We start from the raw sequence: 71,554 nt of genomic DNA on the forward strand, positions 1-71,554 counted from the left end.
GTTCAGTATTTTGTTCTTGACTAAAAATAAGGTTGCAAAATTGAATGGGAAAATCCATGTGCTTCCTTCCACTGGGGGCCTGATATTATCTCCAGTTTACCATTTCCCAGCTAGCTAGATATTGTATCATTTATGTTGGATCTCCCCCAAGATTAATGGCATCATCTGTACAGTGTTAACAGCCTAATCTTGCTAAATCTCTTTGTTTTGAATGTGATTGTGCCTGATCTTCATTATTTTAATTGTTTAATATATTATAATTAATTAGATCTAATAGATTCCAGTTCAGCCTGACACAGTCACATCTGTCTGTGAGCTGTGGGCAGCACAGGACAAACCAGGCTGATTCCAGGTTTTTCAGTTCAGAGACCAGGTACTATTTTTGCCACTGTCTTGTTTATCTGCAGGCAAGTCATCTATCTTTCTGTTTCTCCCAGGGATTCCAGCTTGCTGTGTTTATAGCCTGACTGGATCTCAGCATAGGTTGACATGTTTACCTGGATTGTTAGGGAAGCAGGAATAGCATCCCCCAGCCCATCCCATGCACAGCTGCCCTCTAAGCAGGACTGGCTCTGGTTAAACCAAGCACAGCCATACAGACCATGGACATGGACGCTCGTGAATATGTGTGTTGTTTCAGCATAAAACATGGAAACCTCCCTTTCCTCCACACCCACCTCATGTCAAGTTCTGGCAAGATTTTGGGACTTCCCACAGGACAGACTTTCTGCCTACACCTTTTGCTTGCCGTGCGTGACAGAGCCCCATCAGAGTCACGTCAGTTTCTCCCTGGGAATGCTGCTGCTGTTGCTGCTGCAGGCACAGGCATCCAGACCCTCTGCACCACCTCTCCAATGGTGCATCTTCATTCTGCTCACATCCAGCTTGAAGCAAAGAAAAGCTTTTTGCCAGAGATTAAGAGCTATTTCTTCCAAAGGTACAGCTGTGAGAAGAGCAAGCTTTCCTTTCCAACAGTGAATGAAGCTGCCTACTTTCTCTTCCCCATCACCTTATTCCCCATCACCTTAACACAGCACTTCAGTGGGAAGAGCACCCACCCAGGACATGGAGGACTCCACTTCTCCACCTCAGAGAAAGCAAATCCATTTCTTTAGGGCACACTCTTCCTATTAGTCTCCACAAGGGGATCTTTAGCTCCTGCTAAATATTTGTCTGAAAATTAATAACAGAGCATTGATCGTAAGAGCAAAGCAGCCTGCTGGTCTGCAGTCCAGAGCTCACAAACAAGGGTAAAAAGATTTGCTCCTGCTCTGTGCCCTATGGACTATTTTGCATCTTGTCTGGTGATCACTGTGTAAAATAAATTCAGGATACCTTTCCCAGGAGTATCAGGGTTCCCTAGCCCCCTCCTTGCAACAGTAAGCAGTACAGTGAAAGACCAAACCCCTCCTTATATAACAAATCAGACCTAGACTGAATTCATCATGAAAAAGAAGATGGGAAGAAACAAACATACACAGAAACCTGCTGCTGTCATCTCTACAAGAAAACCACATGTTAATGCCCCCCAACCTGATAAAAGACATTCCCTTTGGCATTGTGGGCAGCCAGCTGCCTGGGGTCCCTTGACAGCAATGAACAGATGCTCCAAGGAAGACATAACAGATGTGATGTGAGAAGAGCAGCATGCACTTGGTCCAGCAAAGATCCCCCACAAAGTTACAGAACAAGTGCCCACCCGTACCATGTCGGATCCCATTTTTCTCTTTCTCCTCTGTTTTATGGTTGATTTATGTTTGCTGGTTGTCGGTTTCTCTTCCCGGCTGTTTTATGTCCGGAGATAGCTCAGGGATGCCACTTGCTCGGTTTCTCGGCTGTTTCAAAGACCTGGAAAGGCCCAGAGTGGCCTTGGACAGCCCGGCGCTTCAAAGGACGAGGAGAGACTTCTGATCTTGCTTCGGTCTCAGTGTTTATTAATTGTTTATCTAAAAGATTTTCTTTCAGCCCGACAGAGGTCTGCACAGCAAGTCAGCCATGGGCACACTCCCGAGCCTCCGGGGCGGTCACTTATCTTTATACCTAAAGTTACGTGTACAATATTTATGATTTTTCTCCAATACCTTCTACTCTTATTAACCGGTGCACTTTTAGTAAAGACCAATCCCAAAGTGCCACCATCACCACAGAAGATGGAGGCCAAGAAGAAGAAGAAGAAGGACAGGACACGCCCCAATTCCTCCATCTTACTTCTCTAGACCCCCCTGTACAGAAATCCTAAACCCTGTGTATTATACTCTAACTAACTTATCCCTTCACCATTCACCCCAGTGAAATCCTCCCAGTTCTCATACAGATGTTATCTCCTGTGTAGGATCAAAGTCCAGCCACCAGACACTTCTGGCAACATTCCAGGACTCCCGAGCCCCCCAAGGGTGGTCTTGGTTGCTCTGCATCCTCATCCTGAGGTGCTGAGATCCCACAGTACCACACCTCAGAAACACTGCCTCTGCAGTACCCATGGTTTTGTGGCAGCCAGCCTTCTCTAGAAATGTCTCATCAAGATTAATTAAGACATTCCCCCCAAAACCCAAGGAAAAACATTATCTTACGTGAGGACCTTGGTAAAAAGAAAAGGAATCCATAGAAAAGGATCTCTAGCAAACATGGAGATTGATTTAAAAACACTAGGGAAAAAAAAAAGTACCTCCTTTATTTTTTAATCCCTTTAATAATTGTCAGATCTGTAAAATATTCAGTTAGAACAACTGTAATCAAAATAATATACTGTGTGTTTTTGTCATCTTGCTTAGGGATTCTTTTCCATTCCCAAAAAAAACACAGGCTTGTTTTTAGGTAGAGACACTTTTCTTCTTGCAATTTATTTTTCCTCTGAAGAAAATGCACTTTCAAATTATATGCAGGATGGATTCATGAATTTGAAGCAGTTTCCAGGCTGTTAGGGGTGCAAAGGGAGAGTGTGTGGCATTGGGGCCAGGTATGCTCACATCCACCCCAGTAGCCATGACCACAGACTGGGAGGAACCTGGCAGGAGCTATTGTAGCCCAGGGAGAATTTGTCAGAGCAAGAAGCTTGCTGGGGAAGGGAGGAGCAAGACAAAATCACCAGCAAGGCTGGTCTGTGGGAGGAAGATCACAGCAGGAGGGAGAGCGGGAATTTTTGGTTGGTGGCAAAGCACCAAGGCACAGAAAAAGAGCACTTGAGTTCTACATATATCCAAATGAATGTATTGAGCAGTCCTCGACCACCCTCTGAGCTGCTATGCCATATTTACTTGAGGAAGTGATCTGCTGGGGATATAAATTGTTGTAGGAATGTCAGAGTGATGCCAGGGAATGTGTGAGCCAGGGGCAGGACATGCCAACAAACTCCCAAATCTTCCTGGGAAGTGTCAGGAGAGGATTAATTTACAGCTGAGGTGAAGGTACATCAGCCTAGCTTGTCACCCAAAAACCTGGAGGAAAAATCTTCTCTGAGTTGTGTTCAGATGCTGAGGAGTAGCTTTGGTGTCACAGACCAAGTGCTTATGAGAACTCAAAAGCTTCATCAGAATGAGAACTCCTGACTGTGCTTTCCTCATCACCAGGTACCAGTAGGAGATGGAGAAAACAAAAAGTTGAGAGTCAGAGAGTTTCTTCATCAGTGTTGAGCAGCTGTAGCACAGATTGCATTGACAGAGAGATATAAGCCTGGAATTCAGGACATTTTGAGAACTTCTGCCTGGACATCAACCATAGCTCTAGCTGGACACCTCCAAATCTCCACTCTGTCCTGTAAACTGCTTCTTAAAGAAACCTCTACCCCATGTGCTTTCTGATAGTTGCAGGATATAGTACAGATCTTTCTACATCCCCTGAGATTATCTATGGATCTCATCTGTAGTAGTGATTTTTACTACTTCTTTTTCTTCAGCCCAATTTTGAAACTAGATAGGCTTCATTCTTTTATTACCCTCCTTCTTTTCTGTTTTCACAGTAAGTGGAACATTTTCTTCAGCAGGTTTTTTCCCCCCAAATCTTGTCCCTCCATCTATTCTCCTTAGAAAGGCACCTAATCTCTGCTTTTGAATTTCTGAGCTTTCTTTGTGCACACCATCTTCTCTGAATAACTGGCTTAATCCATAGCCTAGCAAGTCTTCCTTGCACTGTTGTCTCCATACAACTTTTTGCATTTGCAGGCGTGAGCTATAACCAGCTCTGGTGACAGTTTTTCTGTAAAAGAAGAAAAATGACATTGTAAAATCTGGAGCTGATCAACAAATCTGTTGGTGAAGCTCAGAGCAACTTGCAGCATTCTGAAGTTAGTCTACTGCTATTATTGCTGCTCACATGCTGCTTGTCATATCATAGAGATCATCTGGTTACAGCCTAGTTGTACTCCTAATTAGCCAACCCAGAAGTCTGCCAAGCTTGAAAAAAACAAAATAGTTTAACTGAGAAGTGAGACATTAACTATTTGAGAGATAATATCATCTATAAACTTGGTAGTCTTGTTCAGGAGTTTAACCTTTTTCTCATGGAAACATCCTTTTCAAGTTAAGTGATACAAAAAAAGAGAACCCAGAAGTTGGGGGAAAAATTAAAGAGTGCCTGCCCTGTGAGACCTTAGGCCTGGATTTTTTTCTTCAAAAATCTTTCTTTGGGGTTTAGGTTTCAAAGTCTGTCCCAGATAAATGATAAGAAAGATTGGCTTGGTAGCTCTGGCACTAGCTTGCTGATATGATCTAAGCCCCTTTTTCAGCCTCAGGTTTTTCCATATGGTCACAGGGAAATCATATGGACACTTGCCTGAGAGCTCTCTCCCTACAGAGCCTTTCCCTGCAGGACTGAGTGTAGATGTCAATTTGCTGCTGACCTCTAAACAGCTGTAAAAATGTAACTTGGCCACATTGCAAGTACTCCCACTAATTTTATACTTCCTGGGGCTTATCGATTATGCAAAACCAGTCAGGTTTCACAAGCTGGAAGTCGTGTAGAAGAGCAGTTTTTATCACAGCTCAGTACCATACATGTGTGTAGTCTTTGTTTTGACATCAGCTCAATTGTGTCCTGTTTAGATAATTGACCAGAGAAGAACTACAAACATTTCCAGGCTAGATAAGTTATCCATCTTGTGGAAGAATCTGACAGAAAAGACAAAGGAGGCAGGGTCTTTTTCTTGGTTTCTCCAGCTAAGCTGATTTGTAAAATATACAACTCTCACATGCTTTTTAGAGCAGCACACACCTGTGGGACAGTTGCAAAACTCCATATAAGAATATTATAAAACCATTGCAATGTACTATTTGAAATGTGTGTATAGATTTAAAAAGTAATAATTTGCTTCATTGTAGTTAGCCTCTCTTAAACTAGATTCATTAGCTCCCACACACAACAGCTGGGTCTTCAAAATGTCAGGTAGCTGACAAGGGGGCATGATAAGAATCCACAAGTGTTTCAGGAGTATAAATATCAAAGCAGGAGATTCTCCAGTCAGGATGGAAAAGGGTAAGTACCAATTAGTTTTGTTACAACTATTGACAGGAGCACATCCTAACAGCCTGGCTGAACTTCTTGGATGAAGAAACAGCCAGCCATTAAGTGGCTCACACCAGGGTGTATATTTGAGACCTCATTTCTAAATCAGACAGGATTCTTAGAGTGGTTAAGTTACAGAAATTGATGCTGAGCCAGGAGAGCAAAGGGAATACAAAGATAGTAACAGACTCCAGGGATCCTGGGAGGAAAAAAGGTGTTCAGGGCCAAAAGGAGGAAGAAGAGGCAGGGCAAGAGAACCAAGCTGTTCTGTAAGAACTTTAAGAAACAAGGTGGGGTTTGATTGATTGTTTTCATAGACTTAAGTTCCTTGTCTCCTAAAACCTCTTCTGCCATTACAACCTCAGGTTCTCTTCCAAGGCCCACTGTCCATAGGGCATGTGCCGTGCTCAATCAAAAGTCTCTGAGCCCATGGGGCTGGGGGCTCTCAGCACTGTGCAAGGGCTGCACCCACCTGCCTCTGCCTCAGCACAGGCATTTCATTACATGCTTTGTCCTCTGTACAGCTGCAGTTTGTCACAGACCCTATTTATCTTGAGATTTCAGCTCATCTTTCAAATTTGCTTGAAACCCAGTCCCAAAGTTTTTCAGGGGAACTGCTGAATGTACAGAGAGATAAACAACACAATCTCACAAAGCTAACTTCAAAGGCAACCAGGCTAAAAAACAGCAGGTTTTAATTTCTGACCCTGTTCATGCTAAATGCTGTCTAACACTTTGGCAGCAATATGTGGCCCTGAGATCTTCCTTCAGTATCCTACCAAGAATATAAAATAAATTCTGATAAATGTAGTCAGTATAAAATAAAGTGAGTTGAAATTGGTTGCTGGGATGCAAAACTGAAGCTGACAGGCAGTGGTGAGGAAACTTGCAAGAAAATGCTTATTTTATGTATTTCTTTGGGGCTTAGCAGCTTGGAGCTGTCAAGATGGTTTTGCACGTGCTCGGCAACGAAAACAAGGGAACTGAGTGATTTTACCAGTAGAAAATGTAAATTCCTACTGCATTAAGCAAAGCTTCAAGATTAGAAGTGCTATTAATGCCTATAACTTGAATAAAGTCACTTTAGTATGTATTTAGGGGCCTAAGTTTTCCTTGTAAAACTACATTTGAATTTCTTTAGTAGCCTGTTGTGATAATTTTGCCAAGGGCTTGTGGAAGTCTAAGTAAAATATATTAGTAAATTTACCTCCATCCACAGCTCTATCAAACTGTTCAGATACCAGTAAGTGATTAATGAGATTTTTTTACTCCAGAAATTAAAAAGGACCACCTTATAAAACGACCTTTGAAGTGTTGTCTCATTTTCTTTTTAACTTCAAATTATTATCTGATAAACAATTGGCTGTATTAATAATTCCTTGGATTACCTTACAGACATATAGGATCAATATGTTACCCACTGATCCTTCTAATGGCAAATGTTTAGAGTTAGAGTTTAGAAGTTGGTGTGTATCCTAGAGGAGCTATGCTGTTTCATTTTTAGGTCCTCCAGAAATCCTCAGAACACACCCTATGAGACTTGCACCTTAGCATTTTTTTTTTCTCATCCCTTCAACTCCAACAACTATGCTCTATTCCTAAAGAATGCTAAGAAAATAAATAATTTAGCTTTAAAAAATAAGAGACAAACTCAGGATAAATTCTGCATGCAAGATGAGAAGCTCTGAAATTAAGTTGCACAACTGATTTGAACCAAGACATTATGGAGCCTTTCTCCTGACAATCAACATTAAAATAACAGTAGCTAGTAAGAACAAATAAATAAAAAATAAGTCCAAAAATAAATCAAAGTAGGTATAATAGGATGATGTTAGTCTCAAGTTTGCTTCAAGACATCCTGTCTCTTCTGGCTACACTTTTTAAGTGTTATCCTGCTCACTCAAGAGCAGTTACACATAGTGGGAATGAATACAAGCTAAAGAATTCTGAGTTCCCAAACTCCAATGGCCATTTTCACAAAAAGTAAAGAAATTTATTAATCTATAAGTGAACAGGGTTACTCTGGATTCAGTAATCCAGCCTGTGTGAAGGACTGGGATAAGACTGATGCACAGTTAATTAATCAATGCCATGCTAAGTTCACTCAAACTCATCCTTGCAGCCCCAGAGGACTCAGGTTCAGTCAGTGCTCCCCAAGGAGCAGGTGCCCAACCACCTTCCTGCATCCCAGGGCACAGAGTGCCCATCCTGGCACCATCCCTCTTGCTTCCTGCAGGGAGAAATGGTGAAGCAAAGAGATGTGATGGGCTCTGCATCTTTGGAAGACATGCAAATACCTCAGCATCAGGCAATCAGATAGGAAGGAGAATATAATAAAATCATAATATATAAACCATGTATATTCTACTTGCAGGCCTCTATCTAGCCAAGTATTTGCAAACATTCATGTTAAATCTCCTTCTTGTTGCTGATGGTGGGGATATTTAATTTGGATTCCTCAAAATTCTCATGACTGCAGCAGCATCCCTAAAACACTCACTCCCTAGCTGCACCTCAAAATAGTCTGATTAATCAACCTTACTCATGAGTAATGAACTTTGTTATTACATGCAACTTTTGAGTTCATATCTAATTTTATTAATTGTAAGATCAGTGCAAGTACAGAAACAAACTGGATTTTCCCTGAGAAAACAGGTACACCCAATGCAACAGCCTGATACCTTTTTCAAAATGAGCTCTCAACAGCTCAAGAATTTGCACACTTTCACAATGTCCCTACCATACTTGAACACTACAATGAAAGGAAATAAATGAGATTCAGGACCTATGCATAGACACAAACATGCATATATGTATGTGACAGCCTCACCACCCAGACCTCTCAAACCTCCTTTTAGCTAAGGGATTATTGGGAAGTTATTGCAGCCCTGTAAGTGCAGCCAATTCCTGATGTTTTCCTCCATCTCATATACTGAGGGTCAGAAATAAAGTTCTTCAGAGTAAATTCAGCTCTTAGTTACCTCTCTGCAAACTCACTCTTTCATAAGTTTCAGGAGCTTTTTCTAAACAAGGAAGAGCAGCATCCAGCTTCCTTTCTCAGAAAGGTCAGTAGGAAGCAAAGAGCAGTGCTGATTTATCTTCATCACTTGGTGACAGGTTCTGTGAAGGCAGTTGCCATTTCACAATAATTTTTTCAGAATCAGGGAATGTGGTAACCTACAATTCATCATGTCTATGCCATTTATTTGTTGGGTATCCTGTCCTCCTGGGATACTTGTCACTGTTGACAAGATGTTTGCAAACATTTTAAAATAATTTTGGTGGAAAGTATCTTCACATTGTACTGGCAGGTGAACTGGAGGAATGACCCTTAGGGACACTTCCAACCATGCACTAACTCTCCAATATATATACACTTAAATCCATCCATACACAAAATCATTTAAGGATTTGAAGCCAAGGTAAAGTATTACTTATGCAGAATTCACTGGTACACTCATGTTTTGGCTAGATTTGTAATTATTATTTAAAAACTAGACTACAAACAGATGAGGAGACTACAGAATGTTCGATGAGGCAGAGAGAAAGGCCTTGTGAGATCCAGCAGCTCCAACTACTTTCCACTCAGTGATGGAAAATAGTAGCCTTATTCCCAATTCATGATTTATCACTGGCACCAGACAGAGAGTCAGAATCTGACTCATTTTACAACACTGGGGATGGGGGAGGGAACAAAAAAGAAAAGAATATTCTAAATGCATGCATACTTCACTTAAGTCTTTCAGGTGGGTCAACCTACAAGTGTCCTGAGGATGAAGATTATCCATTGATCCAAAAGAACAATCGGGCTACAAAGGAGTTGAACAAAAGATCTTATTCCCTTCTGCAAAGCTTGAAGTTTGGCTTGCAAATCACAGGCAGTGGCCAAGGAAAAAAAAATAAAGATAGGTGCAATATATACCTAAAAATGTCAATAAATGTTTTATTCCAGAAAGGCTGTATTAATTGAAGGATCTTACTTTTGATAAGTGGGAGAAAGAAATTCAAAACCCTACAGAAGCACACAAAGGCTGCACAAAGATACACCCATATGCACATGATCATGTAGCCTGAGAATAAGCCCAGAAAGGTATGTAACAAAATCACAACAGTCAGGATTTTAAGCAAGCAGCTTTTGGAAATGTAGCTCTTAACAGTAGGAGAGCACACAACAGAGCTGCCAGCTCTCCTTTTCTTCCCTCTGCAGGCCGTAAATTTGCAGAATCATCTCCTGGTCTCTGGGGAAATGCCCTTTGCTAGGCTGCCTTTGCTCATTTTCCTGTTCCCAGGAAAAAAACCCAAAAACAACACAAACACCAACCAACAGTAACTCAGAACATCTCCACATTCTAGCAGCAGCCTGGTTAGCACCAAGAGTCACCACCACAGAGCCTTCCAGTCCTGACAGCATTCACCAACTTCTAAGAGATATTCTTATGGATTTCCTGGGTTGTTGTTCCTGGTCTAGTGGGGGTGACCCCCAAAAATCCTGCCATCCTCTTCTAGTACGGGGATAACCCAACCTTGTACTCATCTATTTGTAATTAATTCTGCTTAAGCACAAGAAAGAATAACTAAGCACTTGTGGAGAAAGGATGGGAAGGAAGAAGAACTAAAAGATGATTTAAAGGAGAAATAACATGTATCTGGAATAATTTTTTCCCCTCCCCATCCCTGGATTTCTTCTTCTCATGTAAGAAAGTAAAGTAAGGATGAGTGTAAATAAACATGCATATATGTACTTTCATATGCAAATGTTTCTAACTCTACAAATGAGTTTTTGCTGCTGGCTGCCGCCTGACAGTCTGAGATAGTGAAAGTGCAAGTCATCGAACAAAAAGCTGTGAGGAGAGAAACAGAGAAAATGCATCTGAAGAACAGGAAAGCTGCTAAAAGACCAGGGTTTTAAGAGACTGAGCTCCCTGGTCAAAACTGCAATAAGCAAGACAAAATAAACCATTCCACAGTGGGGGAAAAGTGCAGGAAATGTAAGAATAAAAGACAGCAGGCGAGTATCTGTTTAAAAGACAGCACATGCAAAGGTGAGTAACAGCTAATGCCTCGGATCTGTTCCAAATGGCAGCGTTCATGAATCCAGAGCAGTGGGAATGGTGTTTGGCAAAAATAGCCCACTGCAAGGGGAAAGAGTGCAGCGGCCATCGACGCACGGGGCTGTTAGCAAACACGACCACGGTTAGTGGCAATTAGGGGTGCTGCAAATGTTCCGTTCACTCCACAACCAAAAATAATGGAAAGGACAGAATGGAAAGGCTGATGTTTTCCTTCCGCAAAACCATTAACGCTGCCTACAGTACTGCAGCCTACTTCACACGGGATTCCCCTGTATTTCCTGGAAATATCAAAATGCAATACACACTTGTGCTTCATTCTAATGCAGGCTCCCGTCTGGGTTCTTTATGCACTTTTAAGGATTGTAATTTTTCTTGCATCAATTAATTTTTCATCATGTTACCAGAAAATATTCAAGTACCTCAGAAAACGTATGCTCTATATTTGGGTGGTTGCCATTTCAATGAGACTTTTCTACAAAATAAGGGTTTTTAGCTTATGTTAAAAATGAACTCTGTAACATAACTTGAAACAAGATGCAGCAAATGCTATGCCATCATACCATCTGTGTTCAAGTACAGCTCTAAAGCTCTCCTCCTATTGCTTCCTAAAGTGGAAAATAATGGTAAAAAATAAAAACATTTAAGATGAAGCATCGTGTATTGGAATACATTATGAACATAAGCCTTACAATGTTTGTTTCAAACCCCCCCCTCTGTACCTGTATACTCCAATGAAGCATCATTTGGAAACCAAAGAGGAAGGTTATATCCTTCACATTTAAATTAAGCAACTGTGATGTTCTCACCTGACACAGCTAGTAAATTCTGGTAAGCTTCACTCTGCACAATATTGTCTATTTTGCTTTTTTTAGCTCTTTTCACAAGCTTTCCAACAATATTCCATAGGAACATGAGTGAAATTCATTAAACCTTGGAGTTAATTGAAGGAACTAGAACTGATGCAAAGTAATGTTTAAAATATCCCACTGTTAATGTCTAAGATAACAGAGGTTGATGGGCAAAACTTACGTGGAGTACATTATGACAGACCCCAAAATACATCTTAGGCCATGAGGAAGGGTAGTAAAAAACCAAGAAACAAACTCTGCAGGTAAAATGCCACCACGGAGGAACTAACTGTTATTTATATGGTATAATGAAAAAAAAGCCTGGTTCTTAAAAAGTCAACTTTGACATGAGGATACCACCTTTCTGATATTCAGTCAAAATACAGGATCACTGTTGTGAAGATGAAAGTGATCGCGTTCTGATCACTTTATTTCACTCTCAGTCACTTTGTCCCTGCAGGGTGCAAGGCCACTCTGGGAAGCTGTCCTGGAGCTGCCTGCAAAAGACAGAGAGAGGCGTGCAGGCAAGAGCAGGAGGCAGAGCATCTGCGGGAGAAGCTGCAGGTGCTGCTCTGTGGTACCGAACCAACCTGCTCCCGGCCACCCCAGAGCACAAACACATTCAGAACTTTCTCATGCTCGCCAGAAGCAAGCACCTCACTCTTCCCTCGCCACTCCCTCACTCTGCCCCACAGAGGCAGACATGGCTGTAGACACAAACACAGGCCCGTCCTGCGCCAGTCGTTCCGAGCAATGAGCCGGGCGGGTGCCGGCGATGCGGCGGGACCGCTCCGGGAGCCGCTCCGGGCGCCCCTCCCGCCCGCTCCGGCCGCACAGCCGGGACACAGCGCCGGGCACGTGACCGGGGCCGAGGTTTCCCGTGGGGTTTGCACGGAGCGGGAGCTGCGGGGTCTCCGCAGGCACGGCAGCCAGCCCCGGCCGGGAATGCCCCTCCCGCCCCGGAGATGCTCCGGGCCCATGGCAGTGCCAGATACAACATGGATCTACACGAGAACCTTTAGCCTACCTGGCCCTTTTCAAAAAATATATCGAGGTGCTTTCTCCATCTTATTATTCTCCATTTTATTTCTAATCCTGTGAGTCAGTGCTGATCCCAGAGCCCAGGAGAAAGCAGGAGAGGTCAGGACACTGCATACTCGAGCAACGATTCAGCCTGGGGCATGCTGTTCAGTGAGGGGACAAGTGAATGCTGACTCCCAAGACCTTTAGGAAACAGGGTGGGTTTTTCAGAAACTGAAAAAGCATTTCCAACAAGAGCAATGTTTATTAATCCTCTTCCTACTCCTGTCAGCATGTTCTCATCAACGTTTGGGTGGTACTGTCCGAAATGCCCGCTTGCCTTTCCAAGGGAGAGGCTTCCAGAGGGACGGTCCTGCGCCTGCGGAGCCGCCGAGCGCCCATCCGCCAGCCCCGGGGGTCTCCCAGGGCCCTGCCGCCATCCCCGGCCCCCCGTCCTCTTCCGGCCCTCTCGTTTTTACCCCCAGCATGGGTCGCGCTCCCGGTGCAGGATGAGGCTCCGGGGCGCGGCTCGATGCGGAGCCGTCCCGCAGCCGCGCGTGTGCCGGGACACTCCTGACCCCCCACCACCCTGGGGGCTCGGCCACCCAGCCAAGCACGGGGCTCGCCGGGCGTGCTGGGGAGACTCAGGGCGGCACAAAGCCTGGAGAGCCCGCCCGGGCTGCGCGGGGGGCGGCGGTGACATCCGCGCACACCCCGCGGCCGCACGAGGAGGCGGTGCTGCCGCCCCCGCTCCGTGCCGCACGCGCGGGCACCGCTCCACCGCCCACGGGCGGGCGCGGGGGTGTCCCCGTGGGGCTGGGGCCGGTGCTGCGGGAGGGGAGGGGCGGAACGCGACCCGAACGCGCCTCAGCCCCGGGACGCCTCGCTCGGCTCGAGGGTGGGGGCGGGGGTGCAGGCGCGCGCCCGCGGGTGGGGCCGCCACCGGCTCTGGGCGTGACCGCGGAGGGGGAAGGGAAGGTTCGCGCGCGCCCTCGCGCTCCGTTGCCATGGCGCCGCTTGACGTCACGGACGGCGCGCGGCCCGCGCGGAGCGGCGCGGTGATTGGCGGAGACGCCCCGTGCGCGGCGCCGGGAGAGGGAGGGAGGGAGCGAGCGAGGCTGCAGCGCCGCGAGCGCCAGAGCCGCACAGTCCGCGCCGGCCGCCTGCCCGCACCGACGCTCCCGTGCCCGCCCGCCCGCCCGCCGCGCACAGGTAACGGGGCCGCCGCCCAGAACCGGCTCCTCTGGCTCGCGGCAGTTGGGAGCACTGAGCGGAGCGGCCGGGGGACATCGCCCTGCTCCCCCCGGCGCGGCTCAGCGGGGAGGGAACAGGTCGCGGGGGCCGCTGCGCGGTGCGACGAGGGCCTTTCTCCGCCGGGGAAAAAGAGGGAATCGCCGGCGGAGGGGGCGACAGGTGAGGGCGACCCCATGCCCGCAGGGAGGGCAGTGCCGCCCCCGCCGGGCGGGGGCCGGGGTGCGGGCGGCCGGCGCTGCCGGGTGTGGTCTCCGGCCGGGAGCCCTGCCCGGGCGCGGAGGAGTCGGGGCGGCCGCCCCTCGGCCGCTCTCGCTTCCCTCCCTCCGCCTAGCCCCCCCCACCCCCCCCATCCTCAACGCCCAGGCCTTCCCCCCCCATCCTCCGCCCATCCTCCCCGCCCCGGCCGAGGGGTCCGGGCGAGAGCGGCGGCTCCCCCGGGACTGGAGGGGGCTCCTCCTCCGCCGCTCCCCTCCCCCGCGCCGAATCCCCCGGGGATGGACCCGCGGGCTTTCCCTATTCCGGGGCGGGGACGCGGCATCCTTCCCCGGGGGCGCTGGGCGGAGGGGAGCGGGATCGGGGCGGGCCGGGCTCCGGCGCCCACCCGCCGTGACAAAGGCGGCGGGCGCGGCGCTCGGTGTCCCCGCGGCGGGCGCGGCGCAGGGAGGGAGGGAGGGAGGGAGGGGCGGCCGCAGCGCCCCGGGGCCGCCCGCCCGCCCCGCCCTCCGCTCCGCCCGCCCCCGGGCCGCTCCATTTTCTGCTGTCACCGCGCTCGCCGTGCCGGAGCCGCGGCAGCGCCCAGCCCGCGGGGGCGACAGGCGACCCGCCCGCCCGGGGATGCTGCCGCGGCAGCCTGCGGTGCCCCGAGGGCTGGCGGCGGGGCCGGCATTGCGAGTACGTTTGGCCTGGTCACGGCGAGCGGTAAATCACCGCCGCCATACGGTTGCTTTAAAATGGCTCCTTAACCCCGCGGCGCGCGGTGTGGGCGAGCTGTTCAACGGGCGTTCGTTCGGCAGCCAACGCTCGGTTTGTGCCTCCCTGCTGGGGACGGCAGCCGTTAAAACTTGCAGTTACCTGCAGTGTTAAAATGTGCTTAATTTATTCCCGAAGACGGAGCATAGCCCTGCCATTGTTTCTCCTAACGTCATGTATAATGGCAAAAATGGTTAAAAATGAAAATATTTGATTGGGGTGTGGGGAACATACAGAAATGGATAAAGTACTCATGACCAAAACTGGTTCATGCTTTAATAATCTTGTTAAACTTTAAAGGATAATGTATCCGCAAGGCACATTATCAGTTCCTCCAGATTATCAAGTTAGGATACACAGAAGGGTGGGGAGTCAGGGAGAAGTATTTTTCTTCCTCTGTCAAAAGAAATTCTCAATACCTCTGTTTAGCAGAGTTTCATTTTTTAAAATTTTTTTAAGCGCCGATAGGAGAGATTATGAAGCATTTCTGAACAGTTGTGCTATCTGAAATACTGATGTTGAGGTCTTATTTTTAAGTAGTAAAATTTTCTTTTGTTTGTGAAAGTACAGCCTCCCGGGCCGAGCAGCAATACCTGACACAGAACATCCCATAATGGGGATTCCCATTTTGGCAAAGGGAGTTAGCATTGTGAGAAGGTGTACAGCTCACAATTGAGATATTTGTTGCACTGTGACTTCTTAACATCCAGTGTGGGATTTAATTTGCAGATGTTTATATGAAGTACCTCTGCCTGTAACCAATTCTATTAAGGCTCAGAATGTTCCTTGGTATTCTTTGTCCAACCTTTATTGGGTTGTCTCCTGTGGAAAGCTTACTATTGGATGTTTTCTTTGTCAATTTTGCTGCACTGATAATGTAGTCTTATGAAAGAGTGGTGGCGAGAATTAGGATAATTTTTTGGCATAAGATAGAAATTATTTTGTTTTGGTTCACCTTTGGATGCTTTTGTTTGTGTTTATTAAAATAACATACTTCTGAAAGTTTACAGTTTTTCTTGAGGAATCAGTGGCTCTAACTCTCTACTCCATGTGTCCATGTGTTTGAGCAGCCAGTGCTGCTAGTATGCCCTCTGTGCTGGATTTCAGTTGTACCTCTTACAGTTCCAAACTAGAGAATACACGTTGCTCTGCCGATGAAGTTAAAACGCCTTTGTCCTTGACCAATGTCTGAATAATGCCTCACTATTTTTCCTCTTTAGAAATATCAACATGGATAAAAATGAGCTGGTGCAGAAGGCCAAACTGGCTGAGCAGGCTGAAAGATATGATGACATGGCAAGTTGCATGAAATCTGTGACTGAGCAAGGAGCTGAGTTGTCCAATGAAGAGAGGAATCTTCTCTCTGTTGCCTATAAAAATGTTGTAGGAGCCCGTAGGTCATCCTGGAGAGTCGTCTCAAGTATTGAACAAAAGACGGAAGGCGCTGAGAAAAAACAGCAGATGGCTCGAGAATACAGAGAGAAAATTGAGACCGAGCTAAGAGACATCTGCAATGATGTGCTGGTGAGAAATAATGAAACTGTTGATCCATTTTTACTTAGAGTTGCAAAGTAAATGGTGTTGGGCCTCTGGGACTATTTCTAGTCTGTCAGTAAAGCTGTGGTCTCCTGTGCTATTTCTGACAATAAGGTTTAAAAAAAAGTCTGAGTTTTTCTTTCCCTCTAATGTGCTACTTATTTATATACAAATTATAGTTATGACTGCTAATAAACTTGGAGGCATGTAGAAACATTATTGTACATAAAGTAGTAGAATTTATGAAAGGTTAACATATTTCCCTGAGACTGAACTGTGTACAGGTGTAGTTTGGGGGTTTCTCCCCCCCCCCCCCCAGTACCCCTTTAATGCAGTATTTGTATCCTAAGATCTCTTCAATTTCTGCAATTTTAATACGCTGCTGTGGTTGTAAGAGGTAGTTCTTACTCTACGGAAATTGTGCTCCTCCCTGGGTAAGATGATGTAATGTTAGTTATGACTCAGCCGTGCAGAAAATTGCTTGCAGGAAGAGGCAGTAGAAATGCTGTGATACCTGCTTAAACTTAAATTTTTTTTGTAGCAAACTCAAAGGGTGTTCAAGTTAGGCATTTTCTGAGACTTGTAGTTATCTTAATATGTGCATGTGTACAGCAAGCAACCCTGTATTTTCACTGGGAGGTTGGTTTATGAAATCCAAACCTCTTCCAAATGCTTATTCCGGATTGTCAGTTTTTTTCAACTGCACACTCCTGTGGTGCTTCAGTGAGCACACAGGGAGCAGCTGCTCAGTCCTACAGCCGGTTGAGAGGTAGAGGGTATGTCAGCAATGGAGTTGTCCACTGCACTGTGGATGCTGCTGGCTGTCATCCCATATGTGACAAGGGATCACCTGCCGGTGACAGAATGACATGCAGCATGAGGGAACGTTAAATAGCTAAGTGCCTGAAGGTCTGATACCATGTGAATGTTAAGATCAATGAGAAGCATAAATTTTGCTTGATGTGTGAGATAACTAAATTATACAGGTGGTGATAGCTTCTAGAAGGCTGGTTCTCTAAGGGTTTGTAAGAGTCAGCATGGATAACTGAGCCTTGGCTTCCAGTTCAGGCTGGCTGCTATGGTTATTGTAACACACCCAATTTTGTATGTTTTATCTCGTGTAAGGATAGCTCTTGTAACTTCTACTCTGAAAATAAAATGCAGAACTTACTCATAGGAAAGAACTGATTTACTAGTACTTGCGTTGTAAAGTGGTAGCTCATCTATTCAAGCCAAAGAAATGAGGATCATTTGGCATCAAATCTGGCATTCTAAATGGTTGTTATTTCTTTCTTTAATTTTTTTACTAATGGGAAAGTTGGGGTGGGGGTGGATGTTTACAGTTTAAGGTCTGAAATTCTTTTGTAAGCTACATTTTGGTTTAAGAAATTCTTTTAATTAAATCTGGGCTTATAAACCTTAGAAGAATTTAGTGTTTGCAATTAATTTTTTTGTCTGATAATGGGAACCATGTTAAGGTGAAACTAGCTTTTATTGTGCATGCTAAATACGGAAACTAAAACAAAACCCAGCTTTTGAGTTTGCTGCAACTAGAGTGCCTGGGAGGGGAGGAATATGGGTGGAGAATCTTGTTAAATCTTGTGAATCTCAAAATGGACTTGAATTTCTCTTTGTGTTAATGAGACATACATAATTCAAAGAAGTTACTGTTCTTTGACAGGCTACTATTTTTAAGAAGCTAATGACTGACTAATTTTTAACATCACCAGTCCAAGTTTTCTTAATACATTAAAGAAAAATTACTGTCCAGAAGAAACAATGCCTTGAGCAGTGATTAGCAGTAATAAAACTACTTTTTTAGACTTGCATTTAAAAAGAAAAAAATTACAACTTTTGTATTCAAATGATAGGATATAAAAATACTTTTAAATGACATGTGCTACCTTTGATGTTGCCAATTGCTTTGAAGATCTAGATTTATGTTTAAAACTATACTCTTGTTTTCTTTCTTGAAGTATCCTATGCATGTTCATTCTTACCTAGAAATGTGGGTGACTATTGCTTTAACAGAGAAAAAAAAGAACTGTGGTAAGATTCATTTGTTTACCATGAACACAGGAGTCTGTACAATGCTACGTGCAAATGTAGAACTAGGGTTTGGTTTAGTTTTTGGGGTTATTTTCAGAGGAACTCTGTCATTTTTATGCAGCATAATCTAATCTATAACTGTTTACAGAAGTGAAAAGTGGGGCTTACCCAATCTTAATTGGTGTGATGTATACCATTATTAAATAAGACCTGAGATGTTAAACTTTCAAAGCTTTTAATCATGAGCCTTATGAATTAGAGTACAAAAGCAGCTCTGCAACTTCTGTATCTTTTATTGAAGCTGTGGCTCTGTTTGAGCTGTTGTTGTGTCTTCAGTTGTCTGCTAGTGTCTTAAGTAATGTTTAATGCCCCGGGGTGTTACATCACAGCTGAGTATGACTGCAGTCCTAACTTCAGTGTTGAAGGGAGGAAGGCAATTTAGAGAATGTGTTTGTGACTAGAAGAGTGTGGCCAAAGCTGGCTCCTCTGCAGCTTCCTGCTCTCTTCCCTCATTTATTGGAATGAAATCTAGTGTACTGGAAGAAATAGCTCCTCTAATCCTATAGATACCAAATATACCAAACTCCACCTGGGCTTTGTTTCCATCTCTTCTACTAATTTACAGAGAGAGTAGGAGCAATTAATGACAAACTTCTTGCTTGCTTCATCCCTGACAAACTTCTTTCTTGCTTCATCCCTCTTGGGCCCAATGATAAAAGTTTTAATAGTTATGTGGTCAGGTACAAATGTTTGTTTTTCTCCTTTACACTGTCCTTTCAACAGGAAAAGACAGCATCTGCATCCTTGCCACTTCCTGAGTCTTTTTTCTTCAGCCTGCCATGGTAGTACATCTACAACTCTACAAAAGAGTTGAGCTCATCCTTGTTTCCTGCAGCCTCAGAGTGCTGCTGTACAAAGAAGAGACCTCTTAAATATCTTGTTCCAGCACCAATTCTGTCAGATATGCATTTAAATATATTAAAGCATAATATAACCAGCTCTAGTTTGGAGTTGGTCTGGTAGTGCTGGTAAAGATCAAATAATTATGGCACATTGAGTGTAGTACAAGTTGCTTGCACTGTGGCCATGAAGAGTATATTTCCAGATTCTTCAGTAGTAATGCAGTGTGTGTGATGCTCTGTGTAAGGAAGTACATTGCCATACTTGAGCATCTGAAAAGTGCTTTGAGTATTATAGAAAATTTCCAATTGATACAGGAAATTAGGCTTTAGATAAGTACTTTTCCTCATGTTAGCTAAGTGTGTGCTTCAAGTTCTGTTTCAGTTTTTATAGTAGAAAGGAGGGTCTGTCTAAAGTGCCAGTATAATGATCTATAGTCAACTTTGATTTGTCATTTCCATAGTAAAAATCGTTATTAATATAACAGGTGTGGATTTTCTTTAAACTGCTGTTAGCAGAGAAGTGAGTTGTAACTGAAGTGATTCAAATTAAATCTGCAGTAAGCTGAGTTTTTCAGCTAACAAGGGTTCTGAAGTACAGAGAAGAATGGAGAGGTCTTTGAATAGCCAACACCCTGTACTGCTTGTATGTTAGATGTTCTCAAGAGCTCTGGGAGCTTTCAGGAAGTCTCTTACATGAGCCAAATGTAAACTAATAGTTGAAAACATGACTGGCTATCTGTGCATTAGGATGGATATAATTGCAGACAGTTGCACTCTTCCAGGCTGGCACATCCTGCAGCCATCCCTGCATGTGCTCCAGGTGCACAGTATGTGACAGTTCCCACGTCCTTGCCCAATGCCCAGTCTTCCCCCTCCAAGTTCACTGCAGAAATGCCCTAAGTGCATCTCCTCTGGCAGTACCCAAGCACCCTTTCACCATTTCTTTTCCCTTTTAGTTGTTAAGGTCTGGAGAACTTGTGCAAACCTTGGCTGCCCTTCAGCCTTCTGGAGTTACTGTTAGACATTGGTGCTGCTCAGCACTTTCCCCCCACTCCTTTCCTGCCAGAAAAGCAGCAGGTTAATGGTGTTGTTTAGGACTGTCCAGTAAGATGAATTGTTTGCTTTCTTCACTACATTATTTTTTCCAAATTTCACCTCAGAAGCCTAAAAACGTACTCCTTGTGTGCTCATACTTGAGACTTCTTTGCACTTGTTATGGATGCTTTGCTTTTTAGAAGTGGTAATTGTGAGAGCAGAAGGTTCAGCTGTATCTCAGATTAGTGACTTTAGGTTTACATATCTTTTTTATGTATGTTGCTTGAGAGGGGGAGTAGAATGTTTAGTAACCTGTCATGGGGCTGCAGTTCACTGGGGGAAGGGGGTGTAATTCCATTCCAAATGCATCTAAATGGCTTTTTAAAGAGCATACCACAGAATTAATGCCTATTGCCATTATTCTCAAATTACTGTGGAACTATTTTCTATTGCCTGCAAACATCTAATAAGTTACTCTGTTAAGTTCTATAAAATGTTTAATAATTCTTAATGATAGGGTTGGGAAATTTGGTCTTCTCTCCTACAAGAAGCCCTATGTTTTTGGACATGCACATGTGAGAATTGTCTTTTTAAAACTCAGCCACTGCATGCTCAGTGTGTCCTCCTGATAGTTAAAGTGCACAGCTAACCTGTAGACTCAGGTTACCACACAACCTTCTTGCTATGATGATATCTGCTGCTAACAGAAAATTGTGTTCTGACTGAAAATCAGTACCTTCAGTTCTGTGATTCCTTCAGGCTTGCTTAATTTTTTATTTTTTACTGCACTTTGTCTTTGAGTTCTGTGTCATTTTTTTCAGAAAAAAGGGGAGACATTTGTAGAACCTTCTATTTGCAGGAATGTCAGTCAGAAAGGGGTGATTAATGTGTTGAAATCTGGGAGTTAGGTGCCCAGAAGAATTGAGGTTAGAAGGGAGGTCATTGTGTTCACCTCTGGTCAGAACAGATCTAGTTTGATCACTTTGCTCAAGGCCTTGTCAGTGACATTTTTATAATCTTTAAGCATGGAGATTCCACAGGCTGTTTTAATATTTGTTCATGTTGTTAAGGAAAGAATACTTGTGTGGAATCAGAGCTTCTCAAGTTCCAACTTGTCTGCTCTCTCCCGTGATGTCACTGTAGACCTGAAGGAAGAGTCTGGTTCCACCGTCTCTAGGCAGCTGAACACAGCAGTAAGATCTGCTGGAATTCTCTGGGCTGCAGAAACCCATCTCTCTGTCTTGCCTTGTCCCTCATGGGCTCCAGCCCCATAGTCCCTTCAGTATATCTTTGTTTTGCTTGTGCTGTGGAGCTCAAACCTGGACATAGAACTCAAGATGTCATCTCAAGTTGTTAAAATTTGCGCTAAAAGATAGTTATTGGTAATGTGTTAGTGACATCTGTAAAAATATGTGAGTACTCTGGTTCACAAATGCTTCTGTGAATGAGCTTTTATATATTGCAGAGCAAAATGTAGCCAGGATTTGCTGACTTAGAAGAGTGGTTATAATTTAAGCTTTTGTCTAACTCTACAAGCCTGGCTTTTTCAAGTGAGGGTTTGGTTGGTATCATTGCTCATATGAATTGAAGGTAGGAAGCAGAGGCAATTGGTATCAACCTCATTATTTCACTCACTTCCCTGATTGTAGCTACACCCTTTAAGGTTTGGGGGTTTTTTTGGCTGTTGGTTTTTTATTTTGGTTTGGGTTGTTGGTTTGGTTTTTGTTGGGTTTTTTTTTTTTTTGGTTGTTGTTATTTGCCTGCAGTGAAAGCAGCGCCTAAGCTAGACTAATTTCCTTTACTTTTGTGAGTGATTAGACTGTTGCAAAACTGTTGAATCTTTGATAATTAAATCATCATTCATGGATCAGTTTAAATATGAGATTATTTGTGTTGCTTTTAATTTATTCTAATCTTAGCAAGAAGGGCATCCATAATGTTGACACATATATTTAATGCTCCTGTTTATCATAAAATCAGCTAAGGTGCTCTGCATAAATGCAGCTACTTCTTACATTAACTCTGCTTGCACGTGTGTAAACACATATGTACATGTATCTGCATCCTCTTGCATTTATTGCAAGTAGGAGAAACCTTTACTATAACCACTAGTCTGCTGTACTAATGTCATTTGGCATTAATGTTTAATAATTTGCTTTGATTTACAGTAAAAAGGTACAGAGTGCTTATACTGTTCAAAAGCATCGGAGTAACAACTTGCTTTGTTTGACAGCAGCCTTCTTTGTTCAAGTACTTTATGTACCTACTGCTGATACTCAGTTCTAAACAGCAAAATAAAGTAAGTTGATAGCTTAGTCACCTGTGACAGGTAACTCTTCATCTTCTTTGTGCTGCTGAAGGAAGAACTTCATTGCATGTACTTACAATTTTGTGAAGCTGATAATTGCATTTGTTTCACTGGTTGGTTGCTTAGAAATCTAAGAAGCAGAAACACTGCATTGCTGATGTATCAGCTTCTTGTGCATGTGGAAACTGTTAGTGATAGCAACATAAAATTTAGAATATGAGCAGAGTTAGTGCATAATCTCTGCACATCTGTACAGACAAATGCTGCACTGTCTCTGGTTTTATCTGGAAACTTCTGTCTCGTTACCCCACACGTGACAGGAGTGCGTTTCTGAAACAGGTTCTCAGACACTTTACTTGTACTCTGCTGTGGGCACACGTCAGCTCCTGCCTCTGAAGCTGCTTGTCCATTCAGGCAGTAGTTGACTACCATTTTTAAATAGCTTGGGAAAGCTTGTGCTATTGAAGTTGATTGAACAGAATTAAGATTGTGATTATTTCTTAAAGTTTTTTTTTTTAACTGGATGTGAACTTTTGTGCAGTAGATTATTTTTCTTGAAAACTGACAGAAGATTGGCAGTGCCTCTTCGAAGGGAAGTAATAAAAAAGTCATGTTCTGCTGAGACCAACAGTAAATTCTTAAATTTTTTTATCAGATATAATATGTTGGACTCCATGATCTCAGAGGGCTTTTCCAACCTACTTGATTCTGTGATTCTATAAGGCATCTCACATGAGGCTGAGAAAAGTTTCAGTTGGTGGTGGTAGGGTTTTTTTCTGGATATTACCCTTTGTGATTATGTTACAAAAGATTCAACAAAGGTAATCTGATCTTTCAACTGGTCATTTTCTCCTAGTGCAGATTAGGTTTACATTGCTAAAATAGCATTTTTCCTGATAGAATGTTTTTATTAACACTGTATGTATAGTGAGCCCCTAGTCAATCCATATTCTGCTTCAGGAGGTTTGAAATCTGCTCAGAGTGCAAGCTGCTAAAAAATAAATGGCTCCTGCTTCTATTTCTGAGCAAGGATAAAAAGTGTTGCATCATATTTATGGGGAGTTTTATTAGTATTTGTTTAGAGACCAAAACTGTGGAGTCTTAAGACATGTTCTGGTTTGGAGTACAGCTGCAATAGCTGTAGCTGAGACCTACATCCTGGGCAGAAATTCTTAACCAAGTCAGTTGGTTTCGGTTTTTTATTATCTCAAGTTTCACAGAGGATGTTGTGAAAGGAATAATGATTGATGCATCTGGTACCATTTTATTTTGATGCAAGTCCCCAGTATTCAAGAAGCAGTTTAATGAGGTGGTGCTGAGAAAAAAAGGCCCAGGTAAAAATTACATACTGACTTTGATCCTCAGTGGAAACTGTTTATTAAGATCTATAGCGATGCATCAAAAATATTAAGACTTTAATCCTAATGTTTTTATATTAAGTGTCTTTACAGCTGCTGCCTTTCATATGAGTTTCCTCAGCGTGGGTTACCAAATTGGGGAGGTATTTTTACCTGTGCTTCAGAATTTGATTCCCTCACTGTCATGTTTGTTACGCATGCTTTGGTAGAAAACAATAAGGATTGGCAGGAAACACCTGAGGAATCTTTTGAATTATCTCAAGAGTGTATCCTGATATAAGGCACACTTGCCTCCCTTGCCATAAACACAAATTGGAAAGCAAAACCGTGGAAGAAACTAGCTAATAAAGGGCATGGTGGTCTGAGTTGGGGAAGGCAGATCTGCAAAGGGAGCTACATGTGTGGCTGTAAAAGTGTGAACTGAGATGCTGCTCCTCATTGCCTCAGGTGCTGTGTGCTTCTTGTTTTGCTGACCAGTGGTGTGTCCATGCCAAGCACCCTGTATGCATTTTTGTGCCTACATCTGCTTCTAACTGACTTGTATCTCTCTCCCAGCATGTGTCTCAGCATGAAGATGATTTTTCAGGGTGTTCTTCCATGTTTCCTTCACCTGCCCATAGTGATGCTGCTTTTGTTCTCTTTTCTAAAGGAGCACATTTAGACTGGTTTACTAGTACTTTTCTGTATAAACTAAAATTTCTTGCCATTTTTTCTGTCATATGGGATTTTCTTCTGTCCATTAGTCCTTTTAGATCTTTTTTCAGTTACCGTCTTGCTACTCAGACTTCATTTCCTCTGCTCATTTCCTTTTTAGATCTTCACCAGATTGACTACAGTGAAACTGCTAATCAAGTGTACCTTTCTCCTGCTCTTAGCAATTCCACATCTCCCCCTGTTGCATAAACACTGCAAATTACTCACAGTCAAATTCTTCCCTTCCCTTTTAAGATCCATTGTCCCAAATTCTGAATTCCATTCCTGCTGAGGGTCGTGCTTCTCACTTCATGTCTTCCAGCCAGCCTTGTCACTTTTCTCAAACTTCTGCTGCTTTTTCTGTGGACAGCCAATTTGATGGGAAGAAAGAATAACTGGTACTGAGAACAGGCAGCAGGCTGCTTTCCTTCTTCAGCAGATGTTTCAGCAGAGATCTACAGTGCCTCAGCAGCCACTAATAGTGACAGCTTTTCTTGTCCTTCATGAATTTAAAAAACAAGAGTTCTTCCATGTCATCTTCATCCCTATGTCATATACCATGGGTGGGGTGACAAGCGAGTTGAAGTTCAGCTAGTACTCTTGTGTAATTCATTCTCAAAATTAGAAAAAGCATAACTATTGTTAGGTGTCTTTTGATACTGAATGAAAACAAAAAGACTACTTACTTAGTAAACAAAAAGCCAGGTTATTTCAGAGAAGAACTGATAGTATTTAAAGTACCTAAAGTCTATCAGTGTATTCTCTTTTGAGTTTTCCCATTCTGCACCTTGGTTCTTTTGTGCAAGAATAATATATTTTTTATTTCTCCTATAGTTGTAGTGTTTTTATTCAATTCAATATCTCAATAATTAATTTTTTCCATATTTAAAAGTAAGGCTTCTCATTCCAAGTACTTTAACTGTGTATTATCCACTAATTGCTCCTACATTTTCCTAGAATCTGATGACTGTTCTTATTTTCCTGCTTGTCAAGAGGGAAATCTATAAATAGAAAATCGAGCTGTTGATGCAATCATCTCTAGTGCATTAATAATTATCTAAAGTTTCTAGGCAATAACAGGTACAGAGACCAAGCCTTTAATAAAGAGAAATAATCACTGAACTAGAAGCAACAAGGCAAAACTGAGCATTAAAATAAAATTAATTTTATGTTCTTATGGTGGATTTGGGAATATATTTCTGGCCCACAGATGTCATTTGCCAAAGATGCAAATGCTTTTAAAACAAGAGTGGTTTTAGGCTTCAAGGAAAGGACTCTTCAAGTATTTGTGTTGGCTTCCAGTCTTCAACTGCAGGGCTCACCACAGTTGGACAGCTGAAGCATGTCCACTTGCAGTAAGAAGCAGGCAGAATTTTAGGAGAAGGTTGGCTATTGGGGTTTATTGGTAACTACTTGTTAGGCTTCTTTCACATTCCTAAGTCTGATAACTCTTAACCTTTCAGACTTGATCTTGCAAAACCACAGGAGCCTTGATGAAAAGCCTTTCATCAAAGTGGCTCAAAATGTGATGTACTTCATGTTGCCGCCTGTTGACTGTACCCTGTTCAGGCAGTAGAATATGTGTAAGAATGAAAGAAGTCAATCTCTCTCCAGTTTAGTGTTTAAAATAAGCCAGGATTGAAATTCACCATCAGGATAATTCAAGGTGTGTGCTGACAGTGTCTGGTATGTCTTTGGAGACCAAGACTTTTCTCTAGTACTTGCTGAGAGTGAGGGAATGTTCCAAATCCTGCCAGTGGTATGTGGGCACAGCTGACATCATCTGAGTTTGAGTGTGTTTGTTGGCCAGTGCAGAGAGGCAGAAAGCTGTTGGCTTTGTCATAGCCAGAATTGCAGGTGTGAAGTGCTGAAGCCTGATCTTTGAACAGCCAGCATATTAGTAAGAGTTGATAGTCAGATTTAGTACTTTTAAAAAAAGTAATTCCCATTAAATCTTTCTGAAAAGACTTACAGAAAGTGCTAGAAGCACTTGTACAAGGTGTAGCAGGTTTGGGCTGAAAAGTGCTCTAAAATGCTGCTGGATCTGCCTAGTTGACTACTATGGTATGGTTTGTTTCACAGCAGTTAGATTCTTGCTGTCAAATTAAAAGCTCTGACAATTACTGCTGTCTCCTTGGGGGGTTTCAAAGGCAGGGACTGTTTAGTTTTGTTCAGAAAACTGTTCCTACCAGATGCTGTAATTAACTGCCCATGTGTTAGTATATATCCAGCCTGGATGGGAGTTTCACATGGTAGCAAGGAACATCATGAACAAGCCTGAGACCTTAACTACACATAATCTAATAATAGACATGGGCTGCATGGGCTGCAGTTGTCAGGGTGCTGTATGCATTGCAGTGATGCAGATCACCTAACTGAGCCAGTCTGGGACTAGCTGCTCCAGCTTCAGTGGCCTGCATGGTGATCAGCTCTATACTGATAAACACTGCCCTATCGACTCGTAAGGGAGACAGAAGGTGGCCATGTATTGCTGGTACTACATCAGCTGTGCAAAAACAACCTATCAACAGAACTTAAATACCTAGATATTCCTCCTTGTGGAAAAAATGTATTCTCCAGAGATGCTTTGCAGTTAAACCTTTTAGAAAAGCCCACAAGATAAACAGTATTCCCCATAAGCTGTTGTGTTGGCAGATAGAAGGTTAGTAGCTTCCTTGGTCTTACCTGTCTGGCTTTCTGTAGTCGTACTGTGTCCATTCAGGTTATGCTTTCACAACCACTCTTTTGGATAAATCTGTACTCTGAATCTTCAGGCTAACTTTAAAGGAGTGATCTGTGTCTACTTCTGCCAGTAAAAGAAAATGATTCTGAAATATATGGACTATTACAAATAGAAGAAACTGAATTTATACGACCAAATAAATAATAGGGTAGGGATCTCCTTTCAATCATGTCACATGTTAGCTTTTAAATATTCACCTGCTTGCAGGGTTTATTGTTGCTGTTTATGAAGTATTTGGCATAAATAAAATTCTTCCAGAGATACGTGGCACACCAGTCCTACATGTTGTTTGTGTAGAATAGACTCTTTCATCCAAATATGAGTAAGCTCCCGGCGCAGTTTGACTTGGAGTCTCTGCATTGGCTATATTCTGTGAATAGCTGTTCAAAGGGATTTTCTCAGTTCATCAGTCTTTGAAATTCAGTATGGCTTTAGAACTTCTTGCAGTACAAGATTTACAGTGTTCAAGCTCATTTTGCCCTGCTGGTGTTGGTCTGTTTAAAAAGATAATTAGTAGTCTTCCCTCCTATCTGTCTACTGGTGCAGTTCACCCATGCAGTTTGCAAACAACTTCACCTCATTTGTGATCTTAAGCGAAGTTTAAATCTTGGAGCTTCGTTCCTGCTGTGTGAATGAGTAGGGATGAGGTCATTTTAATCAAATGACCTTCTGTAGAGATGAGGAATAATTTCTGTATCTGGAGTCACTAAAAATATTTTGGTCTGGCCAATTAATGGTGGATGCAGAAGAAGGGCAACTCCCCACGGTGCCGGAAGTGTAGGTTCAAACTGACACACCTGGTTTAATTGAAGTCTCACAGACAAAAACTGATAAGGAGCCTTGTTCTCATAGTTGTCACTGGAGGTCCTTGGCACTCATGAAAATGTCATAGCTGCAAACCCTGAAGCTCTCTAGTGGTGAGGACAGAGCGTGTAAGGAGCCACAGAGAGCTGAGGTGTGTGACCCATAAAGCTGCTGGCCTCCTGCTACATCCCAGCCTCACTGGGACAGAACTGGCTCTGAACCCTTCTCCTGGCATGGTGGATGCCCTCAGAAGGGTGCCTTTGGCAGGAGGCAGCTCAGCAGCCCTTTTGGCTGTCTCCAGAAAAATACTTCTGCTGCTGACTGGCTTGTGTTGAGTTCCTTCTGTTGCCAAGGAATTGTCTCTGCTGTCATTTGGATGGGAAGTGAGGACATGCAGGATTTTTCAGTGTCCCCCTGTGTGGTTATAAAATGAAGCTATATACCAAGTCCCACAGTACTGAAAAGGCCTAATGTTAAAGTTGACAAATACATCCACTATGTTGAAGCCACTAAAGAAAGTCCACTTACAGGTTTTGTCTCATTGTAGCATAGGCATGGCTGAACCTTGTCTGACTTTCATGTCTGTCAGCCTGATTTCTTTATTATCTGTCTGCTGCAATAGAAATGAGAGAGATGCTGTGATGGATTGCTTCATTTTGAGGAGTTTCATGCAAGTTTGAGTCGACCAATAAATATTCATTATTCATATAAATGAATTAGCAGTACTTTGATTAAAGAAAACAACAGAAACCAAGACCAGACTTGCTCTTCTTGCTCTTCCTGTGAATTACAGTTTTCTGTAGCTTAATAGTTGAGCTGGTAGGCAGAGCAGGTACCACAGGTGTCCATGTCACAGTGCAGTGGTTGCAGCCTGTCCCAGCAGTGTCCTGTGAGACATTCATTTAACCTGCTGGATGGATTCCTTGAGAGGAAAGTGCTGTTAAGCAGCCATCATTCTGTAAGCTGGAACTAAATTAGTTTTTCTGTTTCTGTGGTATCCTTGGAAGTAAAAGCTAAAAAAGTGAAGCAAAACTGCAATATCTCTCATCTAATTTATATGGGGAAAATGGCCAAAATCTGTACTAAAGCCTCTTTTAAAAATTATTCTCTGCATAGCCTTCACCAAATATATGTAACAGCCTTCTGATTGAATTCTGACTATTCAGGCATGCTGTACCTTTTTTGACTTTTAAATAACTGGCTTTTCTTTTAGAGTCTGACTTCAAGCACTCAATATCACAAAGTTTGACAAGCTTGTACCTTAATTTGACTGAATGTGTTGAAGCTAGTGATTTTTTTTTTCCATCATAATAGAATTCTTGCTAAATTACATGACTGCCTCAACTGTGTTAACTTGCTATGTTAACAAGCAGTTAGAATAATCTAGAAAAACCTGGTCTTAAATGTCAGCCCATGGGGAGAATTTGGTGGAGTGACTCTTTGTCACTCCAAAGCAAAGAGTTACTTTGCTTTAGAAGATAATGGAAATACCTGTTAGGACAGCACATAAAGTCACATAGAAGTGCTACAGAGCTGAATGTCAGATTGTTAGCTGTCTGGAAATGCAAGAATACAGGTTCACCTTGTGGTTTCTTGCTGGGAATGCCAGTGGAGCATTAAAGTTAATGGGAGCTGGGCTAAGGAAGCTTATTTATTGCCTGTGTATGTAAAATATTTAGGTCTCTGATTTGGTGACTGATGATATCAAATCCTTTTATTGTATCTTGGGGATGCAAGCTTTCTTCCATGGTATACCCTCTGCCCAGAGTCTTTGGACTACCTTATTTCTGCCAGAGTTCTGTATAGTGATTTATAAAAAGCCATCCTTTGTTCAAACAAAACTCATCTGCTAAATTGACACAGCCTCCTTCTCCCCATCAAGGCACACAATGCAGCATTCTTTTTAAATCTAGAATTGGAATCCAGAACACGTTCTCTAGCTGACTGTGTTATGTAGGATGTGAAGAAAATAAGCAAGAAGTAAAGCTGTCTTGACTTTGAAATAAATGGAAATATAATTGAATTGTTGGTTCAGCATATGTTCAAAACACTGTGTTCTTTGTTTCCCTTTTAGTCTCTGTTGGAAAAGTTCTTGATCCCCAATGCTTCTCAAGCAGAAAGCAAAGTTTTCTATTTGAAAATGAAAGGAGACTACTACCGTTACTTGGCTGAGGTTGCTGCCGGAGATGACAAGAAAGGTATTGTATGTCACCTTGTAGATAAACATTGTCCAGTTAGATTGTTTTTGGTGGGGTAGTGACACAACCCTCATTTTAGAGTAATTCTGATTTGCATGTAAATTTCTTTAGTAATAGGCTTCCTGTTTTCTAAAGGAATATCATAGATTGTTGGGTTTCACATGACTTACAGAAATGTTCACGTATGTGCTGATGGAGGCACAAAACTGACATTGAGGCACAAAATCTTGAAATTGTCTCCAACTTCCATATGCATGTATCTGGTTTACCACTGAAGCACTGGTTTATGCATTTCTGTCTGGCTGAATCTTAGGGGTTTTACCTCTTAGACTTAATCTTGCCATTCCTCCTGCATTTCTACAGCATATAAGAAGTCTGCATAGGTTCAATGAGCAAAGATACTAGAAACAACCTGGAGGAGAAAAGGTTTAATAAAATTAATCTTACTGTTAGGAAAGTTTCTTCTGTAAACATGATAGTTTAATGTCCAAATGTATTTTCTCAAATTTCTTATATTTTAATGTAAGCAGCTTGTAACAATTGTAGGTAAGTTGCTTTCACCTAATTTTAGTTTAAAAAGTTAATATTAGGCACTCATCATATTGAGTTCCTTTCCTGCTGTGGTGGGAGCCGCCCTGACAGCATTGCTGCCTCCGTGCAGAGTCCCCTTCAGTTGAGAGCAATGCATTAGCAAGATGCAGCTCGCTGCAAACAGTGCCAGGCTGTTTCCTGGAGCCACTTCAGGGCTGCTGGCAGTGTGCCCTGAGGAGCAGCACAGCAGCACAGAGCCAGCCTGCTGTGTCAGACTGCCTTGGGCTGCCCTGGGGATGCAGGAAGGCACAGGGGTGAGGAGTGCTGGGCTGCGCAGCCGCACTCTGCCCTCAGCAGCACCTGCAGCCCGTGGCTAAAGCCCCCAGTGTGCGCAGAACAGCGGCTGTGGGACCCCACACTGGATTGAGCCTGGCAGAGATGTGAAACAGACATGGAATAATTTCAGGGGGATAGATCTTTACTGGCATGTGTTATATCCACATTACACAGTGAAGCCCAGTTTTCCCAGCATGCTGGATAATAGGGAGTTAACACAGAGATCCTCATACTTAGTATGTAAGGCTGGATTTGATTTCTGAGTTTACTGCATGCAAACTGAGCCAGTCCTAGTGACTGCGGAATTGTATGTGTTACCAGTATTTTAGATCTGTTATACAGAGTTACCATGTTTTCCTTTGGTAATTTTAGTGATCTCTGTTCAAATGCATAGGAGGTACAATATTTTGAGTCCCAAAGTTTCTTTTTCTATTGAGGATTAAGTAACAGGCTCTAAAATTAGACTGTGAAAATCTTTGTTTAAAGTGCTTTTAAAGTTTATTTTTATTTAACCCAGTCTCCTGGCTGAGCAGTGTGTGGTGGGTTTCCAATTTTTCAATTCATCCCCCTCCAGTGTTTCATGTCACATGTTTTTCCTGTATGTGTTGTCTTTGACCTTGAAGAAGAGCAGTTGATAACTATTGTGTAGGAAAGAATGGCTTTTGAGTTGGAGCACTAAATACAGCAACAATATAAAGCTCCCAATAGTAGGAATTGGATTTTTATCTTCATAAACCACATTGTTTATTTTATCGGCTGGGGCTTCCTTACGGCAGTCTAGGAGACAGGAATGCCAAGCAGGTACCTCACTCCATTTTATCCTTTAACTTTGGAGCTGCACTTCCTAAAGAATTCAAGGTTAAAAACTTTTTAATACTGTGTGACTGATTTAAAAATTAACAGAATACATTGAGTTATGCACTAAGTGCTCTGAATTGTCACTCAAAAGGTAACTGTTTTCTCAAATAGGGAGAAAAAATACGCTTTTTGCTTTGAAATTATGTTAAAGAAAAATTACTGGAAAATAAAATTCCCAGCTTCATTTCCTGAAGTTAGTTGTTTTTCATTCTTCTTATTTTGCCTTTGATAAACAGCACAATTTTCTAAGGCTTTTCCATTGTGATAGGAGTTAAACATTTCTCACAATTTCTAAATTTAACTTGCAGTAAACCTAGTTCTTCTCAACTGCAATGTACTAACTTCTGGTCATATTCCACATTAGGGCATCTCTTTAATCTGAAGCATTCCATTATTAGTGGTGAGTGCAGAGAGAGCACTGTTGATGAACTGTGCAGTGCGTGTCCTCACTCTTCCATGTGGAAGAGAGCAATGTGATGCTTTAATTTTTGTAACTATCTAAAGGTGAACAAATGGTGATTGCATAGACATCCTGAGAGTATTAGTATTCAGTTGTTTTCAGACTTGGAGTCTGAAAACTCCGTACTTAAATCCTGCTGTGTTTTTGAGTCTACCTTATAATTCCTTTCTTTGTTTTTGAATCCGTGTGACTACACTCTTGCAGACATCAGGCTGGTTGCATTTCTGGTTTGATCCAGAAATGTTAGGGTTGGAATCCATTTTGCATCTGAATTGGATGACTTTCTGCCCACCTTTTTCTCAGATGCTGGTAGAGAGCTGAGGAACAAGTGCCCCTTTGTGCTCAGCATCCAGCAGCTCCCTGGCCCCTGCAGCCTGTGGGCTGTGTTGGGGCCATGATCTCTGACTTGTGCAGGCAGAACCTGCTCTAAGGTCGTGTGCCTTCAGTGAGAAAGGAAACTGTTGTTGAGCTCTTCAATCTTCATATACACATTGTGGTTGCTGGTTTTTGCCAAGTCTTAATAACTTGTACAACTGAACCAGTTAAGAGTGATGAGAGATTGATCTCTAAAATAAGGGACCCGAATTATTAATTTTTCTCCCTCAAAGTTTATAGGTACTGGAACTTCTAAGTTAGGTAAAAATGCTTTCCATATCTGCACTGGAAATAGAACTATGTTGGAAGCTTTTAAAAATACATACTTAGTTTGATTTAAGGTATGCCACACCATCTTTGCCAAGCAGTTTGAATGGAGACTCATAGATGTCTGTTTCTGAAAGGGTTCAGCATGACAGGCAAAGGTCATCAGTGTTTCCTGTGACTAAAATGTGGCTCTCTAATGCACTGCAGTGTTTAAAGACATTGATATTGTGGTACTGTATCAAGTATATGGTGGGTTTTATCTTCAGTGCTACAAAACTGCTGCAATCGTGTAAATACAAGTAGTCACAGGGCATTGGGAAGAGACTCAAACCTGTAATTTGGTCAGTAACAACTTCCCTCCTTTTTAATAATTTGAAAATGTAATTTAATAAAATTTTTATTAAATAGCCACTTGTTAGGTGAAGTGCTCATTCACAGGTGTTCACTCCTGACATGGTTTCTTCATGCAAGTGTGAACACAGTCCTGATTGTATCCTGCATACAGTGCATGAATTACTGACTTTTTGTGGGTTTTGTTTGTGTTTGTTTTTTCCCTAAAGGGATAGTGGAGCAATCACAACAGGCATATCAAGAAGCTTTTGAAATCAGTAAAAAGGAGATGCAACCAACACATCCCATCAGATTAGGTCTGGCTCTGAACTTCTCTGTGTTCTATTATGAGATTCTCAATTCCCCGGAGAAGGCCTGTTCCCTTGCAAAGACGGTAAGTCAAAGAGGGGGAAATTCCATTGAAATTATTTGCATAACCTTTTGTCACATGGCTAATGGAGTTGTTTGTTTTTATAACACTAGGCTTTTGATGAAGCAATTGCTGAACTTGATACATTAAGTGAAGAGTCATACAAAGACAGCACGCTAATAATGCAGTTACTGAGAGACAATTTGACAGTGAGTATCATCAAAGTTTGCAAATAGATTACAGAATTGGTCTTCTGGCACTTGAAGGTGTCCTTTCTGTTCCTGGCCATGGAGCTGTGTCTGTCACTCAGAAACAAGTCTATAGTACATCATCCTTCTGAGCTAAATATTTTTCCTACCTAGTTCGTTGGGGGTTTTTTTTTCTTGTTTTGCTTTGGTTGTTTTTGGTTTTGTTGTTTTGGTTTTTTTTTTTTTTTTTTTGTCTATACTAAAATTAACATGATTTACTGACAAATTAACCACATTTTCCAGATTATTTTATTCAAGGAATCTAGCATGTTTAAATGATGAGTCTGAACTGTGACTATCAAACCCACTACCCAGTGTTAAGCAGCATTTGAGAATACAGTTTCATTTGCCTCTTAAAGCTTATGTCAAATTTCATCTAGCTTATTCTGCATTAAAGTATCTGCAAGGAAGAGATTCTACATGAAAACTGGAAACAAAGCTAGCAAGTCCATTTAAGGACTTGTGGTTTAGAGGTTTTTTGTTTGGCTTTAATTTTGGTAAAGCTGAAATGGAAATTGATGTTAGCCAGGCTATTTCCATGGCAGTTGTAACATAACTGTCTTAATTAATTTTTTTTTCCTCCTTGGACTCACAGCTGTGGTGTAAGTTGTCAGAATAATCAAAATCTGCATCTTGTGTGTGGGATTTTTTTATCGTACTTTGAACTTTAAAACTGACAAAGATAAACATCTAAAGCAAATGAAAGTTAAATGTGAGCAAACATGCAAGAGTGTAATTAGATGGCTTAATTCACTCCTTGATCTGTGGGGAGAAGAGCTGCAAGCAAGAAATTAAAAAATAAGAAATATTTATTGTTGCCTCATGTAGCCCCTTGTTAACACTTTGTGCTTCTGATATCAGAGACCTTTGCAAAATAGCTGCACTGCTTTAAAAATAACTACAAGTAAAATTGTGCAGTTGTAAAAAACTGGAGTTGCCATACTTTCTGCTTTTGCATCTAACATTTAATTTCTCTTGTGTTTTGAGTCTTTTCCATGGGAATGGCAGCTTAACACTGCTGCAAAAATTACTTGTTATTGTTCCATTTGTTGCTTACAAAACAAATGGAAGTGATTTCTCAACCTCTGTATTGGAGACAGATAGAGGGTTGGCATTGCTCTCAGTGTCTGTGTACTGTCCCCTTGAGTGGGATTGCTCAAGAGCTGCCCTCTGAATGAGTGGTTTTGAAACAGGAGAGAAGCTGACTTTAATTGCTAACTTCCCAGTAAAAATAATGTAAAGGTTGTCATAGCAGTTGGAAAGCAAATTGTTTCACGCAAGAACAGAAGTCAGGCTGAGCTACTATAGTGTGTGAATTAGGGTAGTAGGTCTGAAAATTGATGTGAGCTTTCCATTGCAAGGAGAAAGCTGTAAACAGATGCAAGATTCTATAATCTTAAATGAGTGATGTGTCTTGCCTTAAATGCTTTGTGTGATCTGTACGAGTGCATTGATTCCATGTTTATCCACAACTACTTGAGGTAGAAAATAACTTTTGATATGTGTGTGACTGACAGACTACAGTGAATTTCATAAATATAAAAAAGGTCTGTTTTGCTAGTTATGCAAGTGGTGAAGTGTGAGGTAGGTGGGCTTTAGACAGAGATTTAGCATGTTGATCAGTTCTGTGCAGTTGCACTTTCCTCAGTTGTTGGTTATCTTACCTCGGGTCTTGTATGGCTAAAGAAGTGTTCATTCTGTGGAGACTGAAGGCAGAAAAGTGTTCAGAAGGCTGTTTAACATATCATCAAAATCTGTTTTACTGGAATTGCTCGGTAATTTCTTTGCTGTGTTATGAAATTTTGTTTTCTTTTATTAAATAAAAGGCAGTCCTTCCTAGGCATTTCCCTCCCACTCCGAGCAGATTGGTTAAACTGATCTCAGTGTCTCAATTGGTAAAATTAGTGATGCCCCTTTCTTAGCACTCAGGCCCTTTTGTGTTAATGAATGTGCATTTTGGATTGGACATGAGGCAAATTTTCATCACTAAAAGGGTTGTCAAGCAAGGTGGCCCAGGGAAGTGTTGAGTCACCATCCCTGAAATTATTTAATTTGTGTAGATGTAGTATTTGGAGACATGGTGGACTTGGCAGTGTTAAAGGTTGGACTTCATCATCTTGAAGGTCTTTTCCATCCTAAATTACTCTTGTGACTGTATTCTAGGGGTGATGATTTAGGATACAAACCTCTGATTTCTGAATTCTGATAAAATATGATAGAATTACAAGAATAGCACTGAATTCAGGTAATCTAGTAATACAATAATGTACTAAAGATTGCAGGGCAGGTCTAGAAGCAGACTATTGGTGTGCTGTTATCTTCAGTAAAATAGCTTGTTGCTTAATGCCTTCAGCAAGGAAGAGTAGGTGCAGATGCCATGCATTATGTTCAGAGCAAGGACAAGGCTACTGGTCTTGTACAGGTTTCATTGTTGCCTTCTGCTCCTCAAAGCATGAAATGTTTCTGAGGATAGATTTTAAAAATAAAGGCATTCTGTATGACTTCATTGGTACAGGACTGTCAGTGAAGAGAATGGTTGGTTTTACATTTTACCACCTTACACTACAGAGCATGAATCATTTGGTTAATGCTTCTCTAACTCCATAAAGTGAGAGATGACAAATGATATTGGGCTGGGAATAGTTTGGAAGCAGCCAGCATGGAGATAATTTGGTTCATGAAATAATTTCTTGGCATTGACTGTTACTCTGGAACTGATGCTCAGTTTCCTTAGCTGGTACTTAATCTTGATATATGGTTCCTTAGTATGATTTTATGGAGCTGAAAATAACATTTTGTGCATAGTGCATGCTTAGCCTGATTTTCTTCCATCCTTGCCCTGCCTGCCAAGTTGGCAGCTCAGTGTTCTGAAAGTTGCTAAAGGGGAGCACAACTAACTGAACAGAGCCAGGGGATAGAGACTTTTATGAAATATTTTGGGCTTTAAAAAGACAGAGAAAACCTTCATATGCCTGTTCTGAAGAAAAAGTAACATTTGCTGTAGCACTGGATGTGGAGAGATAATTTTGCTGAAGCTTTTCCTTCAGAAAGGCATGTAAAACTTGCTTGAGGAGAAAGAAATTGCTGTTAGTTCCTGATTCTCACTTACCTGCTCTGTAGGCCTGATTCTTGCCTGCTTGTTAGTTGTATTTTAGTGAGCCCTGTGAGTTTGATACTTGGGTTTTCACTGTTCATAAACTTGCTCATTAAATGCAGTGTAGGGTTGGGTTGCCTAGAACTGAATTTCCATCTTCCATAGCCAAGAAATGGATTCATGTTACTGTGTGCCTTATTTTTCTCCACAGTGCTTAGTAGAACCTGTTAGAAGTTGCTATTATTAAGACATAGACCTTCTTTCTAAAAATTACTTACTAATTATTAGTAATAAATGTATAATAATGTACCTGTTACTCTGTTTTCTTTCCTAAACAGTTGTGGACATCCGATACCCAGGGAGACGAAGCCGAAGCAGGAGAAGGAGGGGAGAATTAACCAGCCTTCCAATTTCCATCTGCCTCATTCTGAAATTTAAACAGTAGACCATTTGTCATCCATGCTGTCCCACAAATAGTTTTTGTTTACGATTTGACAGGTTTATGTTACTTCTATTTGGATTTCTATATTTCCCATGTGGTTTTGTTTAATATTAGGGGAATAGAGCCAGTTAACATTTGGGGAATTTATCTGTTTTCATCTGAGGTGGCCAATATAGGGTTGTGAAATTTTTATACAAGTTTTACATGTTTGGCATAGTACTTTTGGTACATTGTGGCTTCCCACAAGGCCAGTGTTAAAACAGCTTTCTATGTCAGGCAAAGATGACTGCTTGCATATTGGTCTGTCACGATGGAAAAAAGGGATAATCAATGTTGCAGCCACAGGTGTAGTTAGTCTGAATATCCAAGCTGGAGCACACATGGCTGTGAAGAAACTGATGTCCCATAGATATTGCATGTCAGGGGAACATGTGACATCTGTGGAATATTCCAATCAAGTGTACATCTTTGATTGCAGCTGAAGTGTTCCTTAAGGCAGTTTGATAACCCAGTCAGCTTTCTCTAGAGAAGGACAGAGAAACGGTTCACATTCCATTATTTGTAAAGTTACCTGCTGTTGCTTTCATTATTTTTGCTACACATTTTATTTGTATTTAAATGGTTTAAGCAACCTAAGAACAAATGTACAAGTAAAGATGCAGTAAAAAATGAATTGCTTGATATTCATAATGACACTGTATATCGAGCACAGCAGTAAAACAAAAACCCATGTATTTAACTTTTTTAGGTTTTTTGCTTTTGTGATTTTTTTTTTGATACTTGCCTAACATGCATGTGCTGTAAAAATAGTTAACAGGGAAATAACTTGAGATGATGGCTAGCTTTGTTTAATGTCTTATGAAATTTTCATGAACAATCCAAGCATAACTGTTCAGAACATGTGTATTAAGTTGATGTAAGTGGAATAAAAGTTTTATGAATGGACTTTTCAACTACCTTGGGTGTAGATTTCATGTCATCTGTCTTCCTGCACCTTTAAGAGGAATGGCAGTACTAGACAGAAATTCAATATGAAACTGTATTTCTGTTATGGAAATTTGTACTACATATTTAGGTATTTAGTTCATTTTAGGGAAGTTGAGATTGAATACCCCGTATCTGATTTTAAGATTGTTCTAATTAATTAGTTTAGAACTTTTAGGTTGAGCATTCTGTCTGTTCCTGACTGGAGCTCTGGAGATACCTTAACATAGATGGTCCCCAGAGTTAGAGCAAAAGGTGCTAAAAGCTTCTTTAAGAGCTGACTTTTGGAATAGTTTTATTTATTTGGAAAACTCTTGCTTGCTGCTGTTGAGTCTTTAAAGGAGAACTGAGCAGGAGCTTCTGTATTGTCCAGAGGTTTCAGACATTAGTTCAGTTGGTGGAAAAGTCCAGAGTGATTAAGCAATGATGCTCTTGCATTCCCCATCCCCAGGGACGTGTGCATCCATGGTATTCAGACTAACTACAGCATTTGTGGATACTTGGTGTGAAACTGAAATAGTTACAGGGAGAAATTGACACTGATTTTCAAAGTGTCATATCCCTGTCAAGTACTGAGGATCTTGGAAGATAATGGAATTGTATTCAAATATTAATGTTACACTTAGTAGTCAACAGGAGGGAAGCTTATGTGGCTTTTTTTTGACTGAGCTGCACCTGTAAGCACAGTGTAAGTATTTTCTAGGTTTACATACACTTCACTGGGTTTAAAAGTTACCAGGTAATCTTGATACCTGGAGGAAACAGTTGAACCACCTCACTGAACATGAACTCTGTGGCCTTACCCATTTGCACATGGAATTGACTTTAGCAAGTTACAGATCTTACTTTTACAAATTAGGTATTCCTCTATTTTTAATTACATCACTGCATTTGGGCCATGTTCCATTTCCAGAAGCATCTGAGCCTTTATTCTGGTATTTAAGGATCAAGATAAGTAGAAAAAATGGTTAGGATAATTTTACACCTTTATAAAAGTAGTAAGGGACATAGTCACCATTCCTAGAATTGGAAGGTGATAATCTGCTACAGTACATAATAAAAATTAGAATCCAATTAAGAACAGGAGAAAGGGAAGTGTATGGAGGGCAGAGGTTAACAAGGCTTTCTGAGGAGAGCTTGGTGCATCTCTCAGTCACCAGGGAAAAAGTAACAATGACTTCTTTAATACATGAAAGCACTTGTCAAAAGGAGAAAGCAGTCATCACATACATTTACAAAACAAAGGGCTACATTCCAATATGGAAGGGAGGGAAGTTGACAGACCATGACTAAAAAAATTCCAGTGGGGATATCTGATCCACTTTTAGAAAAGAGCACAGCTCTGCAGCATATGTGAGTTCTGTCTTAGACACACTTTAATGAAGACGTTGCCTGCGTCCCTTACTGGAAGGATGTGGCTTTCAGCTAGCATGGTAAATACTTAGACTGGATGAAACAATGTGCCTTGAAAAATGCCCTTTTTAAATTTTTTAAGCCTTTATCCAGCTGTAAGAAAGTTCTGAGTAACAGGGTTCTGTGAAGTAATTCCATGTGCCTGGAGAAATCAAGGTATTCCTGAAAATTAAGAAGCACATGTAATCATGCAAGTGGAACACAGCATAAGGAATACTTTACTCTTGTGCCTTTGAGCACAAAATATTGAAGGTATCTTTACATAGGTCACTGAATGGTGCAGTGGGTGAAAGCCTTCTCTGATCTCAGCAGTTATGCTGATCTTTTAAATACCACAGGAAGTTCACATGGAGCCTTAATTTCCCCCATTCTTCCACTCAAGTGTTCTACAATATGTGATGATGAAAAATGTCCTGTATTGAGTGATCAGCCTTCTCTGACTACAAATGGGGTTTCACGTGCTTTCAGGCTTTGTTCTGACTGTGAAGCCCCTAAAGTGTGGCAGTGCTGCCTCGTGCTTTGCTGAGCAGAAAATGCTTCTGTGGGCCTGACGTGCTACGAGTGTTGAGTGCAGGACTAACACCACACAGTGCGCACCCTCCTGTGGGATCTGTCTGCACAGGGCCGGACAGGGGCTGGGCAGCACAGCTTGAACAGGCAAGCACAGGAGGGAAGCCCCCATTGCACGTGGGGCAGCCAAGGCTCTGTGGCAGCCTTGTGCCCCTGTGATGGGGAAACCTGCCAGGATGACACATGGCCGTGCAGAAGCTTTAAAGGTGCAAGCACAGGGCTCTGCAGAAGCAGCCCTGGCAGCCCAGGTAGCGCTTGTGGCAAGGCAGGTGACTCAGCTGGCTGCCCTCTGCTGAGGCAGCTGTGCAGCAGGCACTGGGTGCGGGGTAGGATTCCTTGCTGCCCCTGAATCACAGCTCAGCCAGCTCCTGGCAGGCTGCTGCGTCCTGACTCTGGACAGAGGATGGATGGAAGGAAGGACAGACAGCCCTTGGAACAAGAAAATTTACTGGAAGTCAAGATGTAGCCACTTTTCCTGACTCTTGGAATTTTTTTTAATGGTAAGTAGTTTTATTTTCTTCCAAAGTACAGTTAAAATTTGTTGAAATATAGGGAATTTCAGCCTTTCTGAAAATGATTACTCAAAATACTCTTTAAACAGAGGAGTTGTTTGCTACTGGTATGGTTTTAAGGTACCTCAAAACTCATGTGAGGAGAGCTGTTCTAAACAATCACTGTTACCTTTGAGCTGTATTCAGAGACCTTGCATTAATCCCATGGATTTCACTAAAAACAGTGTTTTGCCTACCCAAACCTTTGAAAAACTGGCATTGCCTGTTAGATGTAGCAGTAGGAGCTGCTAGTTGGGATAAGTGAGGCCCCAAGTATTTTGACCTAAGGATTGCTTTCTTTTTTTGTTTTTTGTCCTCTTGTAGCTGGATTTGAAATAACAACAAAAACCCTTTTTTAAACCTACCAAGTGCAAAGTGTCATAGCAACTACTTGATCTTTGAAAAATACAGAAATATTCATGATAAGACACAACTTCAATATGAATACAGATAATTAAGCTCAATTCAATGTTCTTTACATTGTGTTCTGCTGTCTCCAAACTCTGCTTCTGAAAGATGAGTGACAAAAAAGTGTTCTGAAGACTTTTTGTCCTGTGTAATTCAGTTTCCAGCTGAAAGCAGGAAAGCTGAAGCAGCTCTGGTTTAGTCTCAGGGTTGGTGTGATTTTCCTGGAGTCAGCACTTCACATTATCACCAGTTCTTGGGAGCTGAGAGTCAAATTACCTTCTCTCCTCAGCGAGGCTGAGGTGGGGCTTCAGTAGATGCAAAGCACTTCTATCTTTATCCATATGCTTAAAACAACAAATTTATATTCTTATACAAATCTAGAATATTCTAGAGGTATGGATTTGCTTCACAGATGAGCAGGGACACAAGGGGCAGGAGCCATCCCATCAGCACTGGCTGGAGTGGGAGGACTCCTGGATCCTGGAGCGAGGCTCTAACTGAGCATCCCCTATCTCCATTAGGTGAGGGATGCACCTCTGGTTTTCCAGTGGGCTAACAGTTACTAGCAGTGAAATACAGGGTAGAGCCAAGTCAGTCATGCCACACGCCAAATTGCCTTTTTTAGAACTAGGGACAAAATGTCAACTTCAGATTCTGGTCCCAGGCAAAACACAGCAACAATTATGGCTTGAAAGTAGGAGTTGTTAAGGGCTTTGGAGGGTCACTCTGCAAGCCATGCAGTTTTGTTTGCCTCTCAGGAACCCACATTTCTGGAACACCCAAGGTCCTGTAGCAAACAAGGCAGTTTTAGATATCTTTGAAGAACTTTCTGGTAGAGCTGTTCTACAGATTTATTTTTTCCAGAAACCTTTTAAGGTCACTGCTCAGATGGTTGTTTTGCCCTCCTGGCCAGGCCTCCAGATGTTACCAGACTGTAGTGGCTGAAAGTAGCCTGGAAGGAGGCTGAAACAGGTTCCCCCTAACTCAGCTGCTTGATGCAGATCTGGAATGCTGTAATTCATTGCAGACTCATTACTTTGTGTGACTCCTGAGTGGGAGGAAGAGGGCAAAAAGAAAAGGTTTCAAGGACAGAACTTCAAAATGTTATGCCCTGGATTACATGTCTGAGGCTTGTCTTGAAAAGGGATTGGAAAACAGTGTTTTCAACCATAGACTACCTTCTTTTTGTTTTGTTCTTTCTTAGGGTTGAGTGTGTTTTATGGTGGTTTCTTTCTTACTCTAGATGTGCTCCTCTGAATCAACTTAGCAAATTATTTTGTTGACCAGACATTTCTTCTTGCGTGGCAGGAAGCATCAGTTTGAGTGGGAGAAATTACTCCTTTACTGTTTGTTTGCTTTATGGTCTTTCTTCTCCTTGCTTTTAATCCTGGTCCCTTTGTAAACTGTACTGTGGTGCTTTAAAGTTGGAGCATTTCATCAGGAATCAGCATATTTTGGTGACTAAAGTGGTATCTGTGTACTGGAAGCATCCACTGGCAGTGCATTAGCTGTAGATGAGCTTGCCACCCAAATAAAATCTGAATATCATACACCTGAGCTGCCATCCCAGCAGACTGGTGTGGACCCCAGGTGACCTGTAGGACAGACACATCAGCTTGTCAATGTGTAAATTTGCAAAGCCAAGTCCCTACTGCTGAATCTTTTCGTTTCCTTAAAGAGGAAAGAATTTTTTTTACATCTAAGTGTGATAATTTTATTTCTTTATGTTTCAAAAATAACACTTGGAAGTGTTTTCCTCTGATGCTTTCTGCTGCTGTATAGCCAGCCACACAAGGAGGGGAGAGGAAGACTGATCCCCAGCCTTGTGCTACAGAGCCAAGTGCTTGCCCATTGCACTGAGAGTTTTTTAAGAGGCTCATTACAGTTTAACCTTCTGGGACAGGGTATTTAAGCTGTTTTGCTGCTAATGCTAAGCCATTTAGCATCAGCACATCTAATTCCACTCCTACTGCCAAACAAACTGGAGAACCCTTCTAGGTCAGTGAGGATGTCTCTGGATTGCCAGCAAGTGGTATTTCATGAATGAGAATTTTTCTGGCCCAAGGATGTTCGTGGGGTGGCTGAAGGGGATTCCAGTAAGCTTTGTAAAAACACTGAACTTCAGCAAAGCATGGCAGATTTTCTTTATGCAGCTTCACAGTTCCATTCCAGGTGGAGGAAGGTTAACTCCTCGGTGCTTACAGCTGAGCTCTCACCCAAGTGATGTCAGGCATTGCAGTGTGACTCCAGACCATTCATCTCCACGTGCTCACCATGCCATGTGTGGAGGAGCAGTGACATGGAGGGCTGACAGGCTCTTGCACTAGAGCAGAAAATCACTGAAGCAAGGTGCCTACCCTGTAACAGGGAAGCAGAATGCAGGTCTATTTTCTAAGGCAGCAAACATCAGCAATGTGCAAGTTCCTTCTCCAAAATGAAGCAGGTCCAGCATAGCTTGACTTTCTGAGAAAAGAGGATGGACTTTACTTCCTGCTGCCTATCAGTAGTATAAATAAGTCTGACATTTGCATAGCAAATTTCGTTGACTGTCCATCTTTTTCCAGTCTGTTTTTGTCATGCTTGAAATTCATTGTGTGTTATAGCCCCAGCAAAACAGCAGGTTGCACAGCTGGGCTATAGAAACCGTTTATGTTTAAGTTGTAGGGAGGATAAGTCTGTGGTGTTAAGTATTCTGAAAGATAAACAGTTATTTTCCAAAGAATGCAAACAGGCATTTTGGTGAGGTGAGCAAAGAAAATGCTGATGGCAAGACTACAGCAAAAGGAAGGAAGAAGACATGCTGAGAGAGATAGGGAAGTGAGGCAGCAAAAATTTAACCTCGAAGCACATAAGAGATTACACAACCCAACTTCCAGGCCAGCCCTCAGAGCTGGGACCATTTGAGTAGCACATGCAGTGGGACCTTCATGTTGTAGAACTGGGAGGTGTTTCACAAGCTGCTCACACATGGACACACATGAGAATTTTTAGACAGAGAGCAACCTAGAAAAATGATCTGGACTTAATGCAAAATGGGATCAGGGTCATTAAATGTGACCTTCAAAAGCACAGTTAGATTTCTACCTTTCTTTCTTTTTTCACACCTTTTTCTAAATTAAAAGTTTGTCTGTTAATCATATATCAGGCCTGTGTTACTGACAAAACTGATGAGATGTTGATGAAAATCTGGTTTTGGTTGTACTGCTATCCACAGTAGAAATTTAGGTCACAATTAAGGTCCTAGAGGAACCAGTAAAAATGACATCATCGTTGGAGTGAAGATACCAAATGCTGCACACATAAGAGTTTTAAAGGAGTGCCTAATTGATTTGGAGTTTTCTTCACTAAAAAAACCTGCCAGTGCCTGATGAGTGCTGGGGCATGTCATCACAGACTCAACAGTTTCTCCTCTTCCATTACTGCAGGAGCTCAACATGATTATCCTGAGGGGTTGGTCAGCTGGGGGAGTTCTGCTGCAGCAGCTGTTTCAGTGGTACAATACATACCAGGAACAATTCTTCCCTACTCTGAAAGCTGCTGTGTATACAAGGCCCAAGGTTTTGAATAAGCTTGCAAAGTAAAATGAAAATTGGACTTGACATTGCCAATTGCAGCCTGCCCAAGCCAAGGACAATCTGCAGCCATCATGTGGGAGCTACCTGCCTGCTGCCCACCCAGCTGCCTTCCCTGGTTCCTGCTGTCAGGAGCAGCTGCCGTGGCAGACAAACTGCCTAAGGCAGCCCTGGGGCTGCTCAGCAGCGTTCAGCAGATTGGGAGAGAGGTGTGGGGTTTGGAAAGCAGAAGGTGATGGATTTTCAGGAGGGGGAAGGAAATAGTTCTAATGGTTGGGGTGCAGTGGACAGTGTTCCTACAGTGGGACAAACACAATAATAGCAGGGAAAAAACCTCCAAAGTCCCTTATTCAATATGTTTGTAGTACCTCATATTCTAAACCCATGGAAATGTAAAGGAGATATGCAGGATGCTTTCTAGTCATACTGCACTTAATTAGGGAAACCCCTGGAAGTCAGATGAAAATCTAAAATTGATGCCTAGATGGCCATTTGGTGGTGATAGAAAATGTATATGGGGAAGGTTGGCTTCCAGTGATCACCTGGATCAAGTCTGTGATGAGTTCACAGCCTCCTGTGCGTGAGACTGCCTCATACCTCTAAAGAGCCACCCTGATTCATGAGTCACCTTCTTTATCCTATAATACCTTGGGATTGATAACAAAGGGGTGAGAAACAGAAGTTGCTGGGCTGGTTTTAGCCTAGTAGTTGACTTAAAAAGAAACTTTACTGCAAAAACTTTAGACTAAAAAAGATCTGGATTTTCTATCTCTGGATTTCAATATTTCTCTTTATCAAATGGATGAAACAAGGTGGCAAATTACTGAATTGCCTGTTCACTGGTAATTCTGTATATATTGTATTTTGTTGCAAAAGGATGAAGAATCTTCTTCCCCAAAGAAGTTCAAGAGCTCATTCTCTTGGTTCTTGTGAGGTTGTGCTGCTTCTCGGTCTCCATGAGCACCTGGAGTGGGCAGTGTGTGTGCTGAGCACCTGCTGCTGACCACAGGAGAGCCCCCAGGGCTGCACCCCAGCTGTGCCTCACTTCCCTGAAACACAGAGCAAATTCCAGCAGAGCCATGGAGTTCCCCTCCCAGCAGGCCAGCACAGAGGATGCCTGAGGCAGTTGTGCAGCTTAGCCAGTTCATGCATTATGGTCATTAATGTCTGGGACATGGACATCCTGTCCAAGGCTGACAGTGTGAATGACAAGTCAGCCAGGGAGGGGAGTGCCAGTCCTGAGCTGGCAGGAAAGCCCAAGGACATGGCCATCACTGTCTGCACTGAAGCACTATTCCACACTGGTCCTCAGGAATTCGGTTCCTTTGAACCTGGAAGTTGAATGTGGCCAGTCTCCTTCCCCTGCCTGTCAGCTCCTCCTCACTGGGGAAGGCACTGAGGGATGAACCCCAAGGAGCTGGATGGATTCCTGCAGGGGACACAGCTCACCCACAAAGGGCAGCCAGAGAGAGGGGGCAGCTCTCTGTGCTGCAGTCGCACCGAGCCTCACTGCTGCTCTCTGTGTTCTGGGATGATAATAGGAAATTATATTCTTTTGGAATGATAATGAGGGAGCCTAAACTCTTCTTTGCCCTTAAAAGCTGTCCTTAAAGGTCACACCTGAGACATTGGCAGAGAAATTCAATGTGGCTGATTGCCTTGCTCCTGTTCCTGTTCCCTGGCTGAAGAATGGAATTCTGTCTGCAGGGCTGCAAGGTTTGACTTAAGCTCATGTAAGAGATCTTTTTAATTGAAATGTTCAATTACAGCATTTACTATTCAAACAAGGAACTTCAAGATGCAATTAAAACCTTATACAAAATCAGATATTTTTCAGGGTGTGTAAGCTGAATTTGGAAGAGACTCCATGTCACATATGGAGCAAAAGCTACATCACAGTCTCCCTAACAAGGTTCTGGAACAAATTAAACAATCAGTTAAGAATTCTTCATTATGAAATGAAATGTCCAGGAGATGAGCCAGATGACCTTCTCTTGATTCAAGAAACGTCTGTTACACTCTGATGATACATTTTTCTTTTACTTGCAAGTCCTTCAGAATTGACTCTGACACTGGGGGTTTTTTTGACAAGATCCTCTTTAATTATGTCTTTTCTATCATGTGGCATGTGCTAAGGCTTCCAGTTGTGTCATAGACTGAAACCCCTTCTTGTAAAACTATATGCATCTGATAAACACAAAACCCACCAAAATAACAAATCAAGAAGTTATCAGACTCCGTAATGCAATTTATGGTGTGTTACAGCAAGAAATAAAATCCACATTTAAAAAAATGAAAATGTTACTTATGTTGTTGGTGAAAATCCAAGTATTTTTGTAGTTACTTAAGAGCTACTGTTGAAAGTATATGACACCCACCTTCAGCTGCCTCTGAGGAGGCCTGAGGTCTGACTATTCTGTGGCTGAGGAAGAAGCACTGAGAAAAGGGTGTGTTGTTTCTCAGAATTCTCAGAGGATGCAGAATTATCTGCAAGAAGAGGAAAATCTCTCAAGAAATGCTTCTGCTGTTGATTATGGTAGCAAATGGTGTGCTGGGCTCTACAGGGCATAGCAAACATGTGCCCTGGGGACTTGTGCACTCAGCTGTTGTTCAGTGCATCTGCAGAATTCCTCTGGAGGCTGAACACAATGCTGAAGTTCATTTCTCTGTACATTACTGTCTGGCAGCTCCATCTGCTATGTGTAACCTCAGTGGAGAAATGTCCAGAGACCTAAGTACTAAAGCCTTGGTGCCTGTAAATGAGCACTGTTGGCAGTTCAAACTGAAACTTCATTTCTTGTATTCAATAAAGAATTCTAGCTCTTCTGGTAGAGCAGCAACATGTTTTCTGTCCAGAACACCCAAAATCTTGCTTTTTGCCTCAGTTATAGGACAGCATCATTATCTGTCTCATGGTAGCAAGTGGCTGGTGTGGTAGGTCATGGACTAGAAAGATGTCAGGCTCCACATTTCAGCACACATCCAGACTAATGGAGCAGTTTTGAGCCCAAAGACCCCTGGATAGTATTCGTCAGCATCAAACCACAGAGGAGGCCGTGGTGCTGAGCTGTAAAGCATCTAACCTTTGGACTTGGTACTGTAGATGGAGAAGGCAGAGCAGGAGTGTCCCCTCCACCTGTCTCCAGGAGCAAGCTTCAACGTGCAGGGTGCTGCTAATCCCTGTGGCCCCCTCTAAAGCCAACAGAACAGAATGGGTCCCTCTACATGGGTGACTACTGCTGTGTGTAAGAGGCACAGGGCTCTCCTGGAGATGCCCTTGCCTCCCGTGGTGGGCAGGTGAGGCCGTGTGTTTGATGGCTGGAGTCAGAGGAGCGGCCCTCTGCATCGTGCCCCTGCCTGCTCCGCTGAGTGTGTGCAGCCTTGCCCCCTCAGTGCCAGGCTCGCTGCGGAAGGGCACCCTCTGCAGGGCTGGAGACGGCAATCCGAGGAGCAGGGAGATTCTTAATGCTGCTGTTCTATAACAAATTCCCTCACTTCCAAGCAGTGGGGAAAGCAACTCCTGCAAAATCCTCCAGGTTCCTTTCAATTCTGTGCTTATGTGGCTGAAGCAGGAGGGCAGCAGAGCCACCCCTTGACAGGGTTGGTGCCTGCAGTGACCCGTGTGCCTACAGACACCCCAGGGCCTCAAGAAGCTGTTTCTTGCCAAAATCACAGTCTCTAGATAAACAGAGGAGCTGTGCAGACAATAAACCTTTGATTCAATCTGTCATACGTGCAAATCCAAGTGCTGCTGAGAGTAAGCATTCAAGCAGAAAAAGCATTCAGCAAACCTGCAAATTGGGACCTCGACACATTTTTTCATTAATTCCAAATTGTTTGAAGCATGTGGGTGCTACCTGCATGGAGTGGTGCTTGCCAGGACCTGACCTCCTCTCCCCTGCAAAATGAAGGAAAGGAGCCCAGGTGGCCCCTGCAGCCCCACACAGGTGAGGGAGGGGGAGCAGGTACAGGCCAGGTATGGAGGCTGGTCCTTGTGCTGTGCTGCACTGAGTCCCAGGCAGGGAACTGGTTGTTCCTGAGATCAGCAAAGGCCTTGCTGTTGTCCTTCAGAGGAACTGTACTGGAAGCTCAACAAGGCAGAAAGTACATGCTGCAAATGGAGAGCAAAAGCATCATGGCAAAAGTTGTAGCTGACACTGCAGGGTAAGATTTACAGTCCTGCTGTTTCTTTCCCTGCATTATCCTCTGCATCTCTTTGTGTGGTTTCACATTCAGAAAACTGATGAGCTGAAACTCAAGCTGTGTTTTCTGTAGCGAGATCCCTGATTGTGAGGGCATGAGGCACAGCATTGGCACCAGGACTGGGGACCACCCTTTGGGATCACAGCCCTGCATGCAGAGCCTGATCCTGCCCACTTGCATCAGCCACATGCAGGACTCGGCTGCTCCATCCCGTGGAGCAAAGCTGTATTTTGTGGGAGCATTTATGATCTAAGCCAGACTGATTCATCCATGAGCCACTCCTGTGTGAAGCAGAGGTCACTCAGTGCTGGATCCTGTCTCGTACACACTACTCCTGTGTAAGATATAAATCAAGGCTAAAAATGTTTACAGTTTTTTCTATTCCTGAAAAGAAACTAGGTTAGGCAATAAAAAAGCACTTTGCTTCACCATTTTTTTCCCCAAAAGGAAAGAGGAAGGTGAACTTTCTGTTTATAAACAATACATACTAAAGGGTTTTCGTAAGAGTTTATCTCATCCTCGTGTTGTTACTTAATGAAAACAACATGCTGGTGAGATCTCAACATTTGCTGCAGGATTATGATTTTGGGGGCATGCTGCAATAACCAGCATGAGCTGGAGACAGAAGCCATGAAAGGTTTGTAGGGAAACAACCCAAACACTGTATCAGACCAAGTTTGGATCATTAACACTGGGCATCTCTTGGTGCATTTTCACTTGATAATCTCTCCACAACACATAGCCAGGATGTTGGGTGAATAAACTGAATTTTACAGTGTTTGCCATCTCCTACCAGCTCGGTTGCAGGAAAGGGGATGGGAAAGGGAAAGTGGGGGATTAATTTGATTTCCATTGCCCTTCACAACACTTCACCCACCACACTGAGGTGCCCAGACTCCAGCACCTCTTCCAGAAACAACACAGGATTGTTCCCACTGCCCTCATCAAAAACCAAAACTCTGGCATTGCCTGTGAGTGAGGGGGTTGCTGCTTGTCAAGATGAGCCATGGTAACTGAAAAGAAGGTAGTCTCTAGGGGTTCTTAATATTCCTAAATTCCTGAAGTACATGTGCAGTAAGATAAAATAAGCCTAATTCATTTTGCATTTGAATTAGTCCTTTGGTGAAGAACTTTCATTTCACGATCAAGAAGACTGGCAACAGCTGCTGAATCAATGTCAGTATGGCAAAAATTTAGTGGCACCTCTCACCTGAGACCAAGACAGTCTGGGAAACTGCCTTTGAAAGCACACAGCTGAAGGGAAAGGTACAATCCAGACATTGTTTTTCATGCTTTATAAACATGATGATATAGCAGCTTCAGCAGTTGATGTTAGGATTGCAGCTGCTTGGCCGATGCTGTGCTGTGACCTTGGGCAGGAGCCACTGTCCTGAAGGGTGGCACCTGTGGGAGGCACGAGGAGGGGCCTCTCTCCTGTCCAGCTGTTTGCATGGCACAAGTGAATGGCCCAGCTCCTGCAGCCCCCCTGCTCCCCTCCCCAGCTGTGAGACCCCGGTGGATGCTGAGGCTGTGCAAGAGGCCCTGGGAGGCTGCCAGGAGAGAGCAGCACTTGTCTTCCCATGCTGAGGTTTGCTGAAATGGACACGCTTATGTTGGAGTTAAATCCCAGCCTTTGGGGTGTTAGCAATAACTTACACTGCTGAAAAAGAGACCATGAGATCATCTGAAGTTGCCTTTTGTGAGAGTTTAGAACTACACTGTCTGGGATGCGATGAATACGGCTCACAAAGACTCAGGCGACCACCCAGGAGTTAATATGATTAAGATCATTTATTCCTTTTGTAATTCTAAGAAAGCTTTCAGGTTCATCAAGTGAGTGGCTTCTGTTCCTTTTATGCTGAGATGGGTACACCTACTAGAGCTCGCTGTGTGTCATTTTGACAAAACACACTTTCTGAGCCTTATTTACATGAAAAAAAAATCCAGATTATTATAAACATTTCTATTCACATCAAAAGCATTTTTATTTTGCAAGCATTTCTTTGTTATTTCCTTTGCTACTGAATCACAGCTGCTGAGAGGGATGCTGGCATGTTGCTCAGCCCTCCCGCCCACCGCTGCTGAACCAGTGGGGTTTCCATTCCTGCAGGGGGATGTCAGGTCTGCCACCAGGGACAGTGGCCCAGGGACATGTGCATGCTCAGAATAACCCCTGCACCATCCCAGCTGAAAGCTTCAGCCCCAGGAGAGTCAGGGAGAGCTGCAGGGTCCAATGTCCCAGAATTGTTCTGCCCGTGCACGCGTGGGGTGACCATCCCTCCTGCCCCACCATGAGCATTGATGACCAGAGGTGAGAGACAGACAACAAAGCCTCAGCAGGGAGCCAGGAGGAGGAAGAGCCTACAGCACCCAGGTCCTGCTGAACCCCAGCTCCTGTGTCTGCTGGGCAGGGGCAGCAGGGGAGGTGCTGCTGCAGGTGATGCCAGCCTGAGCAGGCCTGGGTGACACAGCACCCGGTGCTGAGTGCTGTGCTGGGCCTGGCCTGACAGCTGGAGAAACAGAAGAGACCAGGAACTCCTTTTCAAGGTGAGCCCAAGGAAGGACGTGGCAATGTGGCCTGCAGAGCTGAGCTGCAGTGGAACAGGACATGGCCATGGCACGCAGGTACAGGTGCCACGACAGCAGGGTGGCATCTGGCTTTGCAGCGTTCACTATGGGGTGGGCTCTGGGCCCCTTTTTCTCATTCTGGTGATGGCATATTGTTCTCAGTTGTCTCTCTGTGAAGACCCTGCAGTCAGTCCCACGAGATGTTACATAAATCAGTTACTAATTTCTGCAGTGACTGAAATACCAGCCGGCCCCCGAACCGCTCAGCTAAAGCAGCAAACCTGGCGGGGGTGAGAGGAGGGGACAAGAAACCCCCCACAAGCCAGCAGAGCGTGGGATGCAGGCAGCAGTGGCAGCTAAGCTGAGAGCAGCGTTTGCATCTGCCCAGCAGAAGGAAAACTTGGCCCATCCAGGGTGTTTCCAGCACAGCTGTGAGCCTGCATGCAGCGGGCAGCCAGGCCCATGCCCAGCTGCTCCCTGCACTCTCCTCCCCCATGCCCAGTAAAGATTCTTTGGTTCTCACTGCAGTGAGCACATAAACTGCTCAGTCCTTCAGATCCAAGCAAGGCAGGCAGGCTGCAGCCTGCCTGGGCAGAGGTGATGCCACCTCCTGCCCCTGGGGAGGAGCAACCCAGGCACCAGTGCAAGCTGCACAGACTAGGGTTCAGATGGCTGAGAAGCGCAGGGCTGCTCACAGCAGTCCTCTGCACCCCTTCATTCTTTGTGTCTTAAGTAATTTGTTTTATAAATGCATTAGCTTCTCAGCCCATGCCCTCAACAGTTTGATATTGCTGTGCACTGCAGTGCTAAGCAATGCCCCAGTGGGCATGGGGTGGTGGGGCCTGGGAGCTGGGAAATTCAGCCTGTACCTGTGCAGGTGAAAGAAACCAGACTGAGGTGAAAGAAATCCAGCCTGTACCTGTGCAGGTGAAAGAAACCACCCTGGGGCCACTGGGGATGCAGGATGGTGAGGTCTCAGCAGCCCAGAGAAGCTGAGTTAAATTCTTTTGGATGGCAGCTCCTCACTGCTGAAGGCCATCCCCTCGTGCTTGGAGCCTCGTGCTGTCCTCGTCCCTGCCAGGTCTGTGCATGGTCTCAGTAGCTGGATGGGGAAATTTGCCAGGGGTCCCATCCAACCCACACAGCCCTGTGACAGCCTGCCAAGGGTTCTCCTGGGTGTCTGCAGCATCAGAGACTGGCTAATAACTGAGTAATCACACAAGCTAATTACAGAGTTACTTTTGCCCACTACAATAAAGTGCTACCTCATAATTAAAAATAAAGAGAATGGCAATCCTAATTATTAGGCTTTCATTAGGCTGACAGAGGGATATATGGCACTGCAAGGACTGTTCTTGTGACCTGCTCTCAGTCCCCACCCACTCGGGCCCATGACACTCATGGGGAAGCCCAGAGCAATTTCTCCCTCTGAAAGCAGAGGGTGAGTAATGCATCTCCATGCAGACCTCACCAAATGCCACACAGATTGGAGGATCAAGAGGAATCTGCCCTTGAGCACTCCTCAAACTTCAGTGCTGTTCGTGGGCCACATTAGCAGCTCATGCATTGCAGTTTTAACATAACCATAAATTACACCATCTTTCAGGTCTTCACATCCACGTGGAAAATAATCACAGCATGGTGTGTCTTTGTGCTTAAAACACTGCAGCAAATACACTGTGTTGTTCTTTCCAGCTTTCCCAAGCCTTACCCCTGTTATGCTGGGGAAGGCAGAGCACTGTGGGACTCTCTCAGGCTGCCTCTGCCTAAGTGCCAGGTACAGGCAGCTTCTCTGGAGGTAGGAGGGCTTGCAAGCCTAGCGGTTGTAAGTCTTGCTCCCACTAATAATGAAGTGACAAAATATTGTGTTATAAAAAAGTCAGCACTTTGGCACTGTTTGTAAGGCAGCACAGAAGAGATACCAGGTTATTCCCATTCAGCAATGCTGAACTCACATTGATGGCCCCATTACAGGAAAGGCACTTTCACAAGGTCTGTCTCTGCTTTTCCCTTGCAAGATGCAACTGTAGCCAAAGACTTGAAGGCTTCAGATGCAAGCTGTGAGCTGAGGGAGTGCTGCTGCTGCACTCAGAGCTTGGGGTGTGGAGGACAAACAAACATTCAGCTCTCAGAGGCCTCTCAGTCTGGGCAGACAGTGGATTTTCCCATATTCCTTAATGATCCTCCTCGGGAGTGCATACAGGTCCCATTCACCCAAGCAGGCAGCACTTCCCAGCAGCAATACCTCCAATTTCAACTGGACAAAGCACACCAGAGCTCCCTGCTGAGGAGAAGTGTCCCAGCCCTGGGTCTATGGCAAAGTGAATCTGACACCAGCTCAACAGACAGGAGGCAACTCTGCTCTCTGGGAGCAGGGCTGAGCACCTGAGGTCAGAGCAGCCCCATGGCTTGGCACTGCAACCAAGCAGCCACATGGCACTGAAAACAGCCAAGCAAACCTGAAGCTGCTGCAGGACTGCCTTTGCCACTGTGCAGGCTGGGATGCTGAAAAAGAGGAATCAAAGTGATGAAGTGTCAATGTCTGAGAAGCAGGGAGAACTGAGACAAGGCATGTTCCCAAGGCAGCCCTATAAGCCAGCACCCTGTGGGGTGACTGTGCTTCACTGACCCTGGCCCTCTGCACCTGGGCCCTACCCCTTCCTGCCCAAGGCCAGCACTGCCCAACCCTGATGATTTTGTGCTTGCTGTCTCCTTAGAAGCAGCCAGGACCAGCTCACTCCATGTGTCTGAGGCCCTGACTGAGGGGTACCCTGACCTGCACACTCTGCTCTGGTACTCAGAGTGCATGGATATGTTACCTGAGCCAGCTTTCCTTTCCTTCCTCGTTAATCAGTGCTAATTGAATGATCTGGCCTCACTGTCCCCACACTGGGAAGAAGAGAGGCAGCATCACTCTTGATGGAGCACACGTGTTTGCCACCAGCACCCTTCTGAACATAGCCAGGTACCAGGTTACCCAGCATGAAGAAATCATCAAGTAAGAGGGAGGGAGAGCTGCCACGTGCCTGCCCATCACTCCAGCACCTCTGCTTGGTGCAGGACCAACAGCAAGGTGCCCAGGTGCTGTCAGGAGCCCTGAACCCTTTCCCCTCGTGCCACACCAAGACTTCTCCCAGTGCATTTAGCTCTTACCATCTGGAACAGCTTTTTTCTTGTCCTTCACCTGGGGATGCAAGAGATTGGGAGCACAAAAATGGAGTGGGGACTTGGTATTTCTGCCAGGGGCTGGAGGCAGCCCTGGGGAGATGAGCAGGCATCCAGCCACCCCAGGGAGCAGGACAGGGCAGGGCTGGAGGGGTGTGGGAGGAAGCTGTGGTTTTCATCAGCCGTGGTTTTCATCAGCAGCAGGAGGGGAAATCCAGCAAGACAGCTGCTTCATCAGTGCTGGAGCCTCCCAGGGGCCACATCATCTTGCTGAAAAAGGAGCTCACATGCTGGCATAGTAAAAAATTGGCTCTGGGGTTATACATTCACTGGCCACAACTGGTGGCAGAGTTATGAGCATGAACACAGTGATTTCCCAACACTCAGGGCTGTCTTTGCTCCCATACACCTCATTCCCTCTCATCCCCTCTCAGCAGTGTGATGGTGCAGGGACATGCAGCTGGTGGCCTCTGAAGGGCAGCTCCAGCCAGGCAGGAGCCCTGTGCTGAGCCTCCTGAACCGCAGGAGGGGTAATGTCAGCCTCCCCTTCACCTGCACCCAGCCCAGCTCTGGCCCAGGGGCACGGGTGCCTGCAAGCCTGGCAGCCTGCAGAGAGAGGGGCAGTGCCCTGGGGACATGCCTTGGGGACATGCCTGGGGACATGCCTGGGGACATGTCTGAGGGGATGGACCATGGGCTGGGGGGAGCAGCCTGAGGCATTTTGGTGCAGTTATTCCTATCCAACTGGGAGCAATCTTGGACATTCCTTCAGGGCACCACACGGTTTAGAGGAGAAGCTGTCCTCAAGAGTCATCACTTTGCACATTTTGACACAGAAAGAAGAGCAGCCCCCCACCCTGTTCACAAGAAAGTGGATGGCAGGAGACCCAAGAGATGCAAGCTTCCCCTGGGCAGAGGGACAGTGCTGCCAGGAAAATGAAGTGAGTTTAAAAGCCTGGTGACATCTTCCTTTCTCCCTGAAGGTTGCAGAACACGGCCATTTGGAGATCAGCAAAAGGAGATCAGCATTTAAGGGTAGCCTTTCTGTTCTGCTTTTACCTTCTCTCTAAAACCTCTAACGGGTGTGAAGCAACAGGAAGGAAGCCAGAGGAGCAGTAAGGGCAGTGAGATCTGTGGGTCATTGAGTCATTACTCACAGAACAGGGACAACAATCAACTGTGAAAAAATGGAGGCTGAAGGAGAGCTCAAGAAAGCAGTAATCAGCTTTTTTAAAAAAAAATAATAAGCTCCTCTGGATTGCTATGGTCACCTGCATGCAAGACATCACAGGGCAACAAGTTAGGAGAGACAGCTTTCTTAAATTCCCTTTTTTCTTACACACCCTAAATGTGGCTTTCCACCCCATGTTGTTTTGGGGTGCCAAGCTGCCCAGGTCTGCAGGGAGAACTCTGCCACCACTGGGAGAAAGATCTTCTCAGGACACAGACTTGTGACCATCAGCTTGAGTTCAGCCTGTCCAATAAACACGGGCTGGACTCAAGCTGGACTAATGGCTGTACAGGTGAAATGAGAGAGGTGTCAGACCCACACAGCTTGGACTTCAGGGGAAGCAGAGCCCATCCTCCCACATTCAGTCCTGAGATACAGAGAAGCAGAAACTAGCAGCAAATCCTCAACATGAATCAGATGTTTACAGAAACACATGCAATTTTTGAGATCCTAGCTTCTGGATCAAGCTTCCCTGTAAATTACAGTTCTGCTTTTCAAAAGACAAGGTAGGGAGTGTTAATTAGCCAAAAAGGTCTTGCACCTGTCTTTTGTAAATGGCGTTATAGGGCTATAATTTTCCATTCAGCTCTCCAGGCAAGCTCTTGCAGATAGGATCTCATTCCCTTCTGGACTGTGACTGGATTTCAGAGAAATGTTTCAAACCTTGTTGCTGTCAGAGAAACTAATAACTAGACAGGTCTACCTGGCAGGCTCTGTCACGTGGCACATGAAGCACTCCAACCTTGGTCCAGCAAAGGGACAGAAAAGCACAAAAACATTCCCACAGAAGTCAGTGTAAGGAGCCAGTAACCTCTGGATCAGACCACCAACAGTGCATGAAGGAGGAGCCATCAAGTGGCAAACACTGCCATCTCTGGATGTGGTTCTTCAGAGGGATGGAGTGGTGAGTCATGGTCAGTTTCCAGTCTCTACACCTCTGCTCTGTGACACTGGATTTCACCGAAAACATTTTAAGTTGCTCCAACATGGGCCTCACCCTCCTTGTTCACAGAAATTCATGAGGCATTTAATTAAAAACAAAACAAAAAAATAGCTTCTTATTAAAGTAAGGAAACCATGACAAAGCAAGATATATCAGTGGTAAAATCAAATACAGCTTGCCTAGCAGAACAGCTATCCTATTATCCCATCCACATGGCACAGCCAGGGAAATTATAAACAGCAGCAGCAGTAGTGCCTGGGAGTTGCATCTTGGCAGCAGTGCCTCTGGCCACCCCCTTCAGGCTCCCAGTGGGTGCCAGTGACACACAGGGCAGGGCACAGCGAGAAAATCCCTGTCAGCCCTCTGGCAGGGCAGGGCCCAGGCTGAGCACTCATGGGGATGCAGCAGGCAGGCTACCACCCCCTGTTCCCAGCCAAAACAGCAGAGGAGAACCAGGCTCTTCTGAGAAACACAGATCTTCCTGGTGCAATAGCTGAAAAGCAGAGAGCAAGAGATGGAGAAGGTAACTGTTTTTACCTGACACTTGAGGTAATGGTGTATAAATGTAGCCCTGGGTGTGATCATCCCTGTCCACAGCAGGGAGAAAGCCCTTGTGCCACTGCTATGACAGTGGACTAAGGAATAGTAGGAAGGGAGCCAGCAGAGCCAGGAGAGCCTCTGTGGGCTGGCTCACACCAAAGCTGGGAACAGAGGGCACCAACTACTCATTTGTTTTGGGACAGCTTTGTTAGGGGTGCAACTATGCTCATGGAGAATAGTGAAGGAAACAGCCTGAGCACCTTTCTATTGCTTGCACATTTTTTCAAAGATGTTGGGAGACATGGATGTACATGAGCACTTGATTGCAAGACCCTCGTAATAAGGGACAAACAGAGATCCAGACCCAGCCCAGTGCTCTTGAGTGAGTCCCACTTTATCTTGGGTTTCAGACTGGCACACTTCACTGGCAGCATGAACAGCACAATAGTCACAATTGATGGCTCAGCTGATGGACAGCAGTTTGGGAGCTTTGGTAGTCTGAAATGTGTTGTCTTGTGTAGGGTCAAACCCAGCTCAGCACATGGAATGGAATTTAAGATATAATGAAGATTTTTTTTTTTATGATGAGGGTGGCAAAACACTAGAATAGTTGTGCAGAGAAGTAATTAATGGATACCCCATCCTTGGAAAGATTCAAGGTCAGCTTGGAGTTCTGAGAAACCCCATATACTTGAAGATGTCCCTGTCTGTGGCAGCAGGGCTGGACAAGATGATTATAAGAGGTTCCTTCTAACACAACCTATTCTCTGATTCTATTCTACGACTCAAACTTGCTAACTTGACTGCTTCAAACCCTGTGTCCCTAGCCTAAGATCTGTATTGAGTGAAGATACTCCCTCCTGGCCCCACAACCAAGCCAAACTTCACCCCCTGTGTGAAGGTCATAACAAGGAAGGTGTGACACCTACTGGTTTTCAGTCTGGGAATCATCCCCATGTGGAGATTCAAAGAACAATCCAGTTCATGAGCAGCAAATGGAGGCAGCATGTGCTCCAGCACCTTGATGAGGCATGGGGCATTCTGCACCAAATAAGACCAGGCTGGGACCCCTCTGCTCCCAGTTTGTCTTTCAGGCTGATTTCCTCAGTGACTGAGGAAAAAATCTTGAGAATCTCTACAGTTACAATAGGAAATGATTAAAAACAGGCTGTGGCTTCAAACAACCTGTATGGTGGCTGCTAGCAGGAGAAGGACTGGGACACAGGAAACTGAGCCAGGCTCTTGAGAGCTGGTGATTGGTGTTCTGCAACCACAGCCTGGCCACAAACTTCTGTGCCAGCAGAGAATGGGGCAGCAACCGAGGGGCTCCAAATGGTCCAAGCCAACAGCTAGGGATCTGTCAGGAGGCTGAGTGAGAAATGATACAATAATTTAATTTTAAAAAGTAACTTAGAGAACATAAAACTGTTGGATGGGACTCTTGTTCTGACCATCTTGCAAAGGGGGAAAAGGGAGATGAAGAGAAGCAATTTGCAGGTGCAGGGGTGTGAGCAGGGGAGAGGGGAGCTGCAGAGTGCACAGCCCCAGCCCCAGCCCTGGCAGTGACACCAGCGAGGGGCTCACCCCCGCAGGCAGCTGGGCTCAGCTGGGCTCACTCTCCCCGTGGCTCTTCAGCTGGCACCCAGAACTTCCTGCAGGTTGCTCAGAGGGGCTGGGACACGGCCCAGATCTGTAATCTGTGCCCTGCCTGCACAGGGTGCTGGCAGCCTCCTGTCTTGGCCAGGACTCAGCATCTCCAGGCCATCTCCTTGCCCTGTTTTCTTGCCCCAGGGCACAGCCAGGGCACAGCAGTGTGGAAGGAGCACAGGGTGCTGCTGGCTGCTGGGACTTGCTCTGTTTGGGGAACAGCAAACTCTCCCCTTCAGGGAAGGGAGTTGCACAACCAGTTGTGTGTTCCTGCCTGCTGCAGCTCCTCACCATGCAGCCCTGCTTTCTGATAAGCCAAGCAGAACATGCCAGGGCTCCTGTTTGCTCCCTGGCAGTGGGAATTAGTGGTACATTCTGGCCATAAAAAAATACTGGCTTTCACATGGACCCAGCAATAAGAACAAAGATGGAAAGGGGATAGGCGGGAAAACTGAAGAGCAGAAATGAGTACCAGCTACAAGTAACTGGACGTTGAGTAAAGCATGGATGCAAATCCCTTTCCAGGGGAACAAAATGCAGAAAAGAAAGCCTTTCATTTTGGTGCTCCAGCCACCATTTGGCTACAGTGGCAGAAGGCTTCATCTATAAAAGTGAGGCAAATATAAAATTAAACAGAAAATCAGGAAAGCCAAAGCTAATTAGCTGCAGAATTTCCTGTGGAGTGGTCTGTTTTGGGACACTCATGCCTTCCTGGGGTTGATCTTTCTGGAGCAGAATACAGGATTGTTTCCACTCTCAAAATGACAGAATTACTCAGAAAGTGAGAGTGAAGAGCCATGGGAAGCCAGCCCTGTTTTTCTGTTCCACATTCCTGTAGCCCAAGGGTAGCTGTGGATTCCTACCACAATCACGGAATGGGCAAGGTTGGAAGAGACCACTGGAGATCATTTAGTTCCACTTGTGCATGAGCTGGGTCTCCAAAGCACATGACTCAGGGTTGTGTCCAGGAAACTTTTGAATTATTCCAGAAGGAGACCCCAGAGCCCCTCTGGGCAGCCTGTTCCAGTGCTTTGTCACCCTCACAGCAAGGAATTCCTCCCCATGTTCAGACAGAGCCTGCTGTGCACCAGTTTCCTCCTGCTGCCTCTTGTCCTGTTGCTTGGCACCACCAGGAGGAGCCTGGCTCCATCCTCTGGACACCCTCCCTTCAGATACCTGCAGGTGAGGTCCCCCTCAGCCTTTCCTTTTCCAGGCTAAACAGGCCCAGCTCCTTCAGCCCTTCCTCATAACTGAGGTGCTCCAAACCCCTAATCAATAGATGATCTCCAGAGGCAACTTCCAACCCTAACCAACCCTGTGATTCTGTGAATCACCTCCATTACCCTCTGCTGGACCCTCTCCAGTATTTCCTTGTCTTTCTTGAACTGGAAATCTCAGAACTGGACCCAGAAGTCCAGGTGAGGCCTCACCAGGGCTGAGCAGAGGGACAGGATCACCTCCCTTGACATCCTGGTGCCCTATCCTAATGCACTCCAGGATAAGTTTGGTCTTCTTGGCTTCAAGGGCTCTGCTGGCTCATGGACAGCTTGCTGTCCACCAGGACTCCCAGTGCAAAGACTTCCTCCTGGATTTGGGAAATTTTTGGATAATAATCTGGCATCATCTTGTCTGTGCCCCGGGGAAGAAATTGAAGCTGTTAAGTCTGAGCTGCCAGCCAGCTCTTATGAAGATGGACAGGGAATTGCTTTTATGAACATCAGCTAAACAAGTGACAGCTGTCACTTGGAAGAGCAGTAACCAGGCTGCAGTGGCACTACTGCAGGAAGCAGAGGCTGTTGTTAACCTTCTTTTCACTCCATGGAAGCTGTGCTGCTGCCAGGTGAAGCTGGCTGCAGCACTAGGGAGCACAGGACTGCTGAACAGCACCCAGCATGAGCCCCACAGGCAGTGATGTCAGGAAAGACATGGAGGAGCTGGAACTCCCCATCCCTCCCTGCCCAGCTATGCTAGCTGCCATCAGTGCCCTTGGGCTTTGTTCTTTGCCAGCATGAGATGGAAGATGATTTTGGATCACCGTGCTCCCTGTTTGCTGCAGATCCCTTGAGAGTCTGCCAATGTGCTGTACCTGCTTATTCATGCCCATGCAGCAGCTAGCACAGGCAGAGAGCACAAAAACATCAGCAGCAGAGCTGAAAGGAGCAGCTGGATGAAACAGACTTGTTCTTACAGTGAAAAACACCTGGAAAAAAACCCCTAGCCAGTTAGAAGAAAGCAGTCTATATCCATGACTAAGTCAGATCCTTGTGGTGATCAAAGACCTGTTATTTGGCTTTGCGTTTTTGCCTCTCCAAATCCAAGTCCACGTTCATCAAGGCTTTCACACTCAGGATCACTGAAGAACCTGAACACCCCTGCTCTCAGCACCGGGGCACCTGACCTGTGGAAGGCCCTCCCAGCTCACACGCAGCAGGCACAGTCCAGGCTGAGGGCAGCAGAAGAGGGCAGCAGCAGATTCCCATCAGCACATCTGCACGGGGATGCCCGTCCCTGTGCTGGCTGGACATCCCCTCTGGTGCTGCATGCCCACTTCAGTGCCATGTCTGGCAGAAGTACTGTGGGTGCCTCTGTGCACAAAGCACAGCACTTGTCTCAGTCCCTGGCGCTCTCTAACAGCCAGAGGCATTTCCTACTCTTCTGAGCTCTGCATTTATTTTCAGTCTGCATTTCATAAAGACAAGAGACTTGTATAATCCCAATGCCTGACTGCCTGCTTTCTTCCTCAGTATCCCTAGGTAACCTTGATGAAATTTGGCCAAGGTGCCTCAAATACAGAGGTGCTCTGATAAATTTACTGCAAATTGGTAGCTGGTCATAGAAGAAAGAGATAGCAGCAAGAGATAGCAGCAGCCCTGCCCAGGGAAGGGAGGCTGAGCTTGCCTGGCAGGAGCTTGGTCTGGCAGGTGGCAGATGAGATGTGCCACTCAGCACAGGCACCCCTCAGCACGGGGGCACAGCTGGGGTGCCCCTGCCCCACCTGCCTCTGGCCCAGCAGCAGCACCACTGGCAGTGAGATTGAATGGGCCAGGCAGCTCAGCAGAGCTGTGTTTTGGGAGCCTGGTTTTATCCATTCCACTGCTCAACAGCTTGTTCCATGATGCTTTCAAAAACTGGCAGCTTGCAGTATATGAAAAGACCACTCTTTTTTCTACATCTATATATTTCTTTGGATTGCCTATGCAATGACATTTTTAATAGCTGTTTCTATTTCATTTTCCTTTTGTTTTGGGTTTCACTGTGCTCATTCTACTGTAGTTAAAAATTCCTGGCTTTTTAATGGTTCATCTTTCATCTTAAGCAGTATTAAGATTAAACATTCAGCAATGTTCCAAGTATTGCTTGTCCATAGGCCTTTGCCACATCCTCAGTGGATGACAGCTAACATCCTCTGCTTATTCAGAGGCTGCTGTCACTTGTACAGAGCAAGTGCAGATCTGGGGGAAGGCTGCCTGTGAGTGCAGTAGGAACCAGGATGGAAGGGTTTGCCTCAGAACAACTCAGGATGTCCCCAGACTATGCAGGCCAAGCAAAGAGAACATCAGAGATGTTTCTGAAGCTCTTGTTTTGAGTGAAGTCTATAATGTTGGGCTAGATGTAATTCCCTCCATGCTCCTTTTCTTCCAGCCCCTTTTTGGATGGGTTATACACACCCTGGTGCCATGCCTTGCCCTCCCTTTCTCTCCCAGTCACCAGCTCAGTGTGGAGCAGAGCTTGTGCTGCACTGTACAACACCCTTGGCACCCAGTCCTGGCCCAGGTGGAGCAAGGCTGATGTTGCAATGAACCACTGGGAATTCCCTTCTCTGGGCCCAGTCAGCAGTGCCTGGCTCTCTCACTGCATCCACCAAATGCAGCACCTGGGGCAGGAAGCCCTCACCAGGCATTCATCCTGATGCTCTCCAGTGAGCTTCCATGGGAACAACACACCACCAGAACTAAGGATTTGGGATTTCTCACTAGAACACCCACAAGCTGGGCAGATGCATGCAATCCATGGATGGACACTGATGCTTAGAGCAGGTTGAACGTTTCTAGAAGCAGAAAAGCACCAAAATGTTCAGATGCCTCTCACAAGCAGGCAGCATGTGCCACAGGCCCCAGCAGCCAGTGCTTTTGCTCTGCTCCTCTGCAGGGATGGCTGAGACTCAAGCAGTCCCAGTTCAACATATGCCTCAAAATAACAATTGCTTCCAATTGCTCCAGCTCCCCAGTCAAAGGCAGTGAACTGTCATCTTGCCTAGGAAGGGTGGGGAATTTGTATACTGTCACATCTTTTGCTAATTCTGCTTTACCTGGTATTTTGCTACCTGCCCCTTGGGTCGGCAGGTAAGTGGACAGGTTTGACTCCCTTGCAGCAGGGGAAGCAGCAGAGTCACTCCCAGCTGGGAGAACAGCCCCAGCTGTGGAGGGGCCAAGGACCATCTCCAGATGGGTCATTTGGCTTTGTGCTTGTCTTGGTTGGCAGGAGAGCTCCTGCTCCATTTCCAGCCCAGTGCTCCTCTTCCTCTGCTCACTGACTTTCTTTCTTTGCAGACTTATATAAAACCCAAGGGGAAAGGTGCAAACCTGGCAAGAGGGATGGAGGCAGTTCTAGGAGTCTGAATTGATGACTTTACACGACAAAAAAACCCTGAAATGTGTTTTATCTAACACCAATAATGTGGCAGCAGTGGGAGAGTAATTCAGGTCTTCAGAGAGACCCAGGTGCTTAGCTAGAGACACATAATTTATTTTCCACACCAGTTGGGCTCTGCCCTTCTGTGGGACAAAGGGGACACAAGCCAGACATACTGGACATTTAGTCCTGCCCTAGGCACCCCTTACAGCTCTTAGTGAAATCCCCCTTGCTCTGGACACTCACTGAAATCCTCTTCCCATGCCCAGCCCCAGGACCTGAAGCCCCTCATGTTATATCATCTCTCTCTTCAGTCCTTTCACCAATACTCATCCCTTAAATCTGTCTCCTTTCCTTCTGCTCTCCCCTTTTTTAGGCAAAACAGAGTGACCAAAATTAGTGCTAATTATTTCTCTAGAACTTTGCTGCAAATTACATAATTCTACAGGAGGCCATAAGGCCATTTAGCATGTTATCAGCACTGGAACAGTTTCCCTTTGTCTCTGGGCTACACACCCTGCTGCTATCTTGTGTCAGTTCTGACTCTGGGAGCAGATCTAAATCACTAAAACATCCCAAATTAACTCAGTTCAAAAAATAAAAAAACAACCCTACAACAAACCAGCCCTTAAAAGGGAAGTGGTCAGGACAGCATGGGCTGGAGAATGGGAGAAAGCCCTGAGTACAACAGAAGAAAGGAGCAGGAAAGGGGAATGGTCCTTCCCTCAGTGGCAGCAAGTCCCTGGGCACATTCAGCAGATGATGGAACCACAAACAGTCAGTCAGTGCCCTCTAAAGGATGGCCAGGCAGGGCCACACTCCTGTTCTGAGAGAACACCAGGTTGGGCCACAATGGGTTCCAACTGTACCCAAAGTGCTTCAGAAGCCAGAGACAGCACAAAACACACCTCAACAGAAGAGATATCACAGTCTGTGACAATGGCAGCACCCTGCTCCCACCTCACACGGGTAGGAGCTGTACTGCAGGGCAGTGCCTGATGGCCAGTCCCATCCCTTTGAGCTGAGAGAACAACTTTGCTGTGGTGCCAGAAGTGGAGAGAGGAACAGGGTCAGCTTTAGCCACAAAGCCCATGTGAGGCTATGGGCAAGCAGTCTGGCTCCTTTCACAAGCAGGGCCCACAGTTTGGCAACACCATAAATTGAGCTGCAATGTCCTAAAATTGGGATAAAGGCAGACGCATTTACTGAAATAAACTCCTCATGGTGGAACACATTTGTCCAAACAATTGGGTTTAACTTGCATGAGCAGGGGCTTTATGCAGGTTCTGTCATCTCTGTCTGGGTCAGAGTTTCATGGCACTTCCTATACAGAATCTCAGAATATCCTGAATTGGAAGGGACACACAAGAATCAATGAGTACAACCCCTGGCCCTGCACAGAACCTTGAAGGTTTTATTGCCTGTTCCATTTTGTTCTCCATCTGCCCCATTATCCTCCACATCACCAGTTCCCTCCAATCACAGATCCTTTCAATCCTGTTTGCACCTTCTCTCTGCTATTTGCAGGTCTCTTCCCGCCTCAGATCTCAGGTCTTGTGCACAGGTCCGTAATATGCTTGCCCAGACCCTCCTGCCACTGATGCAAAGTCCCACTGGAAATGGGAGATATTGTGCATAGATATTGTGCTGGCACTGGGAGAAGGGAGCCTGGCAAAGAGATCCACAAAATCCTTGGGTGGGTGGAGCATTGTGGAGCTGATACATGCTGACCAACATGAGGTGTAAGAGCTCAATCAGGCCAGCAGAGTGCCAACAAAATCTCATTCAAGTATGTGTCTCCATGCCCTGCACCCTCCTTCCTCAGGCATCATCCCTCCCATGGCTCCCCAGGGCTCAGCATCAGGCTGCAGGAGACACAGAGCCCAGCCCTGCCACCCATTCTGCCTCTCTGCCCTCCCTCAGCTTCACACAGGCCTGTGGATCACCTTCTACCTCAGCTTCATTTTGACTTTTCCTCTCTGTGCTTGGTCCCTGCAGTTTTCTCTGGCTCACTGAGTGAACTGAGATGATTAATCACAGGCTGGCAGGGCTTGCCGGGCTGCACTAGAGGAGCTGCAGGCTGCCGTCTCAGGCTCCTGGCTCAGGAGATTACAGGCTACTGATTCAAAGGTGACAGAACCATAATAAAATGGTCAAAGAGCCTGGACTGAGACCTGTGAGAAAATTCCAGGGCAAAGCTTTATCCATGGATCACAGAAATTTGTCCTGTGTATGGGTAATCTCAAGTCACAGTGAACAGCTAAAGGACTTTTCTCTTGAAACTGACCAAAGCATCCTTTGCTATTTGGTCCTTCTGGTTCTCCTGGCAATTGAATGACTGCAGCTGGTCCTGTTAAAGTCCATTTTTTTCTCAAGTAACACACTCTTATGGTTCTACCATCAGCCTCTTGCAAAGGGAATATCCACAACACGAAAGGTCTGGCATTTCATCATGCACAAGGTGTGCACATGGCACAGCAGTAGCAGCTTCCCTTGGAACAGGGAATCACAGACTGGCACAGGAATCACTGTTCCATACACATTAATTCAGCAATGCCCATCTGAAGCAGATTATCTGTTCATGCCAGAGGTCACTCCAGTCTCACCCACTCCCTGAGCCAGCACACACACCAGAACACTTTCTAGTGCATACCCTGGAAGAGCAGCATGGCTCTGCCAGAAAAAAAAGTACTTTAAAAATAAAAGAAAAAAAGAAAAACCAACCAAAGAAAAGAAAAAATATTTTGCACTTCCACCGGGGATAGAATGAGAAAGAACTGCAAAAATGGAAACTTGGGTCAAACATTAGAAAAATAATTTACAGGTTCAGGAGAGTAACACCCCAGAATAGGCTGCCTTAGAGAGACTGAACTGCCACCCTCAGAGGATTTATATGAAAAAAATATTGAAAGATCTCAATTTGGATGATACCATGTTCTCACCTGGGGAGAGAATGGAGTTGGATATTTACCATGCTTTCTTCCTGTCTCTTCCCTACACCATTCCCCCACCCATAAAAACTCTGCATCTTTAACAGTCTACAGTCTGGTGCTTGCATAGAAATATGGCAGTGACTTTGTTTCCCCCAGTACACAACATTTAATGGTCACTGTTAAATGACTGTCCAGACCACTTTGAGGACACTCAGGAACAGCAGCATGATACTCAAATGTTTTTGATTAGAGTACTTCAGCTCTTCAGGAAGAAACACTGCAGCTACTGGTGAAGGGAGCAAGCCTCAGAGATAACAAACTCTGATTGTAACTAATAAAAAGGGCAGAGGGAAACGCCAATCTGGTTTCCACAGTACCTTGGTGGTTTCTTAATGAGGGAGGGATTGCATCAGGCAGAGTGAAAGGGAGCAGAGGATGTGGCTGAGAGGAGGGGGCTGTGTTAGGGACAGGGATGGAGCAGCACAAATCTCACCCTTGGGAAGGAAGAAGGGCTGAGAGAGAACTGTCAGAAGACCCAGAGCAGCTGAGCCTGCCCTCAGTGCAGCCAGTGACAGCTGAGCATGGACTTGCCCTGCTCCTGCACTGTCCCTCTGCTCCAGACAGAGCCTTCCCAGAGCAGCTCCTTGCCCAGCCCCAGCTCTGGCACCTCTTCCTCTGCCCATCCATCTTTCCAACCCTGACAGTACCTCCCAAGGCTCAATAATTAACCAGTTCTTAGAGTGAGGAGGGGGAGACAAAGTGTACTCGAGGCAATATTCCTGACCAAACTTGGTTCAGTACATTCCTATTTCCTCAGCTGCACCTGGCATTGGGGAAAACAATCCCACTGCACAAACCTGTTGCTTTGTTTGCTTCAGGCACATTACAAAGTAATTAACTATTACCTTTCCCATGTCATGACTGCCTGAGAATGATATTTCTTTCCCTGTTCTGTTGCCAAAATTATTTATCCTTCACCAGTTCAGTAAACAGACATACAGTTCTTTGTACAAACGAAGAACAGTCCCAAAAACAAGAGAGCAAAATTGCTTCTGCCCCCATTCAAGAAGGATCAAAATACAGAGCTCAGAGGTCTTGACATATCTTTTTTCCCCACATTTTTTATTAAAGAAATTACTCAGAACTTGGATTTGGCTGAGCTCAAAAGATTATCTAGCACTGAAAAGACTATCTGGACTAAGCAGGCTACAAAAACAAACAGTGTTATCAGTCAGGCACTTAGTTTAAAGAAACTGGCACTCCCCTTCAAAAGGTACGTGTTCTTCCTTATCTCTTTAACACAGACCATCACAGTTTTAGCTTTCACAGTGCCATTTTAGCACATGGCAGTGCCCTGTAGCTGAACAGAAAAGGAAAATGCTGAGATGTGAATATGATCAAGCAGTTCCTGAACTCAGAAACAGTGTGTGTATTCTAAACAATAAGATCTTAACTATCAGCTGTGTTAATTAAAAAATAATCTTCAATATTAGCACTTTCCAGATACTATTTAAAAATGCTTCCTGTGGCTAACTATAAACTTGGGTAAACAATAAAACCTTTTTTACATTCAGGTTGTGTTAATTAAAAGAAAATCTTCAATACTGGCACTTTACAGATACTATTTAAAAATGCTTCCTGTGGCTAACTATACAGCTGGTTTTGCATAATGTCCAACAGTTTTGTGCCATCCATCATGTATCAAAAAGTCATAATTCCTGGGCAAGAGAGGAAATTTATTGAAGTCTGAATGAAATTCAATAACTTCCCTATTTCCATGATAGCCTAGAATAAAAACCAATTGCATTCACAAATCATAATACCACTGGAACAAAAGAAAAATCTTGTATCTGCTTAGAGCTTTAAGCTACAAAGGATCTTTATTTAACTTTTGTAGAGCTTATGCTTAGAAATAATGTATCTGGGAAGTCTGAAATATTTCTTAGTTGCTGTCAGTGAAAAACATTGTGTACACTTTACATTTTTTCCTATTTGTTAGTTCTGTGAACATTGAGCTGAAAGGAGGCAACACATCCAGGCAACTTATCTAGATTGCAAAAATACTTAAAAGATTTATAATTAAAGAATTATTGCCCCTCATTCAATTCCTGTTTGACTGCAATTCCCGGAAGCTGACAAGGAAGCACTGAGTTATATATTCTAGCTAAATCTCAAACCCAGGGTTTCAAAGAAGTGGTTTCTGCTAAGAAGGCCAACTTCCAGGCCCAGCCACCCACAAAAACACCTGCAAGGACAGGACACACCAGCTCTGGGCAATAAGCCCTGCTGACAACACAGGCCCTCTACAGAAACTTTTATCTGACACCATGTAGAACCTGAGAGCAGCAGAGCTAAAATGGATCTGGGAGAGACCCAGGTGAGAATATCAGGCAAAACTCAACAAGGGCTCTCCTGGCAGGAGCCCTCCCAGACTCCACACCTCACCTGGGGCTCTGCACTGCAATCAGCAGAGGCAAGCACACAAATGTCCTGGTCCTTTGCAAGGTTCAATCCTAAATCACTAAGAGTGTTTTGCAGCACCAGAATCTAAAGTTTAATGCAAATTCTGGGCCTCAAGCATGAAAGCATTCTTTCCTATTGCCTTAAAACACTTAGGCCACATCTTGGAAAGTCAGTTTGTTACAGGAGGAGAAGACAAGACACTTGTTTTGGGCACCATCAGAGGGGCTAGAGGCTAGACCCACCTCCTACTGTGACCAGGCTTTTATCTAAAGTCCCATTTGCTGCTTTGAGGAGCCCAGTGGGGAGAGAATAGACAGTAAAACTTCTAAGTTAGATCCTCGCTTCAGGTCAAAGCCAAAGGAGTGCAATCTGTGAGGACAAGACCCAATAATATATTATTTTGCTGAAAACAAACACTAGACAAGTTTACTTAGAAAGCTACAGTGCTTTTAAACAATATTTTGAACTCTTTTGGATATCCATATAAGGTTGAGAATGCATTTTTACTGCCTTAATCACATTTAGTGTTAGAAAACTCTGAAATCATACCATGTTAAGAGACAAGATCTCCAAAAAGTCCCTCTCTCTGCTGAACAAAACTTGCAAATGTGATTCCTTAAATTGGGTAAAAGAGAAATGCCTTACCATGCTCTGGGCTCTATCTTGACATTGTCCCAGAGTGCCAAGGGTGGAAACAGAGCAACCTAACTCACAAGACAGAGCAGGAACATGCAAGGGAAGAAAGAACATGTAATAATATGACCAAGTGCCAATGACAGAGAAGTGTGATAGAAGAAGCAAGTATGAAAAAGGACAGTTTGGGGAAAGGAGACAAGGTGATGAACAGGACCATGTAAGGAAAGGAGAGACAGAAACAGTACATAGTACATCCTAGGGAGGGCATTATAAACCAGTATTTAAACGAGAGAAATTCTATTTTTCTCTAAAGATCACCGTCGAAATTTTAACAAACACATCAAACATCACTATAAGACTCTGCTGGTGCTGGCCATCCGCTGTAGCCAGCTGACAGAAGCCACACTGCCACCTCAGGATGTGTTCACTGTCAGCTGCTTCAGATTGCAGAGGGTACCTCAGTTTAAGGCCAGGGCAGGGCGCGGGCTGAACAAAGCTGTCACACTTTGCATGGAGCACAGGGGAGACGCCAGCTCTGCCGTGGCTTCGGTCACCTCCAACAAGAGGCAGGGAAACTGCAGCAGCTGCTGAGTGCAAGTGCAACCTTCACACTTGACAGCAAAATTCCACAAGTACTCCCCCCTACGGCTCTGCTTAAACCCATGATGGCGAATGCTAGTCAAAGAGAAATAAATCATCATACGAAACATAAAACAAGAAAACAAGATGCAAAACTGCAGACCATTCTTTTTCTTTGTGTTGAAACTGTGTAAAGAACAGTAAGAAAACACTAAGAAAAACTACATTAAATGTAAAAGAGCAGTTACATCCAGGACTTCTGCAAATCCATGATCTGGCTTCCTGCCTTACAATGGCATTAATGTTTAGTGTTTTGTGAAAATATTTTACGTTTGTTTAGCAGGAATGAAGCACATTTTATTTGATTCTATTATTTTGCAAGAATCTGACACACAAATAACTAAAAAGTCCCCTAGAATTCTAATTGATAGGAAAATATTTTCCTTTCTCACAAAAGGATCAATGTTTATTTCAGACTAGAGAAGCCAACTAAAAATAAAGCAAGGTCTTCCAAACCCTACAGGATTGCTTTGGTGTTTAAGGAAGTACGAGAGGCAGCACTTCGTGCCATGGTGTAATTGACATGGTGATATTCAGTCAAAGGTCGGACTCGATGATCCCACAGGCCTTTTCCAACCTAATTCGTTCTGTGATTCTGCGTGCGATTCTCCCTGAGGAATTCCGTGTACGGCACAAGTCACGACGCTGGCATGGCAGGTTTCCAAAGACACGTTTGGAATGCGGGCTGGCACCACCTCCGCAGGCCGCCCGGGATGGCAGCGGTCACCTCACGCACCCACAGAGCTGCAGAGAGGCCCAGCCAACTCCCCAGGCCCTCCGACCTACAGCCCGAACTTCTTTAGCATAAAGCACAGCGATAAAACACGCCTAGCTTAAGGAACGACCAGAGCAGAGTTTAA

General features: G+C 44.4%; 1 protein-coding gene across 2 annotated transcripts; it reads left to right on the plus strand.

The window, feature by feature from the left end:
* The first annotated feature begins 13,585 nt into the window (after nucleotides 1-13,585).
* Nucleotides 13,586-38,552, plus strand: YWHAZ (tyrosine 3-monooxygenase/tryptophan 5-monooxygenase activation protein zeta). Of its 2 annotated transcripts, none has more exons than XM_063171647.1 (6): nucleotides 13,586-13,648; nucleotides 15,880-16,183; nucleotides 30,162-30,285; nucleotides 33,673-33,836; nucleotides 33,926-34,021; nucleotides 37,493-38,552. In XM_063171647.1, the coding sequence occupies exons 2-6, from the start codon at nucleotides 15,890-15,892 to the stop codon at nucleotides 37,550-37,552; spliced, it is 738 nt and encodes a 245-aa protein (XP_063027717.1). In that variant the 5' UTR covers nucleotides 13,586-13,648; nucleotides 15,880-15,889; the 3' UTR covers nucleotides 37,553-38,552. The 2 variants fall into 2 exon arrangements, with proteins under 2 accessions (XP_063027717.1, XP_063027709.1); XM_063171639.1 differs by lacking the exon at nucleotides 13,586-13,648 and adding an exon at nucleotides 13,704-13,849.
* The last annotated feature ends 33,002 nt before the right edge of the window (nucleotides 38,553-71,554 follow it).

The sequence above is a fragment of the Melospiza melodia genome, chromosome 1 (assembly GCF_035770615.1).
Source record: "Melospiza melodia melodia isolate bMelMel2 chromosome 1, bMelMel2.pri, whole genome shotgun sequence".
Lineage (NCBI taxonomy): Eukaryota > Metazoa > Chordata > Aves > Passeriformes > Passerellidae > Melospiza > Melospiza melodia.

What these genes read in the sequence shown, in the direction of transcription:
- YWHAZ (XM_063171647.1), top strand. Translation starts at nt 15,890, where the DNA reads ATGGATAAAAATGAGCTGGTGCAGAAGGCCAAACTGGCTGAGCAGGCT. An exon ending in ACATCTGCAATGATGTGCTG is followed by an intron (nt 16,184 to 30,161) that starts GTGAGAAATAAT and finishes TTTCCCTTTTAG; the next exon opens with TCTCTGTTGGAAAAGTTCTT. An exon ending in CCTGTTCCCTTGCAAAGACG is followed by an intron (nt 33,837 to 33,925) that starts GTAAGTCAAAGA and finishes TTATAACACTAG; the next exon opens with GCTTTTGATGAAGCAATTGC.